The sequence below is a fragment of the Symphalangus syndactylus genome, chromosome 14 (genome assembly GCF_028878055.3).
Source record: "Symphalangus syndactylus isolate Jambi chromosome 14, NHGRI_mSymSyn1-v2.1_pri, whole genome shotgun sequence".
Lineage (NCBI taxonomy): Eukaryota > Metazoa > Chordata > Mammalia > Primates > Hylobatidae > Symphalangus > Symphalangus syndactylus.
This window is the reverse complement of record NC_072436.2, coordinates 109785418-109856743: the sequence shown is the minus strand read 5'-3', so window position 1 is coordinate 109856743 and position 71326 is coordinate 109785418. Positions and strand designations below refer to the sequence as shown.

The window sequence follows — 71326 nt, the reverse complement described above, 5'->3', positions numbered from 1 at the left end:
CGATTCTCCTGCCTCAGCCTCCCGAGTAGCTGGGATTACAGGCATGTGCCACCACACCTGGCTATTTTTGCATTTTTAGTAGAGACGGGGTTTCTCCATGTTGGTCAGGCTGCCCTCGAACTCTCGACCTCAAGTGATCCGCCCACCTCGGCCTCCCAAAGTGCTGGGATTACAGGTGTGAACCACTGTGCCCAGCTGCCGGACTAGTTTTTAAAATATTTTTAGTAGAGACAGGGTTGCACTATGTTGGTCAGCCTGGTTTCAAATTCCTGAACTCAAGTGATCTGCCCGCCTCGGCCTCCCAAGTGCTAGGATTACAGGCGTGAGGCACACCTCCTGGTCGATGCTATTTTTTATTTTTATTTTTATTTTTTTAGATGGAATCTTGCTCTGTTGTCCAGGCTGGAGTGCAGTGGTACAATCTTGGCTCACTGCAACCTCTGCCTCCTGGGTTCAAGCAATTCTCCTGTCTCTGCCTCCCAAGTAGCTGGGATTACAGGAGCCCACCACTACGCGTGGCTAATTTTTGTATTTTTAGTAGAGACAGAGTTTCACCATGTTGGTCAGTGTGGTCTCGAACTCCTGGCCTCAGGTGATCTGCCCACCTTGGCCTCCTAAAGTGCTGGGATTACAGGCGTCAGCCACCGTGCCTGGCTGATGGTGTTTTTTTTTGTTTTTTTTTTTGAGACGGAGTTCCAGTCTTGTTGCTCAGGCTGGAGTGCAGTGGCGCAATCTCAGCTCACCGCAACCTCCGCCTCCCGGGTTCAAGTGATTCTCCTGCCTCAGCCTCCCGAGTAGCTGGGATTATAGGCATGCACCACCACTCCCGGCTAATTTTGTGTTTTTAGTAGAGACGGGTTTCTCCATGTTGGTCAGGCTGGTCTTGAACTCCTGACCTCAGGTGATCCACCCGTCTCTGGGATTACAGGCGTGAGCCACCGTACCCGGCCGATGGTATTTTTTTCTAAGCAGGAAAGAAAATGTCCTTGTGAAGTTGTTCTGACCTGCCAGGCCACTATTAATGTGCCCTCATTTGGGCAGAGCGGGAGAACACTGCATGTGTCTGCTTTCATACTTCTGCATGTTCCCATTTGTTACTTGAGGTGGGCAGCCTCTAAGAGAGCTCCCAAAGACCCAACGCCTCTTGGAATTCATTCCGTTGTGTAACACCCAGCCCTCAAGTGTGCATTGGATTGACTGACTTATCTCAAATGAATCGTATACAGCAGAAGTGATGGATGTCACCCCTGAGAGCGGATTATGAACAACAGTAGTTTCCGTCTCTCGGACACTCTCTTCTGCACTCTCCCTCTGCCCTAAAGAGCCAGCTGCCAGGTTGTGAGCTGCCCTTGGGAGGGCTAATTAACACGGCTATTACCCAACCTGTTTCCTTGTCACCCCAATGGGAATTCAAATGGAATTGAATCCCTCCTTCACTTCCCCCAGCCCTTCCACACATCCCCAGGCAAATGGTTTGATCTGTTTTTTTTCTGTGACTATAGACTGACTAGTTTGCATTTTCTATAATTTTATGTGAAGGGAATGAATTGTAATGCATGTATTCTTTTGTGTCTGGCTTTTTTCACCAGCATAATTATTTTGAGTTTCATCTCTCTCTCTCTGTCTCTCTCTCTCTGTCTCTCTCTCTCTCTCTCTCTCTATATATATATATATATATTTTTTTTTTTTAGATGGAGTCTCTCTCCGTGCGCCCTGTGGCCCAGGCTGCAGTGCAGTGACACAATCTCGGCTCTCTGTAACTTCTGCCTCTCGGGTTCAAGAGATTCTCCTGCCTCAGCCTCCTGAGTAGCTGGGATTACAGGTGCCCACCACCACACCTGGCTAATTTTTGTATTTTTAGTAGAGACGGTATTTCACCATGTTGGCCAGGCTGGTCTCTAACTCCTGACCTCAGGTGATCCACCCGCCTTGGCCTCCCAAAGTGCTGGGATTACAGGTGTAAGCCACCGCACCCGGCCTCATCTATGTTGTATTGTGTACTCATAGTTTATTCCTTTTGATGACTGAGAAGTAAGTTGTTGACTGTGTGAATGCATCATAGCCTGTTTATCTGTTCATCTGGACATTCGGGTCGTTTCCACTTTTTGGTGATTATGCATAGGGCTGATATGAACGTTCAGGTGCAAATACGACATAGGCGTTCTTTGGTAAATATCCAGGAATGGAATGGCTGAACCATATGGTAAGTATATGTTGAATTTTTAACTAACTCTTGAATAATTTTTTTTCTTTTTCTTTTTTTGAGATAGTGTCACTCTGTTGCTCAGGCTGGAGTGTAACGGCACGATCTCGACTCACTGCAACCTCCGCCTCCTGGGTTCAAACAATTCTCCTGCCTCGGCCTCCGGAGTAGCTGGGACTACAGGTGCCCACCACCACAACTGGCTAATTTTTTTGTATTTTTAGTAGAGATGGGGTTTCACCATATTGGCCAGGCTATTCTTGAACTCCTGACCTCAGGTGATCTGCCTGCCTCTGCCTCTCAAAGTGCTAGGATTACAGGCGGGAGCCACCGTGCCCGGCCAACTCAAATTATTTTTGAAAGTGATTGTACCATTTTACATTCTCACCTGCACACTATAAGATGGCGAGCAATGCTGGCAGCCACCCACTGGATGCCAGAAATCACATCACCGTGACAACCCAACACCCACTCTCTGTTTACAAATGTTAGCTTGAATGGGACAGTGATGCCACAATGGAGAACCACTAGACCAGTGTTCCTTTTGTTTCTGCAATAGGCAAGGACAAACCCCATTTAGGAACCGTGGGAGACGTAGGGAAGGAAAGATCTTTCCTCACCCATTGCTAGGTCCATGGCTGAGTCCCCACAATGAAAGACAGATTAACACATGCATTTAATATAAGTTTAATGTGGCATGAGAACCTTCAGAAATGAAGATCCAGAAACAGGAAAACCTGTGTGTGTGTGTGTGTGGTGTCTGTGTGTGTGGGGTGTGTGTGTGTGTGTTTTAAGACAGTCTTGTTTTGTCCCCCAGGCTGGAGTGCAATGGTGCAATCTCAGCTGACTGTAACCTCCGTCTCCCAGGCTCAAGCAATCCTCTCACCTCAGCCTCCCAAGTTGCTGGGACCACAGGTGTGCGCCATCATGCCTGGATAATTTTCGTACTTTTTTTTTTTTTTTTTCCCCGAGACAGAATCTTACTCTGTTGCCCAGGCTGGAGTACAATGTCGTGATCTCGGTTCACTGCAACCTCCATCTCCTAGGTTCAAGCAATTCTGCCTCAGCCTCCCTAGTAGCTAGGATTACATGTGCATGCCACCATGCCTGGCTAATTTTTGTATTTTTAGTAGAGACAGGATTTTGCCATGTTGTCCAGGGTAGTCTTGAAGTCCTGACCTCAAGTGATCTGCCCGCCTCAGCCTCCCAAAGTGCCAGGATTACAGGCATGAGCTACCATGCCTGGCCAATTTTTGTACTATTTGTAGAGACGAAGTTTCACCACGTTGGCCAGGCTGGTCTTGAGCTCTTTACTCAAGAGATCTACCCAGCTTGCCTTCCCAAAGTGCTAGGATCATAGCCATTAGCCACCGCACCTGGTCAGAAACCTGTCTATTTTATGCTTAGGTTTGATGAAGAGTAGACAGTCATGGAGAAGGATAACTGGACACTGGGGCTATGACCTAATGGGAATAAACTGGCTGGAAGTTGGCAAGGCCTTTTTGTTCATGTTGTTCCCTGTGTCTTCAGAGACAAGGATGTTTCTTTCCTCCAGGTACAGGATGCATACCTCTGACAGGTCTTACGATCTGTTCTAAAGGAAGATCAGATAATCCTTTTTGTGTTTTATGGCTTTTTTGCTTGAAGGGAGAAGGCAAAATGAAGATGAGAGGGACCTTTCTGCTTCTGCTGTTTTTTTCAAATGCCAAGGTACCATATTTTGGGGTAGCATGTCTTAAGCCCCGACAAGGAAAACAGTTCATATTCTCAGCTGAATTCATGGTAGCACATTTCACAAGATGGCAACAAGCATGAGATGTAGCTGTGAGCAGTACATTTTGGGTTGGCTTTGTAGTCTGTGGTTTTCAGTTTCTGAAAAGACCCAAATGTTCTTTATTTAAAGAACCAAGGTTTACTTGCCGTGGTGAATCACAACGTGGTGGTTAGAGCCCAGTCAGACGGTCCATTTGCTTTCTATTCTTAACTTTCTCGCTGGCCCCGGAGCCTCTTAGAGCCTCCCTGGATAAAAATACGTGGCGTTTGGTAATCCTGAGCTGAAAGGTGGTACTTAAGTCAAAAGCACACCTGAACACAGCTAATTTGCACTAATCACCTAGATCTGCCATGAATCAGCCAGAGGGGAAAAAGTCATTATGATGCAACCACAACCAGATATTGCAGGACCTAACCAACCTCAAACATGATTTTCATTTCTGAAACCGACTTCTAAGCCCCCTCATATAGTGGTTATCAAACGGGAGCCTGCATCAGAATCCCCTGGAGGGTGTGTTACAAGATTGCCGGGTCCCAACCCTGGAGAATCTGATTCCAGGTAGCTGGAGAAGTCCTGAGTATTTTCTTGTTTTTTCTTTTTTCTTTTCTTTTTTTTTTTTTTTTTTTTTTGAGACGGAGTCTTGGTCTGTCACCCAGGCTGGAGTGCAGTGGCACGATCTTGGCCCACTGCAACCTCCGCCCTCGGGGTTCAAGTGATTCTCCTGCCTCAGGCTCCGGAGTAGCTGGGATTACAGGCATCTGCCACTATTGCCCTGCTAAATTTTGTATTTTTAGTAGAGACAGGGTTTCACCATATTGGCGAGCCTGGTCTTGAACCCCTGACCTCAGATGATCCGCATGCCTTGGCTCCCCAAAGTGCTGGGATTACAGCAATGAGCTACAGTATCTGGCCCTGAGTATTTTTATTTCTAACAAGATCTCAGATGGTGCTGAAGCTGCTGGTCCTGGGGCCGCACTCTGAGACCCTCATTTCTCATACAAAACAAGGTTTCCTATCAGAACCTTATTTTTGCCAGCTTATTTTATTTTTTATTTTTTCGAGACAGAGTCTCGCTCTTGTCACCCAGGCTGGAGTGCAGTGGTGAGACCTCGGCTCGCTGCAGCCTCTGCCTCCCGGGTTTCAGCGATTCTTCTGCCTCAGCCTTCTGGGTAGCTGGGATTACAGGCACGTGCCACCACGCCCTAATTTTTGTAATTTTTGTAGAGATGGGGATTACAGGCGTGAGCCACTGTGCCCGGCCCAGTTTATTTATTTATTTTTTAAAGAGATGTGGTCTCACTCTACTGCCCAGGCTGGAGTGCATTGTCGCCATCATAGCTCACTGCAGCTAGAACTCCTGGACTCAAGCGACCCTCCTGCCTCAGCCTGCCAAGTAACTGGGCCTACAGGTGTGAGACACCACACCTGGCTAATTTTTAAATTTTTTGCAGAGATGGGGGTCTCACTGTGTCACTCAGACTGGTCTTGAACTCCTGGTCTCAAGCAATCCCCCTGACTCAGCCTCCCAAAGTGCTAGGATTACAGGCATGAGTCACCATGCCTGGCCTATTTTTGCCAGTTTAAAGTGGTAAATGAGGCCGGGCATGGTGGCTCACGCCTGTAATCCCAACACTTTAGGTGGCCAAGGCGGGCGGATCATGAGGTCAGGAGTTTGAGACCAGCCTGGCCAACATAGTGAAACCCCGTCTCTACTAAAAATACAAAAATTAACCAGGTGTGGTGGCACGCGCCTGTAGTCCCAGCTACTCAGAGGGCTGAGGCAGGAGAATTGCTTGAACCGGGGAGGCAGAGGTTGCAGTGAGCCGAGACCACGCCATTGCACTCCAACCTTGGTGACAGAGTGAGACTCCATCTCAAAAATAATAATAATTATTATAAGTAATAAAGTGATAAATGGGCTGGTTGCCATGGCTCATGTCTGTAATCCTAGCGCTTTTGGAGGCCAAGGCAAGCGAAGCACTTGAGCCCAGGAGTTTAAGACCAGCCTGGGTGACATAGTGAGACCCCATCTCTACAAAAAAATGCTAAAATTGGCTGGGCGTGGTGGTGGGCGCCCATAGTCCCAGCTACGCAGAAGGCTGAAGCTGGAGGATTGCTTGAGCCTGGGAGGCGAAGGTTGCAGTGAGCCGAGATGGCACCACTGCACTCCAGCATGGACAACAGAATGAGACCGTCTCAAAACAAAAACAGAAAACGAACAACAGCAACAAACAAAGTGGTAAATGTCCAATTATAGCAGTGATCTTCAACTGGGGTGATTTTGTCGCCCCAGAAGACATTTTTGGTTGTCATTACTGCAAGAAGCTGGGTGGGGTGAGTATTACCAGCATCTAGTGGGTAGAAGCCAGGGATGCTGCTAAGCAGCTTACAGTGCTTAGCCCAGTCCCCAACAACAAATAATTATTTTGGTCCAAAATATCAACAGTGCTGAGGTTGGGCAGTTCTGAACTCCAGGGGGCTGCTTAAATAAAGTAGAACATTCTTTTTTTTTTTTTTTTTTTTTTTTTTGAGACGGAGTCTTTCTCTGTCCCCCAGGCTGGAGTGCACTGGCACGATCTCGGCTCACTGAAAGCTCCACCTCTCAGGTTCACGCCATTCTCCTGCCTCAGCCTCCTGAGTAGCTGGGATTACAGGCGCCCGCCACCACGCCCAGCTAATTTTTTTTGTATTTTTAGTAGAGACGGGGTTTCACCGTGTTAGCCAGGATGGTCTCGATCTCCTGACCTCGTGATCCGCCCGCCTCGGCCTCCCAAAGTGCTGGGATTACAGGCTTGAGCCACCGCGCCCGGCCTCTAAAGGTAGAACATTCTTACAAGGAATAAATATTATGCAGTCATTAAGAAGAATATGCCTTAAAACTTTTTAACATTTCTATTTGTTTATCTATTTGTTTGTTTATTTATCGAGATGGGATCTTGCTATGTTGCTCAGGCTGGTCTTGAACTCCTACGCTCAAGCGATCCTCTCACCTTGGCCCCCTGGAGCGTTGGGATTACAGAAACAAGCCTCTGCATCCAGCTGAGACCTTTTTAGAACTTAGGGAAATGTTTATGACATGATGTGAGAGATAAAAGGGCAAGAGGAGTCTATTCAATATATCACCTGTTTTAATTTTCTCCCTACTTTATATCGCTACTTACAACGATCTTGTTTGTTTCCGTGTTTACTTATGTATCGTCTGTCTTCCTTTACTAGGATGAAGCTCCTGGTATACTGTAGGGGAAAATGAAATAGTTGGAGAAGTGAAATAGGGGAGAGGGGAATGACAGGGTAAACCTGATGATAATAAAATCAGTGGTGTGCTGGTAAATGTTTAACAACTGACTCTGTGCAAAGAAAATCCCTATTTATAGAGTAGCATTTGCCAATTTCTGTGGTGTAAATACTCCCACCATGGCTGATTTCAAGCTACCTTGTGATGTCACTGAAGGAGGAGCAGAATAGAGACATGCACAGCTGCCTATCCAAGCCCATAGGAGCTGGCGCTAGCACAGCACTGGAAATACTTCTGTTAATATAAAAGACTGAAAGGTGGCCAGGGGCAGTGGCTCATGCCTGTAATCCCAGCATGTTGGGAGGCCAAGGCAGGCAGATCACCTCAGGAGGAGTTCGAGACCAGCCTGGCCAACGTGGTGAAACCCTGTGTCTAATAAAATACAAAAATTAGCTGGGTGTCGTGGTGCACACCTGTAATCCCAGCTACATGGGAGGCTGAGGCAGGAGAATCACTTGAACCCGGGAGGTGGAGGTTGCAGCGAGCTGAGATCACGCCACTGCACTCCAGCCTGGGTGACAGAGCAAGACTTCGTCTCAAAAAATAAAATAATAAAAGACTGGAAGGAAAACTACTAAAATTCGAATGGAGAGCAGTGGGATTAGATATGTATTAGAAACCACTGCCAGGTGTGGTGGCCCACGACTGTAAACCCAGCACTTTGGGAGGCCAAGGTGGGCAGATGGCTTGAGGGTAGGAGTTCGAGAACAACCTGGCAACATAGCAAGACCTCATCTTTACAGAAAATAAGAAATGAACCAGGCATTGTTGTACATTCCTGTGGTCCCAGCTACTCAGGAGGCTGAGGTGGGAGGATCACACGAGTACGGGAGGTTCAGGCTGCAGTGAGCTGAGATCATGCCACTGCACACCAACCTGGGTGAGACCCTGTCTTAAAAAAGAAAGAAACAAAAAAAAAAAAAAAAAAAAAAGGAAAAAAAGGAAACCATTGAGTTGGGCAAGGTGACTCATGCCTGTAATCCGGGCACTTTGGGAGGCCAAGACAGGAGGATGACTTGAGGCCAGAAGTTTGAGTCCAGCCTGGGTAACATAGGGAGACCCCATATCTACAGAAAATTAAAACAAAAAATTAGCTGGGTATGGTGGCCCAAGTCTGTCGTCCTGAGACTCTGGAGGCTACAGCAGGAGGATTGCTTGACCCCAAGGGTTCAAGGCTTCAGTGAGCTATGATTGCTCCACCGCACTACAGCCTGGGTGACACAGTGAGACCCTGTCTGAAAAATAAACAAATAAATTTAATTAATTAATTAATGCAGACTCCCAGACCTCCAGAACCAAAGTCTGTATTTAAATACGAGAGCCTGTGTTACTGCTATTTTTGTAAACAGGTTGTGGTCAGAGAGTGTAGCTCTATCGTATAGATGTCTTGGCTCGTCAAGAAGCTGATCCTCATGTGATACCTGGGTTGACCCATGAATCTGAGTCTTTGTTTTCAGAGCCGTGCGACTTTGAGAACACAGTTTCAGGAAAACTGGGGAACTGTTTAGTCATCAGGAGCAAGAGACCTGAGACACAGTCTATAGGTGGCACCTTCCTCCATGACACTGTCATCGTGCTGAATGAAGCACATCTCCAGCCCAGGGTCTGCCTCCAATCCAGGCTCAGAGAACCACCCACAGAGTGGCCGCAAGTCAGGCAAGGCCACAGGCAGTCTTTCTGAAAATGCATTTAATTGCCTGTGATTCAGCCCTCAGATAGCAGAGTCAGGATGAGTGATCACATTCTTACGCTGAGTACCATCTGATAACTGGCAGCAACTTGCAGCTACTGTTCTAGGCTAAGGACCAGCTTCAGAAGGGACACAAGGCTGTAATGGAGAAAAGGTGCATAAACACAGTGGGTAAAAGCAAGACGAAAGCAAAAATGAGGAACAACCGCAGATCTCAAACTACGAAACATCACGTGTATTGAGAAATCTGCAAATTACCAAGAGCTTGTCGATTAATAGAGTTAAACTCTGTAAAATATTTAAAGAGATTTATCTGAGCCAAATATGAGGGACCATGACCCATGACAGCCCTGAGGAGGTCATGAGAACATGTGCCCAAGGTGGTTGGGCTGCAGCTTGGTTTTATATATTTTAGGGAGGAATGAGACATAAATCAAATACATTTAAGGAATACACTGAGTTGTTCCAGAAAGTTGGGACAATTTGAAGTTGGGGCGGGGGGGCGGTGCTTTCAGGCTATAGGCAAATTTAAACATTTTCTGGTTGACAACTGGTTGAGTTTTTGTCTAAGGACCTGGTATCAATAGAAAGGAAACGTTCAGCTTAAGATAAAAGATTGTGGGCTGGGCACAGTGGCTCACGCCTGTAATCCCAACACTTTGGGAGGCCGAGGCAGGCGGATAACCTGAGGTCAGGAGTTTGAGACCAGTCTGGCCAACATGGTGAAACCCCATCTCTACTAAAAATACAAAAATTAGCCAGGCATGGTTGTGTGTGCCTGTACTCCCAGCTACTTGGAAGTCTGAGGAGGGAGCATTGCTTAAACCCGGGAGGCGGAGGTTGCAGTGAGCCGAGATCGAGCCATTGCACTCCAGCCTGGGCAACAAAGTAAGACTCCACCTCAAAGGAAAAAATAAAATAAAATAAAAACAGATCATGGAGACCAAGATTCTTTTCAAGTCTCGTAGCAGCTGCCCTTAGAAACAATAGATGACACGTTTCCTTTTCAGAAACTTTAAAAGGTACTAGACTCTCACTTACTCTATTCAGAATTAGAGGGGCCTGGAAGGAAAAGGTCTAGCTATGTTAATAGGGATTCTTTACAGATGTGAATGTTCCCCGCGACAAAGGACGGGTTGCAGGGCCATTTCAAAATGTGACAAAAAAACACGTTTTGGGGGTAAAATATTTTGATTTTCTTCCTTGTCTCCTCATGTTATGCCAGTCAGGTTGAAAAGTAAGTCAAGACATATATAGGGTTAAATAAAACCCATCTGATGAGAATTTACAGTTTGTAGGGCATGACTCTGCAGACCCCTTAGATAGGAATTTGGGCAAGATAAAAAAAAAATCAGAATTTAGTTCTCAAGCTTTACATATTATAAGGATGAATAAATTGTATTTAGTTCGTACAGAGACATGACCACAGTTGCTTATATAAACTAGAGGTTTATTTTTCTCTACTTAAAAAAGTCCGCAATAGGTAGTCCAGGGATGTTGACAAATTCATCACACACTTCATCCTTTCTTCTCCACCATTCTTAGCACGTGGCTTCCTTTCTTAAGGTTACTTCATGGTCAGAGATGGCTGCTGCAGCCCTCAATGTTTTGCTTCTGTTCCCAGCAGCGGGCAGAAGGAAGTAGCAAGAGCCAGAGGCAAGCTTATTTCCCTTTAAATAGGTTTCCTGGAAGCCCCACCCAATGACTTCCTCTTATTATTTCATCATCCTCCCTTAGCTGCAAGGGAGGCTGGGAAGTGTAGTCCTTAAGATGGGCATATTGCTCACTTGAATAAAATTCAGACTCTGCTAGCAAAGAATAATGGGGGAATGGATATTAGGAAGGGAGCTAGTGGACTCCATTATGTATATATTATCTCATTACATGCTCACTTTTGAGACACTCTTAGGAAAATCTAGTATTTCCTCCATTAGGAAAATCTACTATTCTCCATTAGGTTAAAAATTTAAAGAAAAAAACTAAATTAAAAGAAAGATTTTTAACATTTTTTTATAGAGGCAGAGGTCTCACCATGTTGCCCAGGCTGGTCTTTAACTCTTGGGCTCAAGTGATCCTCCCACCTTGGCCTCCCAAAGCAGTGGGATTATAGGCATGAGCCACCATGTCTGGCCTAGTTAACATTTCTGGATAAAAGTTTTTCTGTCTCATAGAGAAGAGACTAGCAGTATTTCCTATTGCTTTTAGGACAGGTAGAATTTGCTTGCCCAAGGTAAAGTGCATTTCATAACAAGGGGAGAAGAACATATAAGCCTTTTGATTTCTGTTAAAAAAAACCTCTTTATTTAAAATTTAACGTTGTTTGCTATCTGTGCTTTTATTCAAAAGAAGAGTTTAGGGCCTGGCATGGTGGCTCACACCTGTAATCCCAGCTCTTTTTTTTTTTTTTTTTTTTTTTTTTTTTTTTTTTTTTTTTGAGACGGAGTCTCGCTCTGTCGCCCAGGCTGGAGTGCAGTGGCGCAATCTCGGCTCACTGCAAGCTCTGCCTCCCGGGTTCACGCCATTCTCCTGCCTCAGCCTCCTGAGTAGCTGGGACTACAGGCGCCCGCCACCGCGCCCGGCTAATTTTTTGTATTTTTAGTAGAGACGGGGTTTCACCGTGGTCTCGATCTCCTGACCTCGTGATCCGCCCGCCTCAGCCACCGCGCCCGGCCTAATCCCAGCTCTTTGAGAGGCCAAGTTCGGAGCATTGCTTGAACCTAGGAGTTGGAGACCAGACTTGGGCAACACACTGCAACCCCATCTCTATAAAATAAAAAAAGTTGGGCCAGGCACAGTGGCTCATGCCTGTAATCCCAGGGCAGAGTACCTAACGTCAGGAGTTCGAGACCAGCCTAGCCAACATGGCGAAACCCCATCTCTCTTAAAAGTAAAAAAAATATTAGCCGGCCATGGTGGTGTGTGCCTGTAATCCCAGCTACTTGGGAGGCTGAGGCAGGAGAATTGCTTGAATCCGGGAGGCAAAGGTTGCAGTGAGCCGAGATCGTGCCACCATACTCCAGCCTGAGCAACAGAGCGGGACTCTGTCTCAAAAAAATAAATAAAATAAATAAATAAGTAAATAAATAAATAAAACATTAAAAAGTCAAAAAATAAATAAAACATTAAAAAGTCATAAAAATAAATAAAACAAGACTTTAGAAAGAAACAAGTTTGATCAGAAGAACAAATGAAGTGAGTTGTGACTGCATTCAATTTTGAGCTTGCCATTTCTGCCCCAGGGGAGATATTTAAAAAGGGGCCCTAGGCTGGGCTTGGTAGCTCATGCCTATAATCCCAGCACTTTGGGAGGCCGAGGCGGGCAGATCACCTGAGGTCAGGAGTTGGAGACCAGCCTGACCAACATGGAGAAACCCCGTCTCTACTAAAAATCTCCCGGCTCATTGCAGCTTCCGCCTCTTTGGTTCAAGCAATTCTCCTGCCAAAGCCAACTGAGTAGCTGGGATTACAGGCATGCGCCACCATGCCTGGCTAATTTTGTATTTTTAGTAGAGACGGGATTTCACCATGTTGGTAAGGCTGGTCTTGAACTCCTGACCTCAGGTAATCCACCCGGCTTGGCCTCTCAAAGTGCTGGGATTACAGGTGTGAGCCACCATGCCTAGACAGGTTCCCCAGTTCTATGACATTCCTACCTTCAAAAGGTAGATCCTGGCCTGGGTGCAGTGGCTCAAGGCTGTAATCCCAGCACTTTGGAAGGCCGAGACAGGTGGATCACTTAAAGTTAGGAGTTCGAGACCAACCTGGCCAACGTGGAGAAACCCCATCTCTACTAAAAATACAAATATTAGCTGGGCATGGTGATGGGTGCCTATAATCCCAGTTAGGAGGCTAAGGCACGGAGAATTGCTTGAACCTGGGAGGCAGAGGTTGCAGTGAGCCAGGATTGTGCCACTGCACTCCAGCCTGGGCGACAGAGTGAGGCTCCATCTCAAAAAAAAAAAAAAAAAGATATTTGATCCATTTGATCCTCAATGTGGCAGTGTTGGGAGGTGGAGCCAAATAAGAGATGTTGGGTTATAGAGTGAGATCCCTCATGAATGGCTTGGTGCTGTTTCTGCAGTAGTGAGAACTGAATTGATTTCTGTGGGAATGGATTAGTCGCTCTGAGAGTGGTTTGTTATAAAGCCAGGAAGCCTCTTAGGTTTTCCTCTCTTCACATATGTCCACTTCCCTTTTGACTTTCTCTGCCATGTTGTGACACAGCACAGAAGTCCTCTCCAGAGGAGGCCGGGCGCGGTGGCTCACGCCTGTAATCCCAGCACTTTGGGAGGCCGAGGCGGGCGGATCACGAGATCAGGAGATCGAGACCATCCTGGCTAACACGGTGAAACCCCGTCTCTACTAAAAATACAAAAAATTAGCCGGGCGAGGTGGCAGGCGCCTGTAGTCCCAGCTACGCGGGAGGCTGAGGCAGGAGAATGGCGGAACCCCGGGGGGGCGGAGCCTGCAGTGAGCCAAGATCGTGCCACTGCACTCCAGCCTGGGTGAAAGAGCGAGACCCCGTCTCAAAAAAAAAAAAAAAAAAAAAAAAAAAGAAGTCCTCCCCAGAGGTCAGGGCCATGCCCTTGACCTTCTCAGCTTGTAGGACCATGAGCTAAATAACTGCTTTTCTTTATACATTGCCAAGTCTCAGGTGTTCTTTTATAGCAATACAAAATGGACTAAGACAATTGCTAAATATTATCTGAGAGGAAATAAATGGAGATACCCCTTGGCTGGTTTCTGTCTCTGAGTTTCTTGAAGCTTCTCGTGTGTAATTAAAATAATCAAGGGCCAGGCGTGGTGGCTCCCACCTGTAATCCCAGCAATTTGGGAGGCCAAGGTGGGCCGATCACTTGAGGTTGGGGGTTTGAGACCGGCCTGGCCAACATGGTGAAACACTGTCTCTACTAAAAATACAAAAAAAATGTAGCCAGGCATGGTGGCGCATACTTGTAATCCCGGCTACTTGGGAGGCTGAGGCGAGAGGACTGCTTAACCCAGGAGGCGGAGGTTTCAGTGAGCCGAGATAGCCGCTGCTGTACTCCAGCCTGGGTGACAGAGCGAGACTCTGTCTCAAAAACAAAACAAAACAAAGCAAAACAAATAATATAAAATAAAATAATCAAAAGCATGGTCTAGGCTAGAGAAAAAAAGTCACATTTGATTCGGGCACGTCTGAAACCAGCCTTAACAACCCCATGATGTGTTTATCACATGGGTACTGCACTTGGTAGGCAGCCAACAAACCAGAGGTCTTTCAAAAATACAACCCCAGAGCCTCATACCTGGAGATGATTCTGTTCCAGAGCTCTGAATGGGGCCCAGAGACCCCATTTTTTTTTTTTTGAGACAGAGTCTCACTCTGTTGTCCAGGCAGGAGCGCAGTGGCGTGACCTCAGCTCACCACAACCTCCGTCTCCCAGATTCAAGTGATTCTCCTGCCTCAGCCTCCCAAGTAGCTGGGACTATAGGTGTGCGCCACCATGCCCGGCTAATTTTTGTATTTTTTAGTAAAGATGGGGTTTCACCATGTTGGCCAGGATGTTCTTGAACTCCTGACCTCAGGTGATCCACCTGCCTCGGCCTCCCAAAGTGTTGGGATTACAGGAGTGAGCCACTGTGCCCTGCCCAGCTGTGGGGTTTTGCATGAGTTTTTTTACCCCCTCTAAGCTTCAGTCTCCTCACCTACAAATGGTGACAATTGACAGTAACTGTGCCACTAGGCAAGTGTGAAGAAAAATGAGATAATGCGTATAGATCATGGTTTCTCACCCTCAGCACTGGTGACGCATTGGAACAGATAATTCTTTGTTGTGGGGGGCTGTTATGCACATCGTTGAATGTTTAGCAGCCTTCCTGGCTTCTACCCACTAGATGGGGTAGCAACCCCCAACCCCCAAGTTATGGCAATCAAAATGTCTCCAGACATTCTTTTTTTTTTTTTTTTGAGATGGAGTTTCACTCTTGTTGCCCAGGCTGGAGTGCAATGGCGCGATATCGGCTCACCACAACCTCTGCCTCCCAGGTTCAAGAGATTCTCTTGTCTCAGCCTCCCGAGTAGCTGGGATTACAGGCATGTGCCACCATGCCTGGCTAATTTTGTATTTTTAGTAGAGATGGGGTTTCTCCACGTTGGTCAGGCTGCTCTCGAACTCCCGATCTCAGGTGATCCATCCGCCTCGGCCTCCCAAAGTGCTGGCATTACAGGCGTGAACCACCATACCTGGCCCTCCAGACATTCTTTACCAAATGCCCCCTGAGGGAGCAAAATTGCACTCAGTTGAAAACCTCTGATATAGATGACCTAATTCTGTGCAAGGTGCTTAGTTAGTATTCAATAAACGATAATTGTGTTCATTTCTCCTCTCTTTAGATTGCAATAATATAATATTTCGATAACACTTTCCTAGGCATTCTTTTTTAAAAAAAATGTTACTTGCATTTAAAAAAAATAAAATTAACTTGGCCCGGCACGGTGGCTCACGCCTGTAATCCCAGCACTTTGGGAGGCTGAGGCGGGCAGATCACGAGGTCAAGAGACGGAGACCATCCTGGCCAACATGGTGAAACCCCGTCTCTACTAAAAATACAAAAATTAGCTGGGCGTGGTGGCGAGAGCCTGTACTCCCAGCTATTACGGAAGCTGAGGCAGGAGAATCGCTTGAACTAGGGAGGCGGAGGTTGCAGTGAGCCAAGATCGTGCCACTGCACTCCAGCCCTGGTGACAGAGCGAGACTCTGTCTCAAAACAAACAAACAAACAAAATTAACTTTTTTTTTTTGAGACAGAGTCTCGCTCTGCCACTGAGCCTGGAGTGCAGCAGTCGCGTGATCTCCGCTCACTGCAATCTCTGCTTGCTGGGCTCAAGTGATTCTCATGCTTCAGCCTCCTGAGTAGCTGGGACTACAAGTGTGTGCCACCACGCTAGGCTCATTTTTGTGTTTTTAGTAGAGACGGGGTTTCACCATGTTTGTCAGGCTGGTCTTGAACTCCTGGCCTCACGTGGTCCATCCTCCTCAGGCTCCCAAAGTCCTGGAATTACAGGTGTGAGGCACTGCACCCGGCTCATACATTTTTTGAAATGTATGTGAAATAGTTAATTTCATTTTATGTGCATTTTGCCCCAATTTAAAAAACTGTAATGACAAGCAGCGTAAGACAAAATAGATAAATTGTACTGCATGAAAATTAAAAACATTTTGTGCTTCGAAGGACAGCATCAATACAGTGAAAAGACAATTTGCAGAATGGGAGAATATATTTGCAAATCATTTATCTGATAAGAGACTATTATGTAGAATACATAAAAACTCTGACGACTCTATAATAAAAAGACAACCCAATTAAAAATTAGTGAAATACATGAATAGACATTTTTTTTTTTGAGACAGAGTCTTGCACTGTCGCCCAGGCTGGAGTGTAGTGGCACAATCTCGGCTCACTGCAACCTCTATCTCCTGGGTTCAAGCGATTCTCTTGCCTCAGCCTCCTTAGTAGCTGGGATGACAGGCACACACCACGACCCCCAGCTATTTTCTGTATTTTTAGTAGAGATGGGGTTTCAACATGTTGGCCAGGCTGGTCTCAAACTCCTGACCTCAAGTGGTCCTCTCACCTCGGCCTCCCAAATTGCTGGGATTACAGGCATGAGCCACCATGCCCGGCCTGAATAGACATTTCTTCAAAGAAGATAAACAAATGACACAGCACATGAAGAAATGATCAACATCATTAGGCAACAGGGAATTGCAAATTAAAACCACAGTGAGATACTACATCACACTCACTAGGATAGCTATAATAAAAAGGACAGGCGCTGGTTGTGGTGGCATGTGTCTGTGGTCCCAGCTACTCAGGAGGCTGAGGCAGGAGGATGGGCTGTGCCTAAGGATGACAGTGCCCAGCTCAGAAACAAAGCAGTCAAAACTCCTATGCTGATCAGTAGTGGGATCGCTCCTGTGAATAGCCACTGCACTCCAGCCTTCGAAATAGAGGAAGACCTTGTCTCCAAAAAAAAAAAAAAAAAAAAAAAGAAAAGATGCTGGGCACGGTGGCTTATGCCTGTAATCCCAGCACTTTGGGAGAGCTAGGCAGGTGGATCACCTGAGGTCAGGAGTCAGGAGTTTGAGACCAGCCTGGCCAACATGGTGAAACCTCGTCTCTACTGAAAAAATACAAAAATTAGCCAGGCACGGTGGCATGTGTCTGTAATTCCAGCTACTCGGGAGCCTCAGGCAGGAGAATTGCTTGAACCAGGGAGGCAGAGGTTGCAGTGAGCTGAGATCTGGCCACTACACTCCAGCCTGGGCAACAGAGCGAGACTCCATCTCAAAAAAAAAAAAAAAAAAAGACACAGTAAGAAGTGTTGGCGAGGATGTGGAGAAATTGGAAGCCCTGTGCACTGCTAGTGGAAATGTCAAACAGTGCAGCTATTTTGCATAACAGGTTGGCAGTTTTTCAATGAGTTAAATATAGTTATGCTGTGACCCAGCAATTCCGCTTCTAGGTGTATAGCCAGGAGAAATGGAAATATACGTCCATGCAAAACTTGTATGTGAATATGCATAACCACATTATTCATAATAGTCAAAAATTGGAAGTAGTCTAAGTGTTCATCAACTGATGATTAGATAAATTTTGGTATGTGTATGTATATATGCAATGAAATATGAAATATTTGTAATACTCTTTGGCCATAAAAAGAATAAAGTACTGATATATGTTATGTCAAGGAAGAACCTTGGAAAAACTATATTAGGTGAAAGAAGCCAGACACAAAAGGCCAAATATTTTATAATCTAATTTATATTAAATGTCCAGTATTGGCAAATCCAAAGAGAGAGAAAGTAATTAGCGCTTGTCAAGGGCTCAGGGGAGAGTAATGGGGAGTGACTGCTAATGATGAGGGGGTGGGGGTTCTTTTTTTTTTTTTTTTGAGATGGAGTCTTGCTCTGTCTCCCAGGCTGGAGTGCAGTGGCGCAATCTCGGCTCACTGCAAGCTCCGTCTCCCGGGTTCACGCCATTCTCCTGCCTCAGCCTCCCGAGTAGCTGGGACTACAGGCGCTCACCACGACGCTCGGCTAATTTTTTGTATTTTTTAGTAGAGACGGCGTTTCACCGTGTTAGCCAGGATGGTCTCGATCTCCTGACCTTGTGATTCACTCTCCTTGGCCTCCCAAAGTGCTGGGATTACAGGCCTGAGCCACTGCACCCAGCCTAGTGAGGGGGTTCTTTTAAGGGTGATGAAAGTCTTCTGTAATTAGGTAGTGGTGATGACTGCATAACTCTGAATATACTAAAAACCACTGAATCATATACTTTAATGTGTGAACTGTAGGCTATGTGAATTATATATCAATAAATGTATGTGAAGAGAATCTGTTTCTAAGTAAGGACATTCGAATTCCCATGGTTCCTTCATTGTTATAGTCTTTATTTTATTTTATTTTGAAACAGAGTTTAGCTCTGTTGCCAGGCTGGAGTGCAGTGGTGTGATATCAGCTCACTGCAACCTCTGCCTCCCGGTTCAAGCGATTCTCCTGTCTCAGCCTCCTGAGTAGCTGGGACTATAGGCGTGTGCCACCATGCCCAGCTAATTTTTGTATTTTTAGTAGAGACGGGGTTTCACCATGTTGGCCAGGTTGGTCTGGATCTCTTGACCTTGCAATCTGCCCATCTTAGCTTCCCAAAGTGCTGGGATTACAGGCGTGAGCCACCGTGCCTTGCCATAGTCTTTATTTTTATTTATTTATTTGAGATGGGGTCTTGCTATGTTGCCCAGGCTGGCTTTGAATTCCTGGGCTCAAGTGACTCTCCTGCCTCAGCCTCTCAAGTAACTGGGAGTACAGGTGAGCACCACCACGCCTGGCTAATTTTTTTACTTTTGTGTTGCGACTGGGTCTCTCTATATTTCCCAGGCTGGTCTCAAACTTCTGGATGCAAGTGATCTCCTGCCTCAGCCTCCCAAAGTGTGGAAATTACAGGCCTGAGCAACCGCTCCTGGTCTATTTTTATTTTATTTTATTTTGAAACGGAGTCTCTCATTGTCGCCCAGGCTGGAGTGCAGCGGCACGATCTTGGTTCACCGCAAGCTCCGCCTCCCGGGTTCACACCATTCTCCTGCCTCAGCCTCCCGAGTAGCTGGGACTACAGGCGCCTGCTGCCACGCCCTGCTAATTTTTTGTATTTTTAGTAGACAAGCTTTCATCGTGTTAGCCAGGATGGTCTTGATCTCCTGACCTCGTGATCCGCCCGCCTCGGCCTCCCAAAGTGCTGGGATTACAGGCGTGAGCCGCCGTGCCCGGCGAGAGTATTTTTGACTTTTTAATGTAAGTGTGTATTACTCTCATAATTTGACAAGTGCTAAAAAAGAAAGCATATATAAAAGGAATGTAGCACATTTTTATGGCTATTCTCATAATTATATAAACATCTGCTGTTTGAAATGTGAATAATTCTAATATCATTAAGGGCAGATAGATCACTTGATTCAGAATCTCATAAAGTTTGATTTTTTTTTTTTTTTGAGACGAAGTCTCACTCGGTCGCCCAGGCTGGAGTTCAGTGACGTGATCTCAGCTCACTGCAACCTCCCCTTCCTGGGTTCAAGCAATTCTCCTGCCTCAGCCTCCCAAGTGGCTGGGATTACAGACATGCACCACCACACCCAGCTAATTTTTATATTTTTAGTAGATACGGAGTTTCACCATGTTGGCCAGGCTGGTCTCGAATGCCTGACCTCAGGTGATTCACCCGCCTCAGCCTCCCAAAGTGCTGGGATTATAGGCGTGAGCCACCGAGTCCGGTCCTTTTTTTTTTTTTTCAAATGAGACAGATTCTTGCTCTGTTGCCCAGGCTGGAGTGCAGTGGCGCAATCTCAGCTCACTGCAACCTCTGTCTCCTGGGTTCAAGCCATTCTCCTGCCTCAGCCTTCTGAGTAGCTGGGATTACAGACATGCACCACCACGCCCCACTAATTTTTTGTTATTAGCAGAGATGGGGTTTCTTCATGTTGGCCAGGCTGGTTTCGAATTCCTGACCTCAGGTGATCTGCCTGCCTTGGCCTCCCAAAAGTGCTGGGATTACAGGCGTGAGCCACCGCTCCCGGCTTATGAGGTTTGATCTGTAAACTGAGGAGTAGGCAGCATTGGAGAGAATCTCCACATTGACAAGGTCTTCTATTTGCCGACTGCTGGTCATAATATGTATCGTGCATTGTCATTTGACATTTCCTCCATTCCAAGTGGCATTGATTATAAGGTACACATGAATAAGAAGATAATAAGCATTTGAATAATAGCTCAAGTGCTCTAAGACTATCAATTCAGAAATCAGAAAGTCTTCGAGGTGGGTTGGGTGCAGTAGTTCACACCTATAATTCCAGCACTTTGGGAGGCTGAGGCAGGAGGATTTCTTGAGTCCAGGAGTTGGAAACCAGCCTGGGCAACACTGCAAAACCCCGTCTTTACAAAAAATAAAACTTTTAGCCAGGCATGGTAGCATGTGCCTGTAGTCCCAGCTACCTGGGAGGCTGAGGTGGAACTGCTTAAGCCCAGGAACTGGAGACCAACCTGGGCAACATTGCAAAACGATCTCTACAAAAAATACAAAAAATTATCTGAGCATGGTGGTGCACACCGCTGGTCCCAGCTACTTGGAAGGCTGAGGCAGGAGAATGGCTTGTACCCAGGAGGCGGAGGTTGCAGTGAGCTGAGATCACGCCACTGCACTCCAGCCTGGGCGACAGAGCGAGATTTTGTCTCGAAACAACAAAAAAGAAACTCTTAGAGATTAAAATAAAGCTCAGGGTCATGGAAATTAAGCAGATAGGTGATGCTTTTCAATATTTATTCCTTTTTCTTTAGACTGTCTTTGGTAACTGACAAATATTTATTATAGAACCAGCGTTTATGCAGTTCAACATCATTCTTTCTTGTATCTATGGCTGAAATATTATGTTCTTACGAGAAAAGGCCAGACGCTTCTGGAACAGTGTCTGAATTACATGAAGGAGAAGAGCAGCCTTCATTCTGTAAAAACTCGAAACCTTTGGACTGTCCAAAGTGGTGTGTGGCTTTTGAAGCAGGGCCTGCAGGCAGCGAAATGGTTCAGCTGTGTTCTCTTCTTTGTCATACCTACATGTGCAGGCCTGGACTTCCCACGTGCTACCGCGAATGCAGAAATGCAGAAATTGACATATCAACAACCACTGGTCCTACACTCAGCAGGCAGTTTTACTGATTGATTGATTGATTGATTGAGATGGAGTCTCACTCTGTCACCCAGGCTGGAGTGTAGTGGCACTATCTCGGCTCACTGCAACCTATGCCTTCGGGGCTCAAGCAGTCCTCTCGCCTCAGCCTCCTGAGTAGCTGGAACTACACGTGTGTGCCGCCATGCCTGGCTGTGTTTTGTATTTTTTTGTAGAGACTGGATTTCACTATGTCGCATAGGCTGGTCTTGAACTCTTGAGCTCAAGCAGTCCTCCAGTCTTGGCTTCCTAATTTGTTGAGATTATAGGTGTAAGCCACCATGCCTAGCCTCATAAAATATTTAACTCATATACCTTGTGACTCTAAAATACTGTTTCTGAGGATCTATATTCAATACACATATGTATACATGCAAGGATGTTCACTGTAGTATGTATGTACAAGATGTTCATTATGGCATTGTTTATAATAGCCAAAGACTGGTCACAACCTAAATTTGTATCAATAGGGGCCCTGTTAAATACTTTATAGTGAATCTATACAATGAAATTCTTTGCAATATTTTAAAAGAATAAATAAGTCTTTAGGCCCCAATGTGGAGACATCCAAATTACGTTAAGGAAAAAAGGCTTGTAGGATAGTACACATAAAATCATTTTTTTTCCTGAAAAAGGGACATACTTGTATATAGGTACACACACACTCATACACACTTGACGTACACATAACTCCGTTTTCAAAGGTCACAAGTTATTTCCTGGGAATAGGATTGGGAAGATGTAGAATGAGGTAGGTAGAATGGTTTTTGTTTGCTTTTTACTTTATATTCTTCCCTACAATTGGAAATCTGTTTTTTAGCCACCGCGCCAGGCCTAATTTAGAATTTTAGATAGTGATTGATGTTATGAAATAATATAACCAGGCAATACGAGAGAGTGTGAAGGGTGCTACTTTAGGCTTGTCCTAGTAGGCTTCCTAAACAGGAGCTATCTGAGGAAAGAGGAGGAGGAAAAGGTTCCAGAGAGAGCAGACTGGGGCAGGAAAGAGCCTAGTGTCCCAGGGAAATAAGGCAGGCCAGTGTGCGAGCGTCCAGGCGAGGTGGGGAAAGCGGGGAGTGCGCAAGGTACAAGCCAAGTAGGGGATTGTGCGACAGGCGCCAGGGCCAGATCCTGCAGGGGTTTGCGGGCCACGGTGAGGGGGTCAGATTTTCTTCCAAAGCCGCCTTGCTCTGTGCAAGCGCACTATCGCAGGCTGCGGGCGACGCTGCCCCTGGCCGGCCCCCTCCGCCGCTCCAGGCTGGCTGGTGCCTGCCGTGGGCATGTAGGTGGGGATAGTGGGTTTTGCCTCTGTGCGGTCACCGCCTGTCTGCGTTGCTGCCTTCTCCCGGGCCTCAGACCCTGGAGAAAGCCTCGGCAGGGGAGGGGGGCGCGTAGCCGCAGGGGCGTCCAGCTATCGCGCACTGCGGGGGAGTAGGGGCTGGCGCAGCGATCGGCACCGCCACGCGGGTTCCGGCCGGGGGAGGCAGGGGCCGGTACGTGACGCGGGGCGTGCACGTGGCCCGGGAGTGTGCTTTTCGGGACAGGTGCGGGGGCCGCCGCGCGCGCGAAGGCGCAGACGCGTGCGGGCACCGGGCAGCGATGGCCGCCGGGTTATCCTTGGCTCCGCGGGCGGCCGTCGAGGTCCTGTCCACCGGGAAGGCGCGACGTCCTCGGGGGACGCCAGGGCGCAGGGGCAGCTGAGCCGACTTCGCAACTCGTTAGTTTTTCTTTGGCTGTGACGCTCGATTTGCCCGTCTAAGAAATGGGACTCCGGGCGGGGCGCGGTGGCTCAAGCCTGTAATCCCAGCGCCTTGGGAGGCCGAGGCTGGAGGATCGCTTGAGGCCAGGAGTCTAGACCTCGACAACGTACCAAGACCCCGTCTCCAAAAAAAAAAAAAAAAAAAGTGGGGTTCTCAAAAGAATAGGAAAGCGCTTTGCAAACTTGGACACGAGTTGGGCGTTTTATTCACTTTCTCTACTACTCTCCTCCCTTTGGGAGCCCCCGGGGCTGGAGTAAGCACGCTACCACCCACTACACCTCTCAGTATCCGCGGCACAGGAGCCGCACTCGATTTTGCATCCCCCAGGGCCTGTAAACGCCGGAAAAGCTCCCGCGGGGTGCGGTCGCTGGGCCTGGTCACGTGATCCCCACTCAGCGCCCCTGAGCGGGGGGGAGCGAGCAAGTGCGCATGCGCATCCCTTCTAGCTCTCCCCCCCCCTCCACCCGCCCCCTTGGCTCGGACGCAACCACTGTCAGCTCCTCCCCCTCCTCCTTCTTCATCTTTCCTGACATTCACTCCCTTCCCCCAGCCAATTGGTTACGTCAGGCAGACAGGCCGAAGAACCAATCACGACGCTGTCCTCAGAAGCCGCCACGCGGAACAGGTCGGATCCGACTAATAGGGGCCCTTGGAGCGACCACGCCTCAACCGGGCAGGGGAGCTCGAGCACAGTGGGCGGTGCTTCTCCAGCGTGTGGGCGGGGTAGGGCGGGGACCAGCAGCCGCAGAGCCGTCCTCGGTGGCGGCGACGACGGCGACGTTGCTCAGTCTTGGTGTGGGCTCGGCGGTGCGGGGCGAGCTGCGTGGAGGGCTCGGCGGTCACCGGCGGCGGCGGCAGTGGGGAGGCCGCAGCGCCATGGGGGGGCGTTAGGCTGCGGCGGGTGAGGCGAGGGGCGGCAGCGGTCATCTGGTCCGCGGCGACCTTCGGCCGGGCCCCGGGGTGGGAAGGCCTGGGGCGGGGGTCGTCCCTGGTTGCAGGGGGCCGCGGGGCGGGGCTCGCCGGCTGTCGGGGTGCAGGAGGCCTGGGCCGCTGAAAGGAGGAGGCGCCGCCAGCCGCCAGGCCCTGCCGCTGGGCCGCTTGACGACGACGCTCCCGCGGGGGCCCCGCCTGAGGAGGACGCGGCGGCGGTGGCGGCGAGGCCGCGGGAGGCCGCGGAGGATGGAGGAGCGGAAGGAGGAGGGCGAGGCCGAGATCCAGGAGCACGGACCCGAGCACTGGTTCTCCAAGTGGGAGCGGCAGTGCCTGGCCGAAGCCGAGCAGGACGAGCAGCTGCCCCCCGAGCTGCAGGAGGAGGCGGCGGCCGCCGCGCAGCCCGAGCACAAGCAGCAGAAGCTGTGGCACCTCTTCCAGAACTCGGCCACCGCCGTGGCCCAGCTCTACAAAGGTGAGGCCGCCGCCGCCATCTTGGTACCGCTTGGCCGCCGCCGCCCGGGCCAGGCCTGGTTGGCTCAGCGGCCGCTTCGGGGGGTCGCGATAGCGGCGGCCTCGGGGATCCCGGCCGGTGGCTCCGGGGCCCTGGAGCCCCCTCCCCGCAAGATGGCGCCGCGGGAGGGAGGCCCGGGGTTGGAGGGGCAAGCCAGAGCCGCGTGGGGGGAGCCCCGCTTTGGGGTGGTCCGAGGGTCCCCGCTCTCCGGGCCTGGCCACCCGGTGTCCCCCCCCTCGGCCCGGGGAGGGGAGGGGAGGAGCTCTCGTCACAAAATGGCGAAGGGAGACGGCGGGGCGGCCCCATTGTGCCCTGAGCCGGCCTCGGGGCGGGGACTGCCAGGGGGGCGCCTCCCTGCGCCGCGGCTCGTTCCTGATCTGTGCCCCTGAGCTCTGCGGCATCCCTTTCTCCCCGCCGCGACCCCCCTGCCCCCTGGTCGTCACACTGGGTTTGGGATCCCGAAACCCTTGAACAAAATGGCGAAACCTAATATGGCCGTTCCGGAGTGTTTGACGCCCAAATAACGTTCTTGTTCTGTTTCTTTCTCTTCCTATGTGTGTTTCTTTTTTCTTTTTGTTTTTTTTTTTTGTTGTTGTTTTTTGGCTTGCTTTTCAGACCGAGTGTGTCAGCAGCCAGGACTTTCTCTCTGGGTCCCCTTCCAAAACGCAGCCACCGCCGTCACCAACCTCTACAAAGGTAAAGATAACCTTGCTGCATTGCCGATTCAGGGAAGGGCTGCCTGCGTCAGGGTGTTTGCCCTGCGTTCCAAGTGTGTTTTGTGCTCCCCAGCCCAGCTGCTAACCTTGAATACCTTGCAACTTGAGAATCCCGGCGGTGCTCTAGCTAGATCCACCGGAGGCGATTTTGACACCTCCCTCGGCTCCCCGGGACAGAGGGCAACGCCTGGGGACGTTTTCGGTTGGCTTCTCCTAGAAGGGGCTGTTGTTGGCACCCAGTGGATAGAGGCTGCTGAAGGTCCTGCAGTGCCCAAGATCCCCCGTGCCCTCGGCCCCTTTTCAGCGAAGAATTACCCTGCCCCTAAAGTCAGTAGTGCTCAGGTTGAGAAGCGTTGAGCTGGAAGACGGCTGAGCCTTGCTTCCCACTGGAAAAGACATTGAGTGAAGAAAAGAGTTGATGTTTTTTGTACTACAATCGGAGGTGGGACGAACTTTATGGAAAAGATTCTTGAGTTAGGCATTTGAGAGCGTGGCAGTCAGTATAGTTTTGAAGTGTTGGAAAGCTTGCTAATCGGAGTCATCTGCGCGCATGTTAACGTGCTGCTCTTCTCTAGCAATTTGATCAAGTGTTTTCTGTCAAAACGATCCTGTATCTGATTATTTGCTGGCAGGAATTCTGTTCAGAGTTTTGAGTCGAAAGGTTTGTGTTTTATGGTGGTTTCTTTCTGGAGTTAATCCCCCTCCTTTTGTGATGACATGAAGGTATGTAAGTAAACGTTCTTGACCGTTGTGCTTTCTTGGTAACGGTGAGTTTACATTTTGTGCCTTACTGGTTTTGAAGATTGAGAAATTTGGGGTTGATTTTTTTTTTTTTTTTGGCAAGGTTTTTATGGAAAAAGGATTTGACTTTGTTAATCTTAAGAAATATGTAATTAAATGTTTTCAGACTTGTAAGAGTTGCTCAGAACAGTAATGGAATTTTGTGCATTTCAAAAGTACCAGTATTGGTATTTTTGCCGTATATATTTAGGCCATATATAGGTTGAAACGGGCTATGAAGGTGCTGCTTGACTCTCAAGGTGTTAATTTTTGCATAAGAAGGTGCCGCAGCATCTTGTAGGAAAAATATCTCTTACTGTGAGATTTCTTGAGTAGACTACAGTTTTTTGGGACAGTAATTTGAGAACTGGTAACAAAGTGGTGAAAAGAAACGCTAACTTTAGGGAATGAGGAACTATAATAATAATAGTCCAGTCTTACTGAAAAAAAGGAAAACATGGTTAAATAGTGCCCCAGTGGTTAGCTTTGATTTTATATAGCTGTTTCTTAAATTGAGACTGAGTAAATTGCTTCAACATCTATCAGTGCTGACGGTCTTGAACATTTTGGAATGGCTCTTGGTTTTGTCCAAAAAGGGAATTTTGAAATAATACTTAATTTAAAAAAAGGTTTCTGGGAGTGTAATTTACATTCAGTAAAATCACTGTTTTAGGATATATACTTTGATTTTTTTTTTTTTTTAACAAGTAGAATATATCTATCACCCTCACCCCAGTCCCTGGCAGTCACTGATTTGATTGCTGTTTTTTCTTGTCCATCATGTCCTAAATAGAACCGTGGAGTCCTTGCAGCCTATTGTGTCTGGCTCGTTCCAGTTACTATGATAAGATTCACCCATCGAATTCGCATTGCAGGTGTGCATAGTTCAGTGCCTTTTGATTGGCGAGTATTACTCTGTGGTGTGGCAGTACCATGGTTTATTCTTTTGCTTTTGTTGGTATTGGTTTGTGCTTGAAGGGGAAGGCAACACATTTTTAGTGTTTTTATGTGCCAGGTTCTTAGCCTAGGCAGTATAAAATGTGAGTGTCCTCTGGCTTTGGTGCTGTTTTGTGCTTGTAGAATGTGTCCCTTTAGGACTAACCTAGCAGTTTTCTTTAGTGCTAACTTTTGGTGTAAGAAGATGGGTTCAGCAGTTGAACTCTGAAATAACCCTTAATTTGATTACTTCTTTTAAAAATGTTTACAATTCGTTAGTTTTCCTGCTCAGAAAACTTAAAGAGGAACATTAATTTTATTTTTAGAAAACATCACATATGATTTTTGGATTATTGTAAATGCTTGGTTGTTAGTCTGAACTATTTTTATTTTGAACCTTGTTTCTGTGCAATGAAAACACATCTCTTTCCTAATAGAAAATGGTAAGTTGTGTCTTGTGGACGTTTTCATGTTTGATTCAAGGAGTGTGTGGATAATACTCTGGATAGCCTCACACTTTTTTTCTTTACAGGGTGTGGTCTTTAGAGAACAGGCATACAGCTGTAGGAATAATTGGTTACCTTAAATAGAAACAATAAAATTAGCAAGGTGGTGTCACAAGTGCATACAGCAGTAAGTAGTACTAAATTTAAGTGATATTGGTTATAGTTCTGATTAAATATTTAAGTATAATTTAAGGGGGGAAAATTTGGTGGATACTTCTAAGTGGGCAGTGGGCAGCAGGCAGCATTCCTGTATTTTGTATAACATCTGACAAGGTAAAAATGGCTTACTGTGGAGCCTGGGGACAATTTGGCACTCCTACCAGCTTCTTGATAACTACCGAGAAGTTCATTAGGTGTTTATCTCAATCCTTACCTTCACTAAGAAGGTCAGGATTGAGATTAAAAACCCAGCAGAGGGTCCCTTTTAGTTGTCAGTGGGCTTTCGAAAAGTTGAAAATTGAGTTAATTGATTTGGTTGGAATGTGGCTAGAAGGATTTGGAAGATAATGTGAATGTAAGTTGAACTTCAGCAAGGACAGAATTCAATAAAATGGAGTGGGTGGTTCCTTCTACTGTAAATAGTAGGGTCAGACTTGTCTTCCCCTTTCCGAAAAAGGAAGGAAGCCAAAATACTGATTGCTGGTTTTTGATTTGATAAATGGAAAGAGGATGGTGTTTCTTCAATATTCAGTAGTATCCTTAGATCAGTATATTTTTTGATACCTGGAACTAAAGAAGGGGAGTAAAAAATCATTTTAATCTAGCTAGGGTTGATGTTTACCTAGTGTCATTGTGAGTTGGAGTCTACTGCTACATTGCCTGAGTTCAGATCTTGGCTCTGTTACTTCTTACCTTTATGGTCCTGGAGACAGTGAAGCCAGGTGTTAATTCACCATTGTGCTCTTTGACTTAATTAACTTAAATAGGGGTAACTACCACAAATTCTAGTACAAGCTCTTAGTTTTGTTGTTTTTTTTTTTTTTTTTTTTTTTTTGAGATGGAGTCTTGCTCTGTCGCCCAGGCTGGAGTGCAGTGGTGTGAGCTCAGCTCACTGTAGGCTCCGCCTCCCGGCTTCAGGCCATTCTCCTGCCTCAGCCTCCCGAGTATCTGGGACTACAGGCACCTGCAACCACGCTCGGCTAATTTTTTGTATTTTTTTTTTTTTTTAGTGGAGATGGAGTTTCACCACGTTAGCCAGGACGGTCTCGATCTCCTGACCTCGTGATCCACCCGCCTCGGCCTCCCAAAGTGCTGGGATTCCAGGCGTGAGCCACCGCACCCGGCCACAAGCTCTTAGCTTTGTGCCTGGCATAGTGAGTGCTCTCGCATTCATTGTGTTGGTGGTCAAGTTTTAAGTATTTTTTGGATTTTTCTCAATGTGGGCAGTGCTTAAAATGAAGGGAAGTAATAGTAGTTTATTTTGTGTCTTTTTAAAAATTTTTTCTTGTGTTGGAATAAACTCTGGTGTGTACTTCCTTTTTCATCTTCTTTCCCTAATTGGAGTAAATGTAAGTAGAATTGACAGGTGGGAAAAATAGTTTGATGCCCTTAAGTCCTCATTTTTGATACATCTTGATGCCAAGCACTCTTTATATGTCTCACTTCAGTGTGACCATTTTGGACTCGTAAACTAAAGGAGAACTGAGCATAACTGTTAATGTGTAGGCCAAGTGGCAGGTGACTTAGAAACAAATGGCCAGAAATCATATTCTACCTGGAGACTGGAGCTGGTTTGTGACTCACTTGGCTACAAAAAATTATTACTGAGTTTGAGACTTTGTTCAAAATACCTTAGTGTGGATTAACAGTGAGAAACCCTAAGCATTAAATTCTATTTAACTTTTCATGCCTGTAATCCCAGCACTTTGGGAGGGTGAGGCTGGAGGATTGCTTGGGGCAATATAGTGAGATCCTATGTCTTAAAATTTTTTTTTTTAATTAAAATTTTAGCTTTGTCAGAAGCAGTAGCCTCGGTTATTCGTAATACTGTTTGTAGATTGTAGATTTTTATAGAAGACTGCTTTTTTGTGTGTGTTGCTCTTATTTTTTTCCTTTTTTGGAGACAAAGTCTCGCTCTTGTCCCCCAGGCTGGAGTGCAGTGGCGTGATCTCGGCTCACTGCAACTTTTGCATCCCGGGTTCAAGCGATTCTCCTGCTTCAGCTTCCCCAGTAGCTGGGGTTACAGGCTCCTGCCACCACACCAGGCTACTTTTTGTATTTTTGGTAGAGATTGGGTTTCACACCATGTTGGCCAGGCTGGTCTTGAACTCCTGACATCAGGTGATCCGCCTGCCTTGGCCTCCCATAATGCTGGGATTACAGGCGTGAGCCAGCGCGCCTGGCTCTTTTTTTTTTTTTTTTTTTTTTGAGACAGGGTCTTACTCTGTCACCCAGGTGGGAGTGCAGTGGTGCTGTCTCAGCTCACTGCACCCTCCACCTTCCAGGCTCAAGTGATCCTCCTACCTTAGCCACTGAATAGCTGGGACCAGAGGCACCCATCACCATGCCCAGCTAAGTTTTTGTATTTTTGGTAGAGATGAGATTTTGCCATGTTGCCCAGGCTGGTCTCCTGAGCTCAGGCAATCCACCTGCCTCAGCCTGCCAAAGTGCCGGGATTACAACTGTGAGCCACCATACCCAGCCGGTGTGTAGTTTTTCTGTGAAAGGATGTGTTGGTTGCAAGTATCAGAAAAGACAAGTTGGGCTGGCTTTAGCTGTATGGACATGTATTGGCTCCTCTGACTTAGAAGGCCACGGTAGGATTGACTTAATTGAGCGGTCTAGGCTCCCGTGCTCTGTTCTCCCCTGTGTGCACTCGCACACTTTGTCATCAGGCTGACTTCATTATGTTGGCAGAATGGCTTGTGGCTCCCATCTCAGGGCCACTCAGTGAAGCTTAGAAGAGCCTAAAAATGACTTCTGTCATCTCTTGGCCATAACGCTGTCACTTGCTTACCCACAACCATTAATAGGGGTACATAGGGTTATGCAGATGAGTTTAGGCCTAAGCCACAACCCCTTGAGCAAATGTGGAGGGAGCTTCTCTCAGAACTTGGTTGCTATCTAAACGAAAACTTAGAGTGCTTTTAGGCAGGGGAGGACAAGGATTGGATGCCAGGCAGGCAACAAACAGTGTTAAGATTCTCCCCCAGGGCTGGGCGCGGGGCCTCACGCCTGTAATCCTAGCACTTTGGGAGGCCCAGGCGGATGGATCACCTGAGGTTGGGAGTTTGAGACCAGCCTGACCAACGTGGAGAAACCCTGTCTCTACTAAAAATACAAAATTTGCTTGGCGTTGTGGTGCATGCCTGTAATCCCAGCTAACTGGGGAGGCTGAGGCAGAAGAATTGCTTGAACCTGGGAGGCGGAGGTTGTGGTGAGCCGAGATCATGCCATTGAACTCCAGCCTGGGCAACAAGAGCGAAACTCCATCACACACACACACAAAATATATATATTATATATTAATTATTCCCCTGGTTCCTCGTCCTTTGTTTTGTGTGCTAGGTGAAAATTAAGTAAATAAGTAGCTAGGAGGTATGCTTATTTTTGGATACCACTTCCTTAGGGAGTACAATTGGAAACAGTTTTATTTTGGCTGTGACTTAGATTGTTACATTCCTAAAGAAACATTACATTTTCTTTACTGATTGGAGTGCCAGGGCTCACACCTGTAGTCCAGCACCTGAGGCTGAGAGGAGAGGATCTCTTGAGGCTAGGAGTTTGAGAGCAGCCTGGGCAACATAGTGAGACCCTGCCTCTACCCTTCCTCCCAAAAAAGAATAAAATATTTTTCTGTGTAGTGGACTGGCTAGTGCAAATTTAATTCTTAAGTTTAAAAATCACGTAGTCAGTAGTGTTTCTTTAGAAGTGTTGCTTTGATGTAGAGTTGTGCTCTTATGGTTTGTAGATTGTCTACAATTGAGAGATGGCTTCTCATTTGAGGAAGAGATAGGTCATAGAAGGAACTCTCTTACTGGGCTTTGGACACCAGGCCCTTTGAACTTCAGTTCATTGTTACAAACTTGCCATACCTGCTGTAATTCACATGAATCAGTGTGTATCAAAAAGCTATAAGTAGTGTAATCTGATTAATTTTATGCAGTTATGTAAGAAAGTTATTATTTGGTCTTCAGAATCAATATAATTCTTTGCTCTCTGCCCCCACCCCAGCCCGTTGTGGTGGGAGAATTTGTCTTCCGAAATCTCTTGGATTCAGTTTCACATGCTTATATAAAAGCATTTAAAAAAAATGGGAAATATGGGATACCTGCTATGACTGGTGTATGAATCAGTTCATTTTTTTTTTTTTTTTTTGAGATGGAGTCTTGCATGTCACCCAGCCTGGAGTGCCGTGGTGCAATCTTGGCTCACAGCAACCTCTGCCTCCCAGGCTCAAGTGATTCTTCTGTCTCAGCCTCCCAAGTAGCTGAGATTACAGGTGCCTGCCACCATGCCTGGCTAATTTTTATATTTTGAGTAGAGATGAGGTTTCACTGTGTTGGCCACGCTAATCTCGAACTCCTGGCTTCAAGTGATCCACCCATCTCGACCTCCCAAAGTGCTGGGATTACATGGATAAGCCACCATGCCACGCCCGCCCAGTTCCTTTTTTGAATAAGGAAATGAATGTGTCGTGGTTAAAGGTTAGATTGACATTTCAGTGCCCTTGGGGTTTGCCTAACCTTCAAGTATGTGGCTCTTTTCCACAGTGACTTCGGTTTCGGTAAAATAGTGTTGGACGAAAGACTGGCCACAGCTTCTGTGCTGTTTTTCTGGGATAGGTACCTGAAAGTCCACGCTTCTAGAATTGGGGTGTGCTCAGAGCAGTGTTTGGCTGAGATCCTTCAAGAGGCCGTGTGTGTGTGTATGAGATTATCCACTGGACACTAGTTTGTCCTGGGATTATGTTAAAATGTAGTCATGCCTAAGATTCTCCAGTAAGCATACAGGTCTCCTAATTAGCTCAAGGTATGAGAAAGGTTTATTTTCAATCAGGTAACTATCTAAAAAGGACTCTATTTTAAATGCTTCACCATCTACATGGGACTTTGTATTTCGGGAAATAACTGAGGTTGGGTTTGAGTGGTAAGGCAATTGGACTTGGTTTTCAGAATATATACTGTTAACAGTATAAAACTACATTATGCCCCGGTGGTGCAGAAACATACCTAAAACCTTAAATGTTTCTGCTTTTCTCCTCTAGGACCTTCTAGTCTGCAAGGGGAGTGTTTGCAAAATGCATGACTTTTAGTGTACTCATAGTTGGTTCTGACGTTGAGACTTGGTCATCTCAGAATTTTTGAGGTGAAATAATTGGTCAGTTGCATAATTTTTTTTAAAGAGGTTCACAACTTGTTACATAACTGTCTTACATCTAAGCCAGGCCACTAGTGATAACTGAGTTTTCTCGATGTTCAAATCTGATGCAACCATTAGTCCCTTGCAGATCTGACTGTTGGACTTCTTGTGTCTTCAATCAGAACAAACCAAAACTTGGCCAAGCTCTTCACAGGATAGTTTTTTTTTTTAAACCACCTCATGTGGCCCCTTCCCTTTGGCCCTTGAGTTTTGTATCAAGTTTAGCTTCGCTTTTTTTGCTGTCTGGTTCGCCAGGTGTATGTTTACATGCCTCCTTCATCTTTCTTTTTTTTCTTTGAGAGAGAGTCTTACTCTTTCGCCCAGGCTGGAGTGAAGTGGCGCATTCTTGGCTCACTGCCACCTCTGCTTCCCAAGTTCAAGTGATTCTCCTGCCTCAGCCTCCCGAATAGCTGGGATTACAGGCGTCCGCCACCATGCCCGGCTAATTTTTAGTAGAGACGGGGTTTTGCCATCTTGGCCAGGCTGGTCTCAAACTCCTGACCTCAGGTGATCCACCTACCTTGGCCTCCCACCAAGTGCTACGATTACAGGCATGAGCCACCACGCCCGGTCATCTTTCTTTGCGCTGTCCAAGCCTGCGTCAGACTTGTTTCTTTTTACTGTGCTTCAGACTTTTTTTCCTCTGTTTCTTCAGGTCTGGGCTTACCTCCGTTTGGCTTTGGAAGAATAAAATATCCTCATTCTCTTCAGAAACAGAAACTTCCTCATTTACAAGCTTGATTAAAAGCAATTCTTCTAGGTAGGATAGGTTTAAAAACGTGATTGCTTCTAGGTTGACACATTTTACATTTATCCTTTATGTGGTCTCATAAGTTTAGTTGCTCAATGACTTGATTTCTCTTAATGCCTCCAGATCTTTCAGAATCATTTAAGTTTTAGGGTACAGCATTACAAGGTCATCTTTAGGTTTGTCCACCCCTTTAGGGTTGGCTCATCTAAATCTTTTCCTAAAGAGGTGAGAAAAGTGGTGACCCTCTCTACTGCTATTTACATTCAAAATGGAGTTCATGCTTTGTTTATGAAGAAGTGAGAAATCAAAATTATTGATTCACGTTATACCAGTAGTGAGACACTGGAGAAGTTACTTCACTCTTGAGCTGCTTTTTGTATTTGTAAAATTAGAATAATCCACCTTCTCATAGTTGTGATGGAGAAGATATGAGTGCACTCTATAGCATTATCAGGTTTCCAAATTGATGTTGAATTCTAGTCTTGGTCTTTTTTATTTTAAAGTATTTTTTTTTTTTCTTTTTAACATCCCAGGTCCTACTTTGATTATTTTTTTAAGAGAAAAGATCTGTGCACAATATCCTTGTTTTTCTTTGTCTTTAGCAATAAAGACTGTCATCTGCTAAAGAGTAGGCCTTATTATAAAGTTCTGGTTGTTGTGTTTCCCTCTTGCCATTTTCTTTAATAATGCAAATTCAGCTTGGGATCCTCTGTGATGTCTGGATGATTTTTATTTTTTTTTTTCTGTAACGCAGCTTTACATTGTTTGACTATTGCCCATCCTTTCAGTCTGCTGTAGATGTAGCAGATAAGAAATTAAAGCCGCCGGGTGCAGTGGCTCATGCCTGTAATCCCAGCACTTTGGGAGGCCGAGGCAGGCGGATCACGAGGTCAGGAGTTGAAGACCAGCGTGACCAATATGGTGAAACCCAGTCTCTACTAAAAATACAAAAATTAGCCAGGCGTGGTGGCGTGCGCCTGTAATCCCAGCTACTCAGGAGGTTGAGGCAGGCGAACCCGGGAGGCGGAGGTTGCAGTGAGCTGAGATCCAGCCACCGCAGTACAGCCTGGGCGACAGAGAGACTCCGTCTCAAAAAATAAAATAAAATGAAATAATCAAAGCCAGGAAAAGTAATAGAGAAATGTACACAGTATTGTTGCTTTTACAGAAAGTTCAAGGATAAAGTAACAATGTTGGTTAATGCCATTAAAGACATACTGGTGATTTTCTGCTGGCACAGCAGCTCAATTAAAAATAAATAGCAGTCACTTAAATTTTCAATTATTTTTTTCAACTAGATGAAACCACTAAAAGGTAGAGGTAATTTTACCAAAACCCAGGTGGAGTATATACAGAGAATCTAGTCTGGGAGATCTGTTGGAATGGTTGAGTTATAGGAAGCTGTTGGGAACTGGAAGCAGAATGAGTATACCCAGGGAAATGAATAAAGCTTTTTGTTTTCCACCGTGCTATTTGGTTTTAGTGTTGAGCCGTCAGTCAGAATTTTTCCTTCTAAAACATTTGCTGCTGGCTTCAGCTTGTTCCTGATTCTTGGTGCTGAATCTGTCAGTAGGAATGCATCTCCACAATGACTTGGTAAATGCAGATGAGCGTGGCCTGAGGCATGTGCAATATTTAGACATCTGATGAATGATGTGATGCAAGTTATTTTAGGTAGTTTCATTAAAGATAACTAATCTTTGTGTTTCTGTTAGAAAAAATTTTTTTAACAAGACAAGTTCCAGGACTGTGATAAGTAAACACTGAATTTAGACCATTAAGATTAAATGTTAGATATAACATTTTTATTATGACTGAAATCATTTCAGTTTATATTACTGATGGGCTTAGAGGCCACATCATGGTATTCACTTTGGTTAACTTGTAAAATGGTTTTCTTTAGAAGGGAATACAATACGGCCCTAATGATCATGATACATGTTTTCTCTTTTTCTTTTTTTCTAACAGAAAGCGTGGATACCCATCAACGAAGTTTTGATATTGGAATTCAGATTGGCTATCAGCGACGCAATAAGGATGTGTTGGCTTGGGTTAAAAAACGCAGAAGAACTATTCGTCGAGAAGATTTGATCAGCTTCCTGTGTGGAAAAGTTCCTCCACCACGAAACTCTAGAGCTCCCCCAAGACTGACTGTAGTGTCCCCTAACCGAGCTACTTCAACGGAAACTAGCTCATCTGTAGAGACTGATTTGCAACCCTTCCGGGAAGCCATAGCTCTGCATGGTAAAGCCGTTTAAACATATTTCTTTGGAAAAATGGTTAAGAGGGTGCCTGTGGACCCATTTTTCATGTTTAGGCTTAGGTCCAGATATACTGTTTTTGTCTTACAGTAAACAGCTTGCTCTAGAAATGTTTAATAGAATGTAAGTTAAGAACTTACATGGGCAATTTCTGTCAGCTAACCCATCCTAGAAAATGTTTTTAGAAAGTTAGTTTGAGCTTATTGGTGTTAAAATGACATATCTTTCTACAGCGTTGATTAGAATTTATCGCTTTACACTTACGTGTTGTACGTGTGTTTTTCCTCTTCTGAAGTCAAAGAGGAAGTTCTTGTGTCTTAAGAATCCTGTTATATTTCTAATGGTCCATGGCAGGCAAGTAAGGTGGGAAATTGTTGGGTTAGTTCTCTTGGGACCTGGGACCTCCCTTGACACCTTTCTTACTTGGTTTGCTGTAGATGGTGGGAGAGGATGCATGTAAGACTCGTCCCTCAGGTCCCTTGCACTTTAAGAGCCGGGACCAGCAGAGTGCAGCCAGTGCACAGGTGGATCACTATCTCCCCAGGCCAGACCTGTCATAAGAAGGCACTCTTGGCTAAGGGATTTTAGTATTGCTGGAGAAGCCCGGGGAATGTAGTCAGTGATTAAGTCTGTTGTTGCTTGTTACTCTCTGATACAGACTTCCAAATAGAGCTGGGAGAGTTAACCTGTGTGACAGCATTTAATACTGCTGTAGGAAAAAAAGCAACAGAATAGTAAGACTTGCTTGAAACCATGATGGAAACGTGGATCACGCAGATGGCTAAGCAGGTAGAAGTAATTAGGTCATGAATCCTTTTTTTGTTTTTCTTTTTTTTGGGGGGAGGGGGCATGGAGTTTCGCTCTTGTGGCCCAGGCTGGAGTGCAGTGGCGCGATATTGGCTCACCGCGATCTCCGCCTCTGGGTTCAAGCGATTCTCCTGCCTCAGTCTCCCGAGTAGCTGGGATTACAGGCATGTGCCACCACGCCCGGCTGATTTTTTAGAGACACGGTTTCACCATGTTGGTCAGGCTGGTCTCGAACTCCCAACCTCAGGTGATCTGCCCACCTCGGCCTCCCTAAGTGTTGGGATTACAGGTGTGAGCCACTGCGTCTGGCCATGAGTCTTGTTGAAAGTTAACATTTCTGGGCCATGGTACAGGTCATCTAAAACAAAGTAACCTGGTAAGGTACTAAGAAATAGTGGGATATAAAGAAACTTTATTGACGTTGAATCATTGAAACTTTATAATACCTGTAGAGATCTTGTTCTCTCTGGCAAACTGTAGTTCTTCCCTGAAACCCCAATGTTGTTTTTTCCCTTGATAGTGTTTAGGACAATTAAAAACAAAAACATGAATTGCAGGAAAGTTCAGGTTGTGTGGATGCAGTACTTTAAGACTGCACACTGTTCCTGACACAGTGGAGTAGTTAGGCTGTCAGAACTTTGGAAGCTCAGGCAAAAATGGGATTGATCTGTTTATGCTGAATTAGACAGTTTCACATCTTTCCCCCTAAAGTTTGGGAAAACAATTTATTAGAGGTGTACATAGTTTGTTAGATTAATTTTAGTGCATGGTGATATTTGATGCAGTTGTCTCTCCTTAAGTATTGTGATTTTCTTCCTTTATTAAGAGGGTTGTGGCTCATTCCATGCTTCTCTTAAGGTATCTTTTTACTCTATTTTACTGTTATATTTTAGAAGATAGTTTTAAGAAACATAAAAACCATGCTTGTTATCTTAACGTAGTAGTAGTGTATGTAATAGTAAAAAGGGCAAGCCAGCCCCCTCTGCCCTCGAAAAACTGTATCCTCCAACTCCCACTACATTTTCTCATATTGAATCTGTTCCACTTGTGATTTATTGTTTTCCTGAACTTTGGGAATTTTAAGTAATGATACAGTTGAAGGGACTGTTTACAATATTCACATGTTTAAGTTGTGAGGATTTAAAACTTAAATATAAGGCTTTGGGTAGGAAAAAAATGATCTTAACCTTCAATAAATTTATAATGTAGCACTAATCCAGTATAGATTGGAGACTGAATGCATTCTTACTCTTAGGGTTCATACTTCTAATTCTTGTGGTTAAAACAGTGTTGTGAAGTAATAAGGCCCCTTGAAAGAATCTACAGAAACATAAATTATACTGAGTTGTGCTCTACTGGTTTGTGAGAACATCAGTGTATTAAGGAGAATGGTAGTTTAATTTGAATATTTAAAGAAAGTAATTTGAATGGTTCTAGTACTAGGGCCATTATTAACTAGTAACATAGATTAGTGACTTTAACTGGGTATCCTTATTATCTGATTTGTCTGAAGTGAAAACTGTTAAGGTGCTCTTTTAAAATGTATTTGGAAACACCATAGTTAGGGTAAATACAATGTCAGAATTCAGTCTTGCATATTATTTGATTAGCCAAATTTATGAAGTCTAAGTTAGGCCAAATAGAAGGTTTTGGAGTTTTACATTGGGGGTGAGTCTAAATTCATGTGTTTAGCGAGCACAAGGACATGGGAAAAGAATTGGTATATTGAGGCAGGCTTGAGTTTATAATCAAAGCAAACTCAGTTCCTCTTCATGTCCTGTATATTTAAGAGAGGACAGTTTTCCCACAGTTTTTTTCCCCTTCCTTACCCCTACCCCCATCAAATACAGCCCAACCAAATAACTATGTTCTTAATTTAAAGGAAAATGGCAGACTTGATACCTGCGGAATATTTCGTGTAGACAGAGTATGACAGTGAATGAGATCCCCAGTCATTGCCCTTGTAAGCCTCGGAACCCAGTTTAGTGGGAGAGACTAATGTAAACAGCTTTAATCAAAAGTATATCGACTGGCCGGGTGCTGTGGCTCACACCTAAAATGCCCGCACTTTGGGAGGCCAAGGTGGGTGGATCACTTGAGGTCAGGAATTTGAGACCACTCTGGCCAACATGGTGAAACCCTCTCCCTATTTAAAGGAAAAAAGTAAGACATATCCATTTATGGTTATCAAATAGGTTTTTTGTTTTTTTTGTTTGTTTGTTTGTTTTTTGAGACTGAGTCTCGCTCTATAGCCCAGGCAGGAGTGCAGTGCAGTGCTCACTGCGACTTCCGCCTCCTGGGTTCAAGTGATTCTCGTGCCTCAGTCTCCCTAGTAGCTCGGATTATAGGCGCCTGCCACCACGCCCAGCTAATTTTTGTATTTGTAGTAGAGACGGGGTTTCACCATGTTGGCCAAGCTAGTCTTGAACTCCTGACCTCAAGTGATCTGCCTCAGCCTTACTGCTTGCCCCTAAGTGCTGGGATTGCAGGTGTTAGCCGCTGCGCTGGCCTCAAATAGTTTTTATCAAAGCTACTTCAATTAGTGGTTAGCAAGGCTTAAAGACTAATTCAGTGCTTTATTTTGACACTTGTCTTCAACATGTGGCTTTTTTTCCTGTGTCCTATGGGACCTAGTCATCTGTATGTATGTTAGACTCACAGAGGAATTAAAGAGATAAACATTCATGTGCTAAATTGATTTCTATCTTGCTTTGTTATCCTATGTCTTAAAAATAACATTATTATAAATTTCCCAGGAGTTGAATTCATGCTAATAACTGGTAACTCGTTTTTATGTAAACAGCATACTTGAGACCAGAAATCTTCTGGACCGCTTCATGGATCTGTGCCTGCCATTCTCATTGGTCCTCTGTTCATCCCTTCTTTTCTAGAGCTTCTCCTTACCTTGGCTTCTCTTCTGCCACATTGGCCTGCCTGACCTGTCCTCAGGCCCTGTCACTGCCCTAGATTACGTTTCCTACCTCTTCACTTCCAAATCTGGACCTCTCGTTTAGACCTTCTCTCCTGACTGCCAGACAGCATGTCCCACTGTCCTCCGGTGTACATCTCCAAAGTGTCCCACAGGCATTTATCTCTGATGAAGTTTCAAGTTGGACTCATTCTTCTGCCCCAACAGCAGAATGACTCATTGAGCCATTGAGCCATTCAGCACATTTTCTATATGGCAGATTCGGTGCTGTCTCTGGGAATACATAAATAAAGAGCGATTCCTTTTCCTGTTGAGGCAAATATGGATTTGGATAATTTCTATTCATGTCATGAATGTGGTGTGTGGAAGGTATTCTGAGAGCAGAAAGGGATGTTTCACAGCACAGCCCGGCTGTGTGGTGCTCAGGGCAGGCCCTCTGGAGGAGGTGAGCCTGGGCTCTTGGGCTAATGTTTCAGCCCTCACTTTCCAGTCCTGAGCTGTTGTCACCAGTCCATCTTTCATGAGACCATTGGAGTGATCTTTCTGGTGTTGTCACTTCATGGTTTAAAGTTTCCCTGGGCCTACATAGTGAAGTCCAAATTCAGCATGGTATTACCAGACCCTTATGATCCAGTCTTAACCATTGGTTAGGTGTCCTAGCCATACTGTTTATCTCTTGAATACCTCTATGCTCTTTGACAAGTCCAGCCCCTACATGTTCATACCTCACTTCTGTGACACAGCCTTCCTTCAGGGCTCCCAATCTCTGTAGCCTCCGTGAACTATATGCATTTGCTCTGCTGCTTGATTTGTTTCTGTGACTGTCCCATTCTCCTCGGGACACATAGCAGGGACCTTGTCTTGGTCCTTTTTTTTTTTTGGCTTTAACAGAACATAGCAAAGAACCTGACACAGGTGTATTCTGAGTTTACCACTGGGGTTACCACAGAGGTCTGCTAAGTGAATACAACACAGTGGGGACCCAGAACCTCTAGAAAGCGTTGAGGATTACAATCCCCAGATAGCTACAATGAGGGAATAATGTAACCTGTTTGCCTAGGGTGCTACATGGTAATCTTGAATTAGAATAACTGAGACTTCCATGGGACCTTAGGGTGATAACCATTAAACCTACTCTTTCAGTGTTTACTTTGTAAAAGCATCACACTAAGGAGGTTGTCATTTAATCCTCATACCTACCCTGGATTATTAACACTGTTGATGAAGAAAGCCTTACTTGGCTAAGATACGGAGCAGGTTAGTAAGTGGTAGAATAGATATTCCAGTCCTGTCTCCAAAATACACATTTTTTTTAATTAAAAAAATTTTTAATTTTCAATATATTTCTTATTTTTGATTTTTTATTTTCTGTAGAGTTGGAGTTTTGCCATGTTGTCCAAGCCGATCTCGAACTCATGGGTGCAAGCCATACCCCAACCTCGACCTCCCAAAGTGTTGGGCATACTGGCATGAGCCATGGTGCCTGGCCTAAAAATGCATACCCTTAAGCACTATGCCCTTACATTTTTAGATGTGGGATTTCTGTCTACCACATCGCCCCCACTAAGACCTAGGGCTTAGGTGTTGAGGTGGGAAAGATCTTGAGGCTTTTCTTCTCAAAATTAATCAGAAATGATGTGAATTTTATGTCTCTTTCTGGGGTTTTCCTCATAAGCTAATCTGGATTAGTAGACTTAAAGGTGAATGACCAACTGTATCCCTGGTTCACTGGTTAGGAAGAGTACGTAGTCATTGTGTATAGGCTATTTTGCTTAGTAACCTTGGGCAACATGCTCAACCTCTCCAAGCCAGTCTCCTTTGTGAAAGGTGATATACTTACAAGGCGATATATTAAATGGGAACCCAGGCAGGTTACCTACCCTACCATGACACTGGAAGTATTCTTTGTCTTAAGAAAAGGAGAATTGCTGGTTGGTTCCAGGTCTTGTGGGTACTCTCTTTTCCCCTGGGCAATTTTGCTATAAAAATAGACCAAGGATCTCAAGGCCCAGTGGCTTTTGCCTTCTGGGATAATTTTTTGCCTCCCTGTTTAGTAGTAAGGGTCACATTTTAAATTGCAGCTATCACACTGGAGGGGGTCAGATCATTTAGAACTTTGACTACTTAAATATTACTTGTTAAGATCTTGAGCTTGTCTCATGTTGACAGACTAGTGAAGTTGGTTACATTGTCTCTCTCCTCACTGGAGGGAGAGATTCAGAGTTGCCCTGTCCAACCCAGTGCTATCTCTGGAAAGGGTTGGATTGAAATCTGGTTTCCCTTCATTCTGAGCTGTCATCATGGGGGTTAGGTGAAAGGGTCCCGAGTAAGAAGATGGCATGGGTCCTAGGGTGGGGAGCCAGATGCCAAGTCAGACTTCACTCGGTAGCTTTATTCAAAGTCCCACTTTCACTTGTAGCGTATCGTAGGTGGTCTCTGCAAGTTGCTGACCCTGATTCAGACTGTTACATAAAAATCAGACACTTGGTTTTAGTTCCCAAACTGATTTTGATGACATTCTTGACTGCAGGGCTTGGAGTTAACCCCCCTGGGCCTGAGTTGTCCCTCTGTAAAGTTACACATCATTTCAGACTCAAAGGCCCCTAGCATGCAGGGTCTGGTGTCATAATAGGCACCGATGGGAACCATTACATCATTGGCTTTTTTGGCTTTAATCTTCCCAATTGTAAGTTCCTTTCATGTTTAAAACAAGTTTAAAAGACAGGGGGACTTAGGCAAGCTCAGGCAGTCTAGCCTTTAATACAAGAGTTTCAAAACATAAAGGAAAAAAACTTTTTTTTTTTTTTTAATCAGTACTTTGTGAGTTACAAGACAGCAGCAGCTCCTTAGTGTTGATTGCCGAGGCCTTTTTGGTTTGAAAACTCTGCTTCCTTTGTGAATTTGGTGTTAGGAGTTCTTATTGTTATTCTGCAGCTTTTACTATTGTCCTTTATTTACTGAACACAGTGAATACCAAGCACTCTGTTTATTAGAGGCTAGGAGTAGGGGCGGGTGGTTAAAGAAACAAAAAAGCGAATAATCTCAAGGAGTTTCTGGCCTAATAGGATTATAGTAGACAGTGAAGTATCTAAACCCAGGGAATCAGATTGAGGCACCGTTTCCATCGCCTTGAGAATTAATAGGCTGCATTTCTCGGTTCTCTTTTTTTTTTTTCCCAACTGAGTCTTTCTGTGGACTTACATGGAACTTCTTATTCTCTTAAATCATTAAGTTGCTTGACGATGTTCTTGAATTTGGAGAAACGGGATGTAGGGCCGTATGAAAAATCATTTGAAATCAGATTTAGGGGTATAAGGTTGAATAGTAATGTTTTACAAAGAAGAATGTAAGGCAAATAACTAATTCATCACTTCCAAAGTATAAAACTGCTACCTTTTCCCTAGAAAAGGAAAGCTCATTTTAGGCAGCCTACATCAGTAAGATTTTCTTCCTCCTCCAAGTGCAGATTTTGTACCCTTTGTTTGTCAAAACATTCTTTGGCCCTACGCATGCCAGAGTGATATAGAAAGGAAGTTGGAAGTTGGGCCGGGCGCGGTGGCTCACGCTTGTAATCCCAGCACTTTGGGAGGCCGAGGCGGGCGGATCACAAGGTCAGGAGATCGAGACCACGGTGAAACCCCGTCTCTACTAAAAATACAAAAAAATTAGCCGGGCGTGGTGGCGGGCGCCTGTAGTCCCAGCTACTCGGAGAGGCTGAGACAGGAGAATGGCGTGAACCCGGGAGGCGGAGCTTGCAGTGAGCCGAGACTGCGCCACTGCACTCCAGCCTGGGTGACAGAGCGAGACTCCGTCTCCAAAAAAAAAAAAAAAAAAGAAAGGAAGTTACCACATTTTTTTTTTTGAGAACAAATCACTCCTGATAAAATTTCTTAGACAATTGATAATCATTTTGAGAAGAAATTTAATTGTATTTGGCTCTGTGTCTCACCTCTTTGGTATCACTCTTCTACCTCTTCCATCACTATAGCTAAATATTTAGAAGTATGTCTTGACACCTAGCACAAATGTTTCGGTTAAGTATTTTAAAACCGATGGATGGTATGGCCGGGCACTGTGGCTCACGCCTGTAATCCCAGCACTTTGGGAGGCCAAGGCGGGTGGATCACCTGAGGTCAGGAGCTTGAGACTAGCCTGACCAACACGGAGAAACCCCGTCTCTACTAAAAATACAAAATTTAGCCAGGGGTGGTGGCGCATGCCTGTAGTCCTGGCTACTCAGGAGGCTGAGGCAGGAGAATTGTCTGAACCCGGGAGGCAGAGGTTGCAGTGAGCCGAGATCGTGCCATTGCACTCCAGCCTGGGCAACAAGAGCAAAATTCAGTCTCAAAAAACAAAACAAAAAACTTGATGGTATAGTACGAAAGAAACGTCTTGCAGTTTTCTGTTGCAGAGAATTAATTAGAACCAACCTGTTGGATTGTACCCATTCACCTTTCAGAATCCTTTCTTCTCTGTGGAAACCCACGCTCCCAGCAGTGTGTGGAACACAGTAGATTCCCAAGGAATGCTTGTTGAATGTTGCAGTCTGCATCTTCTTGAAATAACAGAACTGTTGATAGCTGTTTAAAAGTAAAATGTGTCTAAAAAACATTTGGAAATTAAGATGTAAGAGATACAATGCACCAAAGCAATCTCTTAATTGCTTAAAATGAATTATTTCAAAGAATCTTCTTTAATTGAATTTTCTGTGAAGTCTGGAATTTGTAAATTATGCCCCTTTGTTCAAACCAGCCCCTGAAAAGAACAATTAAGGCAATCAAGATAGCATTAAAGTTTTCAATGAAGTTGGCATTTTCTGTGTATTAAGATTGGATGTTAGCTGCTGAAGTTTGTGGAGGTAGGACATAAAGCTTCCAACATCAGTAATGCAAAATTGTCTTGAACCTGTGGTAAAATTTTGTTGGACATTTTTTTCATTGCAGTGTAAAGGGCCATGTAGCATGCCTCAAAGCCAGGTTACTCAGCTTAGTCCTTGTTTAAGCAGTTTTGATATTCAAGTTCAATTTTCTCACTGATTTTATGATTAATTTCTTGGAAAATTTAAAAGTTTTCAAGAAGTAAAAAATTAATATCTTGTTATCCCACTATATAGAGATTAACTGCAGTTCAATGTTTGGTGCATTTTCTTCTAGTCTTTTTTTCTATGTATAAATATTAAAGTTATTTCATAGTTGAGATCATACTGCATATATGATACTGTATCTTGCTTTTTTCATTTTAACGTCGTGAGCAATTTTCCCATGACATTACAAACTGTCTTTGAAAAATGGAAAACATTTGGGGCTGTCAGCATAACTGAAAATGTTTTCTTGGTGTGACACATGTATCTTTGTAATTGGTTTGATTTAGTGTGCTTTATTTCAATAAAAATTCAGTATTATAATTTACAGATTGGGGTGGGGAGTGGTATCTACTTCAAATTACCGAAATCTTCCTAGTAGAATTCCTTTTTAAATGTTTGAACTCCCCTGGTACATCTTAAACGCGACATTGACACTGCAGGTGCTTGGATGTCCTGGCACCTCAGAACACAACTTTGTGCGAAAGGAGTGCTGTGCATCTCAATAGTGCAATTCATTTCCAATGCAAGAATGCCAGGTTCTTAGGGCCCCCGGTCAGGATATTACCTACTTTATTTAAGTTGTGATTTTAAATCCCGTTTTCGATGGGAGATAACACTGGTGGAACAGATCTGCAGAGGGCCCTGCACCTGCGCTGGTGGATCAACGGTGTCTTCTCACCTCCAGGGCTAGCTGCCTTGCCTTCCCTCACGGGGCTTAAGTGGCTGGGAAGCAGATAGTGTAGATGAAGTCCTGGGCCACTGGCTGCTGGACTGAGGCAGTGAGATGACTGGGCTGGCATTTGTTCTTTCTCTGCCTGTGTGTGACCTCTAACTATGTGCCTGGAAACTGAATTACATGTAATTAATGCTGCAAACAGGATTTTCTTATTGCCTAAGCATGAACTTGGTATGAAAATAATAGTTAATAATTTACCATGTAACTTGGATTCTTATAACCTGGACTGTAAATTTGTTTTAGCTCCAGTGGGAGTTTCCTTTTCAGAGTATGACGAAACCATCCTCATCTTTTCCACCCCTGGACTAATCATTTAAAATGGATACAGAAACTTTAAAACTGCTGAGTTTATCTTGTGTTAAGCAATTAAGACTTCTCTGTCTAATCATGCTACTTGTTCTGCTTTTGTCAATTGATACTCCAGTAGCCCTTTTGAAAAAGTATGTTTTTGGTAGAAATTACGTTGTATGCCCTCAGGACGTACAACTTGGTTTGTTTGGTTTTTTTTTTTTTTTTTTTGTTCTGAAGCATGTTTAGATTTTTCTGTACTTGTATAGGTCTGATTGTTTATGTGGCTTAGCTAAGGTTTCCTAAAGCATCTTCTAGTAGCTGTCATTGGTTTGTAAAATAAAATTTGGGCTGTCAAAATGCACATTTTTTGGTGGTTAATCTTAATTATTTTTGACCCTTGTGAAAAGTCTTTTTGGGGAAGATTAGGTAGACAAACTTTGAAAATATTTTCACTGCTATGAGAGTCAGTCATAGATCATACTGCACATTACAGTTATCAAGCTAAACACCCAGGTCATACACCCAGTAGAAAAAGATGATTTCCCAGAAGCTGCTGGAATTTTCAGATTGACCAAATTGATGTTTAACACATCTTCTTTTTCATGGAGAATGGCAACTGAAACAATAAGGAACGTTTGCTTGAAATCCCTAGTCCACTTCTGATAGTGTTTTGAGCCTTCCATATTTGTTGTTAGGTATTAAACATGCTGCCATGAGACTCCTATGTTAACAAGGGCATTAGGGTGGGGTTTGTTGAATTCTTTTTATCATTTGCAATGATAAAGGGGATCTTGATTTTAATTATTGAAGTAGCCCAGTTTATTGCTGAATGTGCCCATATTTTGCCATTATAATTACCTTTTGGATTATGAAACAAGTATGAAAGGTTATCCTTGAAGAACATGGGCACCTTGTAATATGTTACAGGCTGAGACACTAGGATGAAATAAGGCACACCTCTCCCCTCAAGTTTAGTCTTGCTGTAGAACTTTAAAAAAAAAAGCCAACAATGGGGATAATTGAGTTTTAAACTTGACGGCAATGATTTAAGTGAAGAGAACCATCTGGGTTTATTTCCTGGTGTTGGAGAGGTGAATAAACATCAACAGTTGAGCCTTTGATTTCAGTGGATTTCAACATGAGGGAGTAGGACTTTGACGTATTATTCTTTTTCAGAATTCATAAGTGCCAGGCACTGTGCTTAGGTCATTAGATGGAGATGAGAAGATATTTTCTATAGGAAGAGATGGTTGATTGTACCATGCTGTAGAAAGATGGCTGAAGATTTTTTTTGGTTTATTTTGTTTTTTAAAAGTAAGCTTGTGCCGGTTGGGGAAGAGGAAGTGAAGTTCCTTTTTGATGGTGTTGAGTTTGAGATGTCCAGTAGGCAGTTAGAAATCTGGGAGGGCTGTTGAGCTCTTTAGTCCAGTTTTGGGAAACGTGTGTGGGTAAGGTAGGGGTTGAGGATATCACCCAGGGTGACACTAGCCTTTCAGGGACAGAAGGGAACCCCACCAAGGCGACTGAGGAGGGAGCAGAGAGTTTCAATTTCAAGGAGGAGGAAAGAGGAGCCAGCAGGAAAATAAAATGGAGAGGTAGGAGAACCAGGGAAGGAGCCTCAGAAGGGAGGTGCTGGGGAACAGGTGGGCTCACTCAGGGAGTGAATGTTGGGAGAGAGAGACATTTGCAAACGTTGGAAGAGACAGATAGTTGCAGGCCTCACTTTCAGAGAGCTGCAAATTGCATGATGTTGGTAGTGGGGATTCGGTCTAAGGGTGAAGTGAAGAGGGCAGGAGGGGAAGGGAGAGAAACTGTTTAAAGAGATGAGGCCTAAGAGGCAGGCTGGCCCTAGGACCGACCTGAAGCTACCTTTTGGTAAAATACTCTAGGCTTAGAAGAGGATCAGAATAATCGAATAGGAATATAGATTACACTTGAGTGGGAGTCCCAGCTCTTGTTTACTACCTGTTGACCTTGGATGAATTAACTTTCAAACTTGGATTTTCATCTGCAGAATGGAGATATTATAGGTGTCATAGGAAGTAATTGACATAGTACCTGATGCAGGAAGTATTCTCATGTTAATGCTTCTATTTTTTAATAGGTGCTACTTGGAAAGGTTGAGAGGCTAAAGAGGGACAGTTTGATTTCCTCTGACCACCAGCGGGAAGGGAGGATGTGTCTTCTGCAGGGAGAGCAGCCAGGGGATTGGTTGGATCAGTGCAGAAAGGAATGGGGGGCACCTAGAGTGCTGAGTTGAGCACCTCAGAAGGGAGGTGTGGCCCGCAGGACATTGTCAGCACGTGCGATGATAGTGCAGGCCATGGATTTGAGAACATTCACAGAATATTTGGTGGAGGAAAACGTCCAGGGGAATGTAATAGATTGATGTCATAGGAGGCAGAGACTTTTCAACTTAAAATTCAAATTTAAACTACATATTTAGGGAGTTCATTATTAAAAAGAATGGGCCCCTGTCAAATGAAACCTCTAAGCTTACTTGAAAATCTTATAAGTCCTATCCTTTGAAAATTAATTGATAGTCAAGCAATAACAGATCCCTAGGTGAGGCGAGAATAGTGGAAGGGGAAATTCCTAAGGCAGAAGATCACTGCCAGTGACGGTAGGTTTTTAAAAATGCAACACTGTGGTTGGTGTTTCCTGGCCTGACTCATACCTTTCACAGGTTTATCCTGAACATTTAGGAGTGGAATGTAAGTTTGGCTCCTTAACTGTGTAAGAGTTTAAGGAAAGGAATGAGTATCCATGAGTGCTGGGTATATTCTGGATTCAGTAAAGTAACTTTCTTTTGTTTTTGAGATGGAGTTTTGCTCTTGTCACCCAGGCTGGAGTGCAATCTCAGTTCTTTGCAACCACTGCCTCCCAGGTTCAAGCAATTCTCCTCCTCAGCCTCCCGAGTAGCTGGGATTACAGGCGCCTGCCACCACGCCCGGCTAATTTTTATATTTTTTAGTAGAGACGGGTTTTCACCATGTTGGCCAGGCTGGTCGTGAACTCCTGACCTCAAGAGATCTGCCCGCCTCGGCCTCCCAAAGTGCTGAGATTACAGGTGTGAGCCACTGCGCCTGGCCGTGGATTCAGTAACTCTTAATGTTGAAAACAAAGCAGCAGGATTCTTCACAACCCTCTCCCCTCCCCACTTCCCTGAAGGATTAGAGAGAGGATCATGATTGAGGCTGTCCTGAAGGACATCTACCAAATACATGCCAGGCCTTAGGTGATCACGTAGCCTGATTTGTCCAGGGCAGACTGACTTTGTACCTGATGTCCCAGTAGAAATTTTAACAGTGACTCTTTTCGGGCTCAACAGTAATACTGTTTTGAATGACAAGTTATGTGATCACCTTATCTAGAGGGGATGTTGGAACAAGCCCACCTGGGCCTGGAAGTGATTTCTGGCTCTCCTGAAAACATCACACACATACACACTCATCAGAGGGGTCTGTTGGAATGGTAACTTTGGGTAACCAAAAATGTCTTGTCTTTAAAGCAAATGTCTCCTGTCCTTATCTGTAAATTTTGTGCAGTACCTACCTCATAGATGGGAGAATTTCATGAGATATTTGTACACCTAGCACGGTGGTTGACACATAGTAACTTTTAGTAATTGGTAGTTACCAATATTGTAGATATTGGTAGTATTACCAATAAAGTATATGTCAAGGCCAGATGATATGTTTTTCCAGAATAAAACTTAATTGCTTACTAGTAATCCCTTATAAAGAAAATAGGCAGACATGCTGTGACATTGTGACAACATGGAAAGTAAGTGGGTTGCTTTCAAAAGGGTTAAATAATTGAGCAACTCTAAAACCTTTTTTCTTCTTCCTAGGTCTTAGTGGTGCAATGGCTAGTATAAGCGTGCGTTCGAGTACCCCAGGCTCTCCTACACATGTAAGCAGTGGATCGAATGCTAGTCGAAGGAGAAATGGACTCCATGATGTCGATTTGAACACTTTCATATCAGAAGAAATGGCACTCCACTTGGACAATGGTGGAACTAGAAAGCGTACCTCAGCCCAGTGTGGCGATGTCATTACAGACTCACCAACCCATAAACGCAACAGAATGATCTAAACTGCAAACATTTTCACACCCACCATGCTGCTTGAAAGCCACTTGATCCTCAACATATACTGTAATTGCAAAGGAAACATGAGGCCATCTTCCCTTGTTCACTGTTTAAGACAAGTGAATTCTATAGTGGTTGCCATAAAAGGAAGTTCTAGGTATTTATATAGTAGATGCCTCTTGTAATTATGGCTTTCTTAAAACTATAATCCTAGCAGAGGACATCAGATATTGTGTAGTCGTTAGCAAGATCATCATAGGCAAACATATATCCGTTCCAAGGCTAAAAGTGACCTTAACTGTATTTATTCTCAAAGGGAAAGGAAATATCAGATGTTTATTTGGTTATAGAATGCTTTTTTCTTTTTTTGAGGGTCCATTTCCTGCTGTGTTGAGTATTTTGCTTCAGCAGTATTGCCAGGTTCCTAAAATTGTCTAAAAACATGATTTGGCTTCCATTTTTGCAGCTGCACTGTACCATGCACCTGGTTTCTATATAGTAACAGTGTGCAATTCTAATTATTGGACTGTGCCCTGTTTTTAGTTTTCAAAGCAGTTTCTAATTCTGGTGATTGTGTGATGTAAAGAGGTGCTATGATGGTCATGCAATTAATACTAAATATTGAATCAATGCACAGAGCTTTATTGGATTCACTTTGTGTGTGTTAGTGCTCTAAAGTAGCAATATTATTATTAAACTGCCCCCAGATTAACCCTGTAGGCCTAAAGTACTCAGTTTTAAGACAAACACTACTTCCCATGCAGGGTACTTTCCTTATGGTAAATGTAAACATGTAGACTGCATTCGAGGTGACCTAAAGTAGAGCGGTCATGAACTTTGAGAATGGGCTTCCTTTTTGGTTCAGTATTAGAGGGAGAGGGAGATGGATGGTGGGGTAGGTTTTCTAGTCTATCATTTTACATTTTTCATGGAGTCCCTGCTTAGTGCAGTTTCCATTGGAATGGGTGGGAGACGACAAAGCTCTCTTTTATCTGCTAATAATGTGATTGCAACTTAAAATAGCAAAACCCAACTCTCCCTGTCCCTCCAATCCCTCTCCTAAAAAGTTGAGTTTGGAATCCCATTCTGGAAAAGATGGAATCGCATGGAGATTCTCTAGCTGTTAGGTAGACCTAAATAAAAGTTCTCAATAGATTCCTCTTTTGAGTAAATATAAGACCTCTTGTAGCTACAATGTTTTAGAGCATGTTTCATCTTCATTTTTAATATCCTGAACTGAATGATAGTGTTTTTTTAGATGAAGAACTGATGTCAGCCTGCCAGGTACTGTAATTTATTCTATCATATTATTATATTATATATCAAGTAGGACAGTGAAAAATGTTTCCTTGCAAACTTGTAGTCCAGTATCAGTTACTTCCTATTTTTATCCTTAGAAGACCATTGCAAATCAGTGTAAGGGTTTTTCCAGTAATTACTCACAGCACTTTGTTAAAGTTTGCAATTTCTTCAGCCATTTAATAATACCTTTCTGTGAAGAAACTTTGCTGAGTTAACCATAAATATTCATTCATTGACTGGGTGGGATGTGAATGGAATGTTAGAAATGTTGTGTGAATTGAAGTTCTGTATTCATTATAGATGTAGCCCTTATTTAAAAAAGTGAATTCCATACTAAAACTAGGAATGAAAGATATTTCTAAATTTTTGCAAAAGTGGATCATTTTTTGTTTGACTATAATAGCAGGAAGAATTATAGCAATCTGTCATATTACGTTAGACAAGCCTATATGTATTATGAATACTTTCAAGCTTCCCTTTGGAATATACAAGACATGCATTTGGAGTTACCTTTGTTTTTCTATCGTTGTAAATTTAGATTCTGGAATTGGGGTTTGGTGGTGCAATGTGTTGCTCACAAGTGGCCAGAACTCCTATTCCTAAAAGGATTTTGAGATGGAGGAACACATATTTAATTCCCCTTTATGCCTTGGTTCTCGTTCCTCTTTCCACGTTGGATAACAATTTTTTGGTTGTTTTGTTTAAGTTGGTGCTCTGAAGCTTAATCTCAGTACCCTTTACTCTGAATTGTCAAATTTTGATAAAACATGTGCCATTTTCTTTGGTAAGAGAAAGCAGGTCTTAATGTCTGCCAGAACACAATTTATATGCCTTATTGGCTTCATTAAACTTTTACAAAACTTTAGCATTTGTTACTTTTTTCCATTGCATTTACTTTCAAATGCACCTAATGCATTTGTCACCCAGTCGCAACTTTTCCCTTCTCTGTCCCATTGCTCTCTCCTTTTCCCCAAACACAGAATAAACATGAAGCTCAGCAGTAGAAGCGTAATGATTTCTCTTAGGAAAAACTTCTGACAGCTAGATTTTTCAAGTGTTTCCCCGTGCTAGTTTAGATGCAAAACAAATCATGGAAGATTGCATACCTGTGTGGTACTTTAAAAACAAGTTGACTTTTTCAGTTTCTTGAACAGTTAAGGGTGGATTTAAAAACTAGACAGTTTAGTTTGGGGGAACAGAACCTCTCTTCGACTTAAGCCAGATTCTCTGATTCTTTCAGACGTCATAGCTCCTTAGTTCTGCTCCTGTTGCCCTAACTTGGCATGGGCAAGTTGAAATTCATCCTTAGACTGCAGCGTTCTGAGCATGGCTGAAGTATTACAATGTTTAATATTTTATAGAGCAAAATTAGTGGAAAGCATTTGGCTGAATCTAAAGACCTGCAGTCAGATTCTTCAATGTGGTTTACCCAACTGGAGTAGTGATACACACCTTAATCATAAAATGAATAAAAACAAAAAAACCATTGGGGCTTGTCTGCAGTTTTGTTTTGGTCATCACATCTGAATAACTTTTTGATGCAATCAAATGAAGTTTAGGCTTTTAAAAAAGAATTAGCTTTCTAAATGTTTTTTTCTAAGGGCTACTGGAACTCATTAAACTCGAATAATTGTGGCTTTGGGCCTGAAGATTTCCATTCAACAGTGAAAACTGGCTAACTTCCTTTATAGTGAGAGGGATGGCCAACATCCAACCCAGAGGGCTAGTCAACCTCAGAGGCCAGTGCAAGACGCCAAGAGATGATTTTGAAATGGAGCCATAATTTTAGAAAATTATGAACAGAATGATTAAGTTTTTGGCCTGGCTACTACCTCTAGTGGTGACTATATTAGCAGATTAATCTCATTGCATTTTACTTCATGTAGTATGTTATAACCTGGCACTTCATTCATTAGATTGATGGCTGAGGTATTTAGTTATGGTGAGGATGGGAATCTTCAGAGATACATTCTGGACTTGTGGAATGAAGTGACTAGAAAGGTCCTTCCAGAGGAACCCCTTGTTTAAAGTTACAATTGTTTATGGTACCTGCTACCCCTTCTTGAAAGTTGTGGGCTTTGATGGTTTAGATGACCTTACCCCATAAGGCCAGCTTTTAGCCTCCCTTTGGAATATTTGAGGTGTGTGATGTTTTAGTGGGGTCAGCATTTGAGAGAGGAGCAGGCCCGAGCACTCAGGCTGGCTGTCAGACCATGTGTTGTACTGTTGGGTTTGATGGGATAAGATCCAGGGTTTTACTTCCTATAATGGGACCTGCAGGCTCCTTGTGAAGTTCAGTAGACAGTAGCCTGTGACGTGGCAAGTCAAGTTTTCAATGGCCCCTCTTTTTTTATTTAGTGCTTAAAAAAAAGATTTAAAACAGCAAAAATCAAGCCACACAGCAGCTTATAGTATATACAGGTCTTTTATACATTAGAATTAATATGGTGAAATGTTTTTTTTGTGTGTGTGTGTGACAGAGTTTCACTCTGTCACCCAGGCTGGAGTGCAGTGGCGTGATCTTGGCTCACCGCAACCTCTGCCTCCTGGGTTCAAACAATTTTCATGCCTCAGCCTCCTGAGTAGCTGGTATTACAGGCACCTGTCACCACACCTGGCTAATTTTTGTATTTTTGTTAGATACGGGGTTTCAAATATGGTGAAATCTTATGACAGAATAGTATTCCCTTGTACAGATGAGCCTTGATGCAGGTTACAGATTTTTTATAATTAGTAATGCAGCAGTGAAGTTTTTTCTTGTTTTTTGAGACGGAGTCTCTGTCGCTGGAGTGCAGTGGTGCGATCCCAGGTCTGCCTCCCCCAGGTTCAAGCGATTCTCCTGCCTAGAACTACAGGTGTGCGCCACCACGCCCAGCTAATTTAATTTTTAATTTTTAATTTTTAGTAGAGACGGGATTTCACCATGTTGGCCAGGCTAGTCTTGAATTCCTGACCTTAAGTGATCTGCCCGCCTTGGCCTCCCGAAGTACTGGGATTACAGGCATGAGACACTGCGCCTGGCTTATTTTTTAAATTTCTCTATGACAAATTTCTGCAAATGAACCATCTGGGTCAAAGGAATTCATCTATAAAATACTGATGGGTCTTGCCAAAGTACCTTCTGCAAGGTACCAGTTAATACTTCCATCAGAAAGTAAGAGCACCTGTTCCCTTACATCATAGCCAGTGTTAGGTATTTATACTTCCTTTGGCAGAAGTGACCTTTCAGTTTTAATCTGTTATTTTACCTGCTCGTATGAAGGAAGACTTTTTGCTTGATATCACGTGGGTTTGAATGCTGACTCTACTACCAGGTCTGGGAACCTAGGTCTGTTTGCCTCTCTGGGCTCAGTTTTATTATCTGTGAAATAAATAGAAAAAATAGAAAAATAAATTTAAAAATGTGAATGTTAGTGACTTGTGTTCCTTGGAAGTTGGATACATTTACATCTCCATTTATAATTCTCCCATCAGCAGAGCCCTGGAGAACTCTGGATTGTGGCTACTAGCTTATCTTAACATGCCATTGAAAAATTAGCCCTTTTTGGCTAGGCGTGGTGGGTCATTCCTGTAATCCCAGCACTGGGAGGCCGAGGCGGGCGGATCACGAGGTCAAGAGATTGAGACCATCCTGGCCAACATGGTGAAACCTCGTCTCTACCAAAAATACAAAAATTAGCTGGGCGTGGTGGTGCGCACCTGTAGTACCACTTCCTCGGGAGGGTGAGACAGGAGAATCACTTGAACCTGGGAGGTGGAGAGGTTGCGGTGAGCAAAAATTGCACCACTGCACTCCAGCCTGGTGACAGAGCGAGACTCCGTCTAAAAAAAGAAAAAGAAAAATTAGCCCTTTCTTTTTTCTTTGAGACAGGGTTTTACTCTGTTGCCTAGGCTGGAGTGCAGTGGCACGATCCTAGCTCACTGCAGCCTGGATAGGTAACGAACTAAGTGGTGAGTTTTAAGGGAAGGGGCTTATTCACGTGTGAGAGAGATTTTAATTTTTCGAACTGAAGTTGAGTGCCCTCCCAGGAGATGCCACAGGTCGGCAAGTACAGGCTGCCTTACTTCACTAGCACTTAACCCTCAAGTGGGGAAGCTACTCCTCTTTAGCCCAAGTAGAGGGAGTGTGGGGTGCTAGTGTGGTTGCTGTGCACTGCCACTGTTGGGGTGGGTGCTGGTGTGCTTGCCGTGCACTGTTGGGGTGGGTGCTGGTGTGCTTGCCGTGCACTGTTGGGGTGGGTGCTGGTGTGCTTGCCGTGCACTGTTGGGGTGGGTGCTGGTGTGCTTGCCGTGCACTGTTGGGGTGGGTGCTGGTGTGCTTGCCGTGCACTGTTGGGGTGGGTGCTGGTGTGCTTGCTGTGCACTGTTGGGGTGGGTGCTGGTGTGCTTGCTGTGCACTGTTGGGGTGGGCTCTAGCATTTGCTTGTTTTTCAGGCCTGGTGGGCATGTTCTCCGAGTTGCTGCTGGAAGTGTTTAGGACTCTCATCACTTAGTGGAATTGCCTTTGGGAGCTTCAGAAGGCCTGGGGTTTTCTCCAGCTTCAGCAACAAGGAGGGCTCAGCCTGACCCTGGAAGAAGGGTTTGGGGGTGCCTGGGGCAGCCAGCTACCACTGGGCTGCTTTTGGCACCTGTGGGTCCAGTGGGCTCAACACTCAGTACTATTTGCTTGTGGACTCATAATCTGAATGCCCCCTATAAACCCACCAAGGTATGTGCCACTATAACTTAGAGCTTTAGGGAAGGATTCTCAAACCATTCATACCTCTTCCTCAGGAGTGGCGGTGCCAGGGCTGAAGTTTCCTGGGGAAAAGGGGATCACCTGTTAAACTGTCCTTGTGTGTAGTGGGCAGGAGCTTAATCACTCCCAATCTCTTCTCCCCATGGTGAGTCTCAAGATCACCATGGCCATGTTGATTTCAAGGTATATGTAGAAATTTGTAACTACCAAGAAATTTTTATTTGCTGTTTGGGGCCTCTTAGGTTAATGTGAATATTGTATAGAACTGTGTTTGCGTACATAATTGCATTGGGCACAGGAAGGCTCGCCTCTTGCCCATCCTCAGTGTTTCTCAGACAGGCTGGACTATGATCTGTGGTAAGAAATACCTCTCCTGTCAAGATCTTTTACCCAGCCACACCTTTTGTCAATGAACACACACAGAACTGATGAAACAGGTCTCAGCAGTTCTTAGCTTTCTGTGTCAAATGCACTTTATAGCTTCTTGCTGTTTCACTGAACAGGGTGCTGTATGTGACCAACTGTGTTGATTTCACAGCCAGCTTGAAAACCTGGGCTCTCTGGACCTCAGCATGCAGCGCAGGGTAGGTATAGACATTTCTTGAATGAGTTCATAAAAGGTGGCTTGAAGTTTTCTAGGTTTTCACAAGGAACTCCCTATTTTTCCTCTTCCTGGGTCTGTTGAGAATTAGGGTAGTGGTTAAGAGAAGGACTTTGGGGTCAGTAGGGTGTAGGTGACAGTCCCACTGGCGGCCTGCCTCCCGGGGCCCTGCCTCAAGGCTGTGGTGTGGAAGATGCCTAGCACCAGGCCTGGCGCAAAGTGAGGACTCAGATGTTAGCCTTTAAATGTACTTGTCGTGGCATGGCTGGATAAGATTCCCTTCTCAGAGTCCAAGGGCTCTCTCCTGGGTTCTGCACTGGCCTCCAGCCTCAGTTTCCCCCGTCTCCTCTTTCCTCTCTAGTTTTGTGTTTCTCTTCCTTCCTTCATGTTCGAATCTAACACTGGGCATGTGGTACCCCAGAAAAACTAGATGGGACTCTGGGGTGGGGCCCAGGCACCAAGATTTTCCATGCTTCAGCAGTAGAGGACCTTTGGCACATTCTGCAGAGGGAATGTTGCTTTTGCTCCTTTGCAGATTGTTAACTGGGCGGGTGTCTAGTGGCAGTGGGCTCCTTGGGGCCAGCCCTGCGGCTGAGGACAGATGGGGCTGTCAGAGGACTCAGCCCCTACTCTTGGGCTGCCTGCCACCCACCCTCGGTCCCTTGGGCTTTGGGGAAGTCAGCACAGTCAGTGCGTTCCTCTGGGCCGGGGTGTTTGACTGGCTTGGAAGGAGGAAGTTGGCACCCACGGGCCCCAGGGCTTTGGTGAGTCATGGCTCACCAGGGATGACCCAGCAGGTGTGCCTTGGCGACAACTCCCTGAACCTGGAAGCTGGTGGGGCTTTGTTTCCTGGAGGGAGGTTTAATGTACAGATTTCCGGATTCCCCACCTGGACACACATGCTGACTCCAAAGGTCTGGGTAGGACATGGTATCTCAGGAAAAAAAAAAAAAAGCAAATTAAACAATTAAAAATGGGTTCTGGCCAGCTGTGGTGGCTCACGCCTGTAATTCCAGCACTTTGGGAGGCTGAGGCAGGTGGATCACTTGAGGTCAGGAGTTCAAGATCTGCCTGTCCAACATGGCGAAACTTCATCGCTACTAAAAATAGAAAAAAAAAAAAAGTTCTAAGTCCTACTACTTGTTTACTTCTTTACCTCTGTTTACACTTGGGGTTAGGACTACTTGGGGGAGGGGGGAAGTGGTACAGGAAGGTAAAGGTGAAGTCTTCTGGAGGGTCTCCTGCTCCCAGATGTCACCTGCCAGTGAGCCTGGAGTCGCCGCAGCCTCTTGCAACTACGAGGGAAGCTGGACCAAGGTCAAGGCAGTTGGATGCGGCAGAAAATGAAAAGACCCATGATCCTCAAGCAGTACGTCAGCCATCCTATTAATTGGAATCCTTTGATGTGCAGCAGCTTCCTGCCTATATTCCTACAGACCCCAAATCAACCCACCTGGCCAGGAGCTACTGGTGATACGTTACAAAATACCTGTCTGGGGAGTATACCGTATTCCTAGAAAACCATATACCAAATGGGTCTTATACACTCCACGTCTTTCCCTGTTCGAGTAGATGGGAGCCTTGTTACCAGTCTATGCAGAACTACATCTTTTGTTATGTAAAGGATATTGCGGTGGAAAAGCTAAGGATTACCGAGTGCTTAATGCCTATGGCAACCCCATCGGGCAGGTTCTGATGTCTCCATTCACGGGATGAGACGGCCTGCGTGACCCAACAGCGCCCCTACGTGGCCCCAGGCTGGGTACTGATTGGACCCCTGCCTTGTGCCCTGGGGACACCCAGCGGGCCCTTGGGGAGCCCTCACAGGCTGTGATGGCAGCTGTGCCTTGAGCTTCCAGGTGCAGCCTGCCTGTTGGTTCAAAGGCTGTGTCACTAGCCCATCTTGGCAAGTTCTTTAGCTACTCTGCCTTGATTTCCCCATCCATAAAGATGATAAGGTTGTGAGGATGAAATGAGGTGTTGCCTACAACACTTTAGAAGGGTACCTGGCACTCGACAAGTTTTTAATCCTGGCAGTGTGGCCACAAGATGGCATTCTCTCTCCATTTCTCCACGGGTGACTTGGAGCAGTCGGGCAATTGTGAACCATTCCGAGATGAGAAGAGGCCATTCCCAGGTGAGAAAAGGGGCTCTGGAGGAGGAGGGGGTTCACTGAGGTCGGCAGGAAGCTTGGTGGACAGTCGCCAGGAATGGCCTAGGTGATACTCATTCCTTGGTTTGTCACAGACCCAGTTGAAAGGAACCGTTTCTGCACTGTTGTCAACCTTAACCCACGTGCAGAACGACAGGTGGGCTCTTGCGAAGCTGTTGTGACCCGACATCGGGACACCGATGCAGCCCAGTGCAATCCCATGTTAAACCAACTTGCCGAACTTGGCTTCTGGAGCCTTCACTGGGCCTTTGCGCCAGCTGCTGAAGCCTGGGCAGCTGGCACGTCCCGAGGGCGTGGTTGCTGTCCTTGCATAGGCTGCTGAGGGAGCCTACTGGGGAGCCTCTCGAACGGGGTGGATTATTTCCAAGCCCCGGGTGGGTGAGCTGGGCCTTCTGAGCCTGGGGAGGGCCAGGGCTCTCAGTAGGCCCAGCAATTGGGATTTCCCTTCCTTCTGAGGTGTGACCTAGCAGGGCCTGGTCTGCCCAGTGGAACCTTCTCCAGCGGCCTCCCTTGTTAACATTCACTTCAGCTGCAAGTTTGACAACTACTGTGGTTTACATCTGCTCCCAGGATGTCCTTCTGCCCATTCTTTGGAAAGGCCATCCCCCTTACTCTGGCTCATCTGACGTCGTGTCCTCCCGGGCATGTCTTCACTGTCCCCTCCTGCGTGAGTCTCTGGGCCCCTTGTTTTTCATTCTGCCTTGTGATGATTTTCCTTGCTGGTTTCCTGGTGTTTTGGGTCTGCCGTTGCTGGAGGGCAGGGTCTGCATGTGTGCATTCACTGTTGGCCTGGCACTGAATAGACACCAGTACACAGTTGAATGAGGGGATTCCCAGCTTACAGATGAGAGGACTGAGGCATTGAAAGGTTTGGGGGGTTCGCATATCTCTCTGGCTTCTGTCCTGTCTGAAAGGTTTGGGGGTGCGCAGATCTGTCTGGCTTCTGTCCTGTCTGAAAGGTACTCATGAGCATTTCTTGTCAAGCCCAAGCTTGGGTTCAAATTCAGGAGGGGATTGGGGAGTTTGGGCTGGCAGGAACTTGGGCAGATAACTTAATCTGAGCCTCAGTTTTCTCATCTGTGAAGGTGGGCATGACAAACGTAGCTAACTCACAGGACTGCGAGCACATAAAACATTTGGTTGGTTCTTAATGTGCTTTCAACAACCTCTCTTTATTTTTTTATTTTTTGAGACAAAGTCTCACTGTCTCCCAGGCTGGAGTGCGCTGGCACAATCTCAGCTTACTGCAACCTCTGCCTCCTGGGCTCAGGCGATTCTCCTGCCTCAGCCCTCCAAGTAGGTGGGATTACAGGTGTGCCCCACCACACCCGGCTAATTTTTATTTAGCAGGCTGGAGTGCAGTGGTGCGATCTCAGTTCACTGCAACCTCTACCTCCTGGGTTCAAGCAATTCTCCTACCTCAGCCTCCTGAGTAGCTGGGATTATAGGTGCATGCCACCACGCCCATCTGATATATTTTTTTGTATTCTTAGTAGAGATGGTGTTTCACCATGTTGGCCAGGCTGGTCTCAAACTCCTGACCTCAGGTGATCCACCCACCTTGGCCTCCCAAAATGCGGGGATTACAGATGTGAGCCACCGTGCCCGGCCAACAACCTCTTGTTTTAAGGGCCTGGCTTTGCCCGGCCAGTGACCCAAAGATGCCCATGAAACCTGTTTGACCCTGGTCGACTCAGATGAACCTGGGCTGAGTTAGAGACCTTCCCCTCAATCACACACCATTCAATGATGTCAGCAAATGCTGAAATAATCTTTCCCCACCCACAGAGCCATGCGCCCACAAAGGCCTGACCCCCACAGGGGCATCTGAGGTCAGCCTCGAGCCCCCTAAGGCTGGGAACCCTGCATTTTCCTGTGGTGACTCACTTCCTGTTTGGGCCTTGGTTTTTGAAAGAAACGGCTCAGAGTCTGCTCCATGGAAATGGCTGGGCCCGCCCACCAGAGTCTTAAAGCGACAGTTTTCCCACGGCAGGGCTTGTCCTGGGAGGTCCCTGGTGGCGAATGGGTTGCTGACAAATGGGCCCAGAACTTCTTGAGTCAGGATTTGAAGCGAGGGGGGCCTGCTGCCTGATTCCATGGCCCAGACACCTCCTCTTTTCCCCACCCGGATTTTCAGTTCCCCTGAGGAACCACCTCTCTGTCTCCGAGTGCCCAATCTGGTTCACTGAGCCATTTGTGCCCAGAAGAACCTGTAGTGCTGGGCATTTACTTGCTAACCTTGTTTAACTCGCTGCCCTGTCTGGGCCTCCGCTGCCTTTTGTCTCAAACTGGGTGATAAAACCCCAGGTTAATTGTGAAAATGCATCCTGTTTGCTTGGGGTGGTGCATTCAGATGCTGGCAGCCCAAGACCACAGCGATTCGCAGAGTGCACATCTGTTTAAGGACACTCAAACCCGTGTGTTTAAAAAGAGACCACGTTGATCCACCAAGCACATCTGTGGACAGGGCTGGCTTTGGCTTCTCTTGGGTCAGGACACCTGGGAAAACGGGCAGGTACGCTTCCATGCTCCTTCGGAAACAGCTCTCTGGGCCTCACTTTCCCCATCTCTGAAATGGGCCCCCTCGCGTGTCCTGGATCTGGGGTTCTGGGCTGGAATGCTCAGGAATCAGTGAACTGTACTCGCAGGTGCTCATTCTCTGGGTTTAGAACCTGCTCCCCCTGCCCCAAACATCTTCCGGTTTCCAGACTACCAGGTGGGGCCATGGTGGTGCCCTGGGCCTGCCCTTCGGGGCTCCGTTCTATAGGACCCTCCCTAGGTCCTGGTTGTGGCTGTAATCCTGTTATCCTTTGGCAGAAGACAAACCTATGGCTGTGTGCAAAGCGGGCTCCGGCTTCTCTGCAGGCAGGAGAGTGGGGACGAGACAAACAGGAAGTCACAAATCCTGCAGGAATTCATGAAATGCCCACAGTGGGATGCGAGGGGCCAGTCACCACAGTCATCTTGATAACAACCCCATTCGCCGGCTGGCTCCTGGGTGCTTCCATGCACATCCCCAAGGGATGTGTCTGTGCCTGTTTTGCTGATGCTCAGAAAGGTTGAGTGATTTGTCTGAGGATGCCCAGCGGAGACTCTCACTTACGATTTTCTCTCTGTAAGGTCCAGGCCCTCTTCCCCTGTGCAGCATTTCTTTACCTGATCCAATGAGAGCACAACCCTTGCTTCTGTGGAGCATGTGATCCAGCAGAATGACGTGTGGGGTCACTTAAGTGTTTAACTTGGCTTTTTATTCACTCCAGATAAATGGTGGTGGTTCCCTGTCAAAGCAGAGAGAGAGAGAATAGTTTCCTGATGATGCTTTTTCCACTGAATTCCTTTTAAAAATTTTAATTTAATTTAATTTTTTTGAGATAGAGTCTTGCTCTGTTGCCCAGGCTGGAGTGTAGTGGTGCAATCTTGGCTCACTGCAGCCTCTGCCTCCCGGGTTCAAGCGATTCTTCTGCGTCAGCCTCTTCAGTAGCTGGGATTACAGGCGCCTGCCACCACGCCCAGCTAATTTTTGTATTTTTAGTACAGACGGAGTTTCACCATGTTGGCCAGCATGGTCTTGAACTCCTGACCTCAGGTGATCCGCCTACGTCAGCCTTCCAGAGTGTTTGGATTACAGGCGTGAGCCACTGTGCCTGGCCTAAAATTTTAGTGTTTTTTTTTTTTTTTTTGAGATGGAGTTTTGCTCTTATTGCCCAGGCTAGAGTGCAGTGGCGCAATTTCGGCTCACTGCAACCTCCGCCTTCCGGTTTCAAGCGATTCTCCTGCCTCAGCCTCCCAAGTCGCTGGGATTACAGGTGCCCGCCACCACGCCCAGCTAGTGTTTTTGTATTTTTAGTAGAGACGGGGTTTTACCATGTTGGTGAGTCTGGTCTCGAACTGCTGACCTCATGATCCACCCGCCTTGGCCTCCCAAAGTGCTGGAATTACAGGCATGAGCCACTATGCCTGGCCTAAAATTTTAGTTTTAATTAAAAAGAATTTTTTTTTTTGAGACAGGGTCTCAACTATGTTGTCCAGGCTGGCATCAAACTCCTAGATTCAGGTGATCTTCTTTCCTTTGCCTCCCGAGTAGTTGGGACTACAGGCGCACACCACTGTGCCAGGCTCCAAATTACCCTTTTTCTTTATGAGAAAAATGGAATTCTTTATTAAAGTGGCTGGTTTAGAATACTAAAGAAAAAACAATACGACAGGACTAAACAAAATAATGCCGATTTGCAGTCTCTGGAGACAGGGTGCCTGACTGAGTCCTGGCCCCACCACTTACTGAGTTGTGTGACCCTAAGCAAAACACCCCCCCACCATTTTTTTTTTGAGACAAGGTCTCGCTATGTCACCTAGGCTAAAGTGCAGTAGCACAATCATAATTCACTGCAGCCTCAAACTCCTGGGCTTAAGCGATCCTCCCACCTCAGCCTCCTGAGCTGGAACTACAGGTGTGCACTACCAGGCCTAGCTAATTTATTTTTTGTAAAGATAAGGTTTCATACCCTCTTCACACCTAAGTGCTATTTCTTTCCAAATTATAGTTCTAATACAAATCCAAAGGGATTTTGGGAAACTGATCGGAAGTACTATATTCATGTTTGGCTCAAAGAATTCACAGCTGAGAATAGCTAAATAAATTTTCAGATAAAAGAGAATTAAGACCAGGCGCAGTGGCTCACACCTGTAATCACAGCACTTTGGGAGGCCGAGTAGGGTGGATCACAAGGTCAGGAGTTTGAGACCAGCCTGGCCAATATGGTGAAACCTCGTCTCTACTGAAAATACAAAAAATTAGCCAGGCATGGTGGTGGGTGCCTGTAATCCCAGCTACTCAGGAGGCTGAGGTGGGATAATTGCTTGAACCTGGGAGGCTGAAGTTGCATTGAGCCAAGATCGTGCCACTGTGCTCCAGCCTGGGCGACAGAATGAGACTCCGTCTCAAAAATAAAGAGAATTAAAACATGACAAAATTGTAATAATTCAAAGTTAGATGTTAGCACAAAGACTGAAACAGGATATATACTCCAGAAAATACCCTGGTTAATATAAGAAGTTGATATCTCAGGCCGGGTGCGGTGGCTCACGCCACTGGTGAGCCACTGCGCCTGGCCAAAAGAGGATTCTAATGCAACAATATGAAGTGTGATACTTGGAGTGGAAGACAGGAATAACTTAAAGTCCTAATAATAGGGACTGGTTCATCGCTTGAACCCGGGAGGCAGAAGTCGCAGTGAGCCGAGATCACGCCACTGCGCTCCAGCCTGGGCCACACAGCGAGACTCTGTGTCAAAAAAAAAAAAAAAAAAAGAAAAACAGAAGATAGGACCAGGGAGTTTTCAGAATCAGAAATAAAAATTACCTATTGATTTATGAAAAAATGGCTCAACATTATTTTGTGAGATTCAAATTTTTAAAAGTTGCCGGGCATGGAGGCTCATGCCAATAATCCCAGCATTTTAGTAGGCTGAAGTGGGTGAATCACTTGAGGCCAGGAGTTCGAGACCAGCCTGGCCAACCTGGTGAAACCCCGTCTCTACTAAAAATACAAAAATTAGCCAGGCGTGGTTGTGGGCGCCTGTAATCCCAGGTACTCGGGAGGCTGAGGCAGGAGAATCACTTGAACCCGGGAGGCAGAGGTTGCAGTGAACTGAGATCGAGCCACTGCACTCTAGCCTGGGTGACAGAGCAAGACTGTCTCAAAAATGGAAAAGCAAAAACAAAACAAAAAAAAGTGATACTGTGTTTTGAATACAGTTTTGAAAAGATAAGTGGCTATTACTTGGGGTTGGGAAGTCTGAGATGATGTGCCTGCTCACATGCTGCTGCTGAGAGGTGCTAAAACATTTTGAAAAATAAGTTGGCTGGGCCTGACACAGTGGCTTACGCCTTAATCCCAGCACTTTGGGAGGCCGAGGCAGGCAGATCACTTGAGGCAAGGAGTTCGAGACCAGCCTGGCCAAGATGGTGAAACCCTGTCTCTACTTAAAAAAAAAAAAAATTAGCCGGGCCCAGTGGCGTGTGCCTGTAATCCCAGCTACTCAAGTGGCTGAGGCACGAGAATCGCTTGAACCTGGGAGTCAGAGGTTGCTGGGAGCCAAGATCATGCCACTGCACTGCAGCCTGGGCAACAGAGCGAGACTGTCTCAAAACAAAAAAAGTTGGCTGTATCTATTAAGATCTTCAAAAGCGGTCCTAATTTTGGGTTTTATAATCCTGTTTCCAAACATATATATTCCAAGGGAATAACAGTTGTAAAAGAGGATTTTCTTTTTCTTTTTTTTTTTTTGAGACAGGGTTTCACTTTTGTTGCCCAGGCTGGAGTGAAATGGCGCAATCTCGGTTCACCACAACCTCCGCCTGCCACCACGCCCAGCTGATTTTTGTATTTTTAGTAGAGACAGAGTTTCACCATGTTGGCCAGGCTGGCCTTGAACTCCTGACCTCAGGTGATCCACCTGCCTCAGCCTCCCAAAGTGCTAGGATTACAGGCATGAGCCACCAGGCCCAGCCTTAAAAGAAGATTCTTTTTTTTTTTTTTTTTTTTTTTTTTGAGACAGAGTCTCGGTCTTATTGCCAAGGCTGGAGTACAATGGCGCGATCTCGGCTCACTGTAACCTCCACCTCCTGGGTTCAAGTTATCCTCCTGCCTCAGCCTCCTGACTGGCTGAGATTACAGGCATGTGCCAGCATGCCTGGCTAATTTGTATTTTTAGTACAGGTGGGATTTCTCCATGTTGGCCAGGTTGGTCTTGAACTCCCGACTTCAGTTGAATTCCCCGCCTCGGCCTCCCAAAGTGCTGGGATTACAGGCGTGAGCCACTGCGCCTGGCCAAAAGAGGATTCTAATGCAACAATATGAAGTGTGATACTTGGAGTGGAAGACAGGAATAACTTAAAGCCCTAATAATAGGGACTGGTTCATCACATCTTACTAGTTTCATTAGATGGGAAATTATGAAGCCTTTATAAAGCATACTCTTTTTTTTGTTTTTGAGATGGAGTCTTGCTCTGTTGCCCAGGCTAGAGTATAGTGGCGCAATCTTGGCTCACTGCAACCTCCGCCTCCCGGGTTCAAGCAATTCTTCTGCCTCAGCCTCCTGAGTAGCTGGGATTACAGGTGCGCCCCACCATGCCCAGCTAATTTTTTTTTTTTGTATTTTTAGTAGAGGCAAGGTTTCACCATATTGGCCAGGCTGGTCTCGAACCCCTGATCTTGTGATCTGCCCGCCTCACCCTCCCAAAGTGCTGGAATTACAGGCGTGAGACACCGCGCCTGGCCTAAAGCATACTCCTGAATTTTTTTTTTTTTTTTTTTGAGCCAGGGTCTCACTCTGTCACCCAGGTTGGAGTGCAATGGTCCAATCTTGAGGCTTACTGCAGCCTTGACCTCCTAGGCTCAGGTGACCCTCACCTCAGCCTCCTGAGTAGCTGGGAGGTACAGGCAGGCACCACCATGCCTGACTGATCTTTTGTGTTTTTAGTAGAGATGGGGTTTTGTTGTGTTGCCCAGGTTGGTTTTGAACTCCTGGGCTCAGGCAATTTGCCTGCCTCAGCCTCCCAGAGTGCTAGGATTACAGGTGTGAGCCATTAAGTCCAGACTTTTTTTTTTTTTTTTTAGACAAGATTGCTCCCTGTCACCTAGCCTGGGGTGCAATGGAATGATCAGGGCTCACTTCAGCCTCCATCTTCTGGGCTCAGGCAATCCTCCTGCCTCAGCCTCCTAAGTAGCTGGGACCACAGAGATGTCCCGCCATGCCCAGCTAATTTAAAAAAAATTTTTTTTTTTTTTTGTAGGGATGGGGGTCTCTCTGTGTTGTCCAGCCTGGTCTCAGACTCCTAGGCTCAAGCAATCCTCCCACCTCGGCCTCCAAAAGTGCTGGGATTACAGACATAAGCCACCTCACCTGGCCTTGAAAAATATTTCAAGACATGGAAAAATGCTTGTAATATCATGAGAAATATGAACAGTATGATCCAATTTGGCCAGAGAACAGTGACTGGCAGCAAATTTTCAATAATTGTTAGCTACTATCATTAATAATTCAAACTCTCATATGATCTTCCTCCCTCCCTTCCATTCACCACTCAGTTGACAAGTGTCTGACCGTCTGGGGTTCCAGCCTGGCTGCACCTGTCTGTGAGCCAGTTGGGGCCGGTTGTGAGGCTTTGGCCCCTGGGCTTTCCCCACCCTCCCATGTGCAGCCTCAGGACTCAGCAGCCTCCCGCATCCGCCCCCTCTGGCTCTATTTCTGGCTGGGCACTGCCATGTGGAGGCTCCTGGAGCACAGGGCACCTGACCCTGGGAGCCCCTCACCCAGTGCGGAGCTTCAGCCCCAGGGGCAGAGAAACCTTTCTCATTACTGCACCCTCCACCCCTGCAAGGCCCGTTTGTTTTCTGGAAGCCTCTGAGAATGTCAGTGCTACAAAGACACTTCAAGATGCCTTATGCTGATTCTTAGGTAGGTCAAGGAAATCTTTGGGGTAACATTCTTAAAATACGGTCCTTGGACCTGCATCAGACGTCCAAGGTAGGAGACGGTTAGTAATAAAGATTTCAGGCCGGGCGCGGTGGCTCACGCTTGTAATCCCAGCACTTTGGGAGGCCGAGGCGGGCGGATCACTAGGTCAGGAGATCGAGACCACGGTGAAACCCCGTCTCTACTAAAAATACAAAAAAAATTAGCCGGGCGTGGTGGCGGGCGCCTGTAGTCCCAGCTACTCGGAGAGGCTGAGGCAGGAGAATGGCGTGAACCCGGGAGGCGGAGCTTGCAGTGAGCCGAGATTGCGCCACTGCACTCCAGCCTGGGCGACAGAGTGAGACTCTGTCTCAAAAAAAAAAAAAAAAAAGATTTCAGGGCCTATCCCAAACGCGCAAGTCAGATCGTGCTGGGGGGTGAAGGATGCTGAAGATCTAAATATTTACAGACTTTCTCGTGTTGTTATTATTATTATTATTTTGAGACAGAGTCTCACTTTGTCTCCCAGGCTGGAGTGCAGTGGTGTGATCTCGGCTCACTGCAACCTCTGCCTCCCAGGTTCAAGCGATTCTCCTGCCTCAGCCTCCCCAGTAGTTGGGATTACAGGCACCTGCCACCACGCCCGGCTAGTTTTTGTATTTTTAGTAGAGACGGGATTACGCCATGTTGGCCAGGCTGGTCTTGAACTCCTGACCTCAAGTGACCCGCCCGCCTCAGCCTCCCAAAGTTCTGGGATTACAGGCGTGAGCCACCGCCCCTGACCTTTTCCCAGGTTATTCTGATGCACACTGAAGTTTGAAAATGATTGACCTAGACCTGGGATACTTATGATTTGGTGGTGATGGGCTTGGCATAGACCCTTTGAGAATCTGCTGAGAACTGCAGACCCCCTTCTGGAAAAATACACAGACATTTCAATAGGTTTCCTGACTCTGAAGCTCACTCCTGTATCCATGGACCGAGGTTATGAATCTCTCTGATTTAACCCAAAGTTTAGATGAGGACGCTGAGGACCAAGTATTCATTGACCTCGTATCACCGGCCAGGCTCTGTGCCCCGCCGCAGCAGACAGGATGTGGTTTCTGTTCTGTGCAGTTTACAGGCTAATGATGGCAGACAGGTAAATACAGGTGTTAGGAAGAGCCCTGCCAAAGGTCCTGGGTCAGTGACCAGAAGGAAGTGCCTGGAGCCCCTGGGGAAGCCGGAGGGGAGTGGATGATGAAGTGGAGGGAGGAGCAGGCAGGGCTCAGACCACGCAAGACAGGACGGGTCGGGATAAAGAGCTCAGATTTCATTTTAAGAACGATGAAAAGCTATCAGACAACTTTGGGGCTAAGTATATACCCAAGAGAATTGAAAACATATGTTCGTAAAAAACGAATGGAAAAATGTTCTTAGAAGTATTTTTCATATTAGCCCCAAAGTGGAATAATGCATGTATTCACCAGTGAATGAGTGGGTAACAAAAGTGGCCTATCCATATAATGGAATATTATTTAGTTATAAAAAGGAATGAAGTACTGACACGTGCTACAACATAGAAGAGGCTTGAAAAGGTTGTATGTTGCTTTTTTCTTTTTGAAATGGAGCCTCGCTCTGTCACCCAGACTGGAGGGCAGTAGCAGCTATCTTGGCTCACTGCAGCTTCCGCCTCCTAGGTTCAAGCAATTCTCCTGCTTCAGCCTCCCAAGTAGCTGGGATTACAGGTGCCCACCGTCACGCCTGGCTAGTTTTTGTATTTTTAGCAGAGACAAGGTTTCCCATGTTGGCCAGGCTGGTCTCGAGCCCCTGACCTCAAGTGATCCGCCTGCCTCGGCCCCGCAAAGTGCTGGGATTACAGATGTGAGCCACCGTGCCCGGCCTTGAGTACAGAGGTTTGCTCGGGTTCTAGTTTGACTGATCTGGCAAGACTGCCTCGTAGGAGGTGTAGTGTCCTCCCGTCAGGATGTGCATAATGTCTGGTTGTCACTCTTTGGGGGATGGCAGCAGCTGTGGGTGTGCAGTGCCTGGATCCACGAATTCATTTGGGGTTGCAAAGTGATGGTATTGTCATTCTATCATTCCTTTTCATTTATTAGATGGAGGAGTTCTATGCACACAAACTTTCCCTCATCTCCCATTTGATTACTCAGCGGTGCAGTTTGCAAAGAAAAGGAAGGATAAATACTGGATTCTTCCCCCTTAAAAAAGACAATGAATTGGCTCACTAGAATTTTCCAGCGGGGACCAGTGAGCATTTAAAAAATATTTTTAATATTGTTATAAACCCATGGATTGAAACATACTTAGTATGCTGTTTTTTTTTTTTTTTTTTTTATTGATGCCCAAATGGTCCCATCTTTGGCTAGTAGGAGCCTCTTTAAATTGGTCTTTGTTGTTGTTACTGTTTTTTGAGACAGGGTCTCACTCTGTCATTGCCTAGGCTGGAGTGCAGTGGTGCAATCTCGGCTCTCTGCAACTTCCGCCTCCCGTGATTCACGCAAGTGATTCTCCCACCTCAGCCTCCTGAGTAGCTGGGACTACAGGCGTGTGCCACCACACTCGGCTAAATTAAAAAAAAAAATTGGGCTTGGCTTGGTGGCTCATGCCTGTAATCCCAGCTCTTTGGGAGGTGGAGGTGGGTGGATCACCTGAGGTCTGGAGTTTGAGACCAGCCTGGCAAACATAGTGAAGCCCCGTCTCTACCAAAAATACAAAAAAATTATCTGGGCATGGTGGCAGGCACCTGTAATCCCAGCCACTTGGGAGGCTGAGGCAGGAAAATCGCTTGAACCCGGGAGCTGGAGGTTGCAGTGAGGCGGGATTGCACCATTGCACTCCAGCTTGGGCAACAAGGGTGGAACTCTGTCTCAAAAAACAAACAAACAAACAACCAAAAATAAATTATTTTTATAGGGAAGAGATCTCACCCTATTGCCCAGGCTGGTCTCGAACTCTTGGTCTCTGCCTGGCGTGGTGGCTCACGTCTGTAATCCCAGCACTTTGGGAGGCTTTGGTGGGCAGATCACTTGAGGTTGGGAGTTCAACACTAGCCTGGCCAACATGGTTAAACCGCGTCTCTACTAAAAATACAAAAATCAGCTTGGTCTGGTGGCATGTGCCTGTAGTCCCAGCTATTTGGGAGGCTGAGGTTGCAGTGGGCCGAGATTGCACAATTGCACTCCAGCCTGGAGAACAGAGTGAGACTCTGTCTCAAAAAAAAAAAAAAAAAAAAAAAAAAGAATTCCTAGTCTGAAACCTCTCTCCTGACTCCACCTCCCAAAGTGCTGGGATTACAGGTGTGAGCCACTGCACCCGGCTGAGCCCACACTCTTAATCCCTCCGTGTGGGGCCTTCCATCATGTACACACAGACCTCTGGCTTTCATTGTCGTAATAGCCCTCGAGTCTACCCGCCTGTCTTCACCCGTCCACAGTTGACCTAGTTCAGGCCAACGTGTCCCTTCACCCAACATCTGCAATGGCCTCCTCACAAGTTCTTGTCCTGCCTGCTCCCAACCCACGTTCCACCCAGAAGCCATGGAAATCTAAATCTAAACCTTCCTAAGAATAGACCTGATTGGGACACCTTCCCTGCCCATGGCTCTCTGGAGTGTCTGCTTTGCCCCTGCCACCCGGGCCCCCCTTCCTCTCCATGGGCAGGCTCAGTCCTAGCTCACCTGGAGTCCTCGCACCTGCTGGTCCCTTGGTCTTGGGGGCTCCCCTTGCCTCTCTCCCACTCCATCTTCCTCTGTTCGGGTCCTCATCCATCTTCAGCTTTTGTTTCAAACCAGGTCCCACCCAGGCCCCTGCGAATTTTTGCACCTTCCCCCCATTCTTTACTTTCATCATGCTCGTCCCAGCTTATCATTATTCATTGAATTCTAGGTGTCATTGTCCTGCTCCCTTTTTAGGGGTTGGGTGGGGACCCTCTCTTTCTTGAACCATTGCCTCCTTCATCCCTGGCACAGCACTTGATACAAGAGAGGGGCTGACGTGGAGCTGGCAATGAGTGAGCTGGTGGGGCCTGGCTGGGCAGGAGAGACAGTGCCTAAATGGGCTTCTGCACTCTGGATTTTCTGGCATGTGGGGGAAGATAGCCCCCCGTGTGACTCCACAAATCCCCGTAGTCCTGATTCCCATGTTCCTCCCTGACCCACTCCCCAATTTGCTCCCACGCTTCTCGCAATCATGATCTTTCCTCATCGATATCCCCACTTCTCTCTCTGTCCTTTTTCGCTCTTCCCACTGACGTTTCCCCATGCTTGCCACGAGCAAGGTGGGAAGGAGGGGCTCCATTTCTCTGTCCCCTGTCCCTGGTGTAGACGCAGCTGTGGTTGAACTCCCACGTCGGGGCTCCAGGCGGCCTGTAGAGGGCAGTGATGCTG

General features: G+C 45.8%; 1 protein-coding gene across 1 annotated transcript; it reads left to right on the top strand.

Moving 5' to 3' along the window:
* The first annotated feature begins 23718 nt into the window (after window positions 1-23718).
* Window positions 23719-51836, top strand: HAPSTR1 (HUWE1 associated protein modifying stress responses). The gene is made up of 4 exons (XM_055240802.2): window positions 23719-24380; window positions 25035-25115; window positions 35438-35713; window positions 49430-51836. The coding sequence occupies exons 1-4, from the start codon at window positions 24155-24157 to the stop codon at window positions 49672-49674; spliced, it is 828 nt and encodes a 275-aa protein (XP_055096777.1). The 5' UTR covers window positions 23719-24154; the 3' UTR covers window positions 49675-51836.
* Window positions 51837-71326: the final 19490 nt, after the last annotated feature.

Bases quoted from the DNA above. Each gene is read 5' to 3' on its own strand.
- HAPSTR1 (XM_055240802.2), top strand. From the start codon at position 24,155: ATGGAGGAGCGGAAGGAGGAGGGCGAGGCCGAGATCCAGGAGCACGGA. The intron at 24,381-25,034 runs GTGAGGCCGCCG...CTTGCTTTTCAG, and splicing joins CGTGGCCCAGCTCTACAAAG to ACCGAGTGTGTCAGCAGCCA. The intron at 25,116-35,437 runs GTAAAGATAACC...TTTTTCTAACAG, and splicing joins CGTCACCAACCTCTACAAAG to AAAGCGTGGATACCCATCAA.